The 50,529-nt window shown below is 31.1% G+C and overlaps 5 protein-coding genes and 1 non-coding gene across 6 annotated transcripts; 3 read left to right on the top strand and 3 right to left on the bottom strand.

Annotated features, from left to right (window-relative positions):
• Positions 1-7,830: 7,830 nt before the first annotated feature.
• Positions 7,831-9,424, top strand: LOC106435887 (60S ribosomal protein L11-1). The gene is made up of 5 exons (XM_013876824.2): positions 7,831-7,975; positions 8,083-8,190; positions 8,275-8,317; positions 8,406-8,601; positions 9,060-9,424. Exons 1-5 carry the CDS (start codon positions 7,973-7,975, stop codon positions 9,256-9,258), a joined length of 549 nt encoding a protein of 182 aa, XP_013732278.1. The 5' UTR covers positions 7,831-7,972; the 3' UTR covers positions 9,259-9,424.
• Positions 9,425-10,694: 1,270 nt separating this feature from the next.
• On the top strand, positions 10,695-11,490 carry LOC111211830. Its single transcript, XM_022713121.2, has 2 exons — positions 10,695-10,837; positions 11,122-11,490. The coding sequence occupies exons 1-2, from the start codon at positions 10,786-10,788 to the stop codon at positions 11,427-11,429; spliced, it is 360 nt and encodes a 119-aa protein (XP_022568842.1). The 5' UTR covers positions 10,695-10,785; the 3' UTR covers positions 11,430-11,490.
• Positions 11,491-13,307: 1,817 nt separating this feature from the next.
• LOC106435899 (ras-related protein RABA1c) lies at positions 13,308-14,624 on the bottom strand. Its single transcript, XM_013876835.3, has 2 exons — positions 14,204-14,624; positions 13,308-13,916 (listed from the first exon to the last, which is right to left on the bottom strand). Exons 1-2 carry the CDS (start codon positions 14,422-14,424, stop codon positions 13,487-13,489), a joined length of 651 nt encoding a protein of 216 aa, XP_013732289.1. The 5' UTR covers positions 14,425-14,624; the 3' UTR covers positions 13,308-13,486.
• A 165-nt stretch (positions 14,625-14,789) lies between these two features.
• Positions 14,790-14,861, bottom strand: TRNAG-UCC. The gene has a single exon. It is a non-coding gene; the product is annotated as a tRNA-Gly (tRNA).
• Positions 14,862-23,158: 8,297 nt separating this feature from the next.
• Positions 23,159-24,136, bottom strand: LOC106435894. Its single transcript, XM_013876830.2, has one exon. It carries the CDS (start codon positions 24,134-24,136, stop codon positions 23,159-23,161), a length of 978 nt encoding a protein of 325 aa, XP_013732284.1.
• A 1,590-nt stretch (positions 24,137-25,726) lies between these two features.
• Positions 25,727-28,863, top strand: LOC106435889 (protein STICHEL-like 4). The gene is given in 11 exon segments (XM_048762363.1): positions 25,727-26,915; positions 26,918-26,958; positions 26,960-27,020; positions 27,023-27,099; positions 27,169-27,252; positions 27,254-27,444; positions 27,518-27,529; positions 27,532-27,567; positions 27,570-27,867; positions 27,941-28,004; positions 28,512-28,863. Coding segments are annotated over 11 exon segments (1,608 nt in total). The 5' UTR covers positions 25,727-26,279; the 3' UTR covers positions 28,620-28,863.
• Positions 28,864-50,529: the final 21,666 nt, after the last annotated feature.

Raw genomic sequence — 50,529 nt, 5'->3', positions numbered from 1 at the left:
GCAGATTAGACAATCCGGCCATAGAGTTTCCGGGATGGTTCCGTTCTTCCTCACTACTCATGGTTTCCTGAAAATCATAAACACGGAAAGTTAGATAAAACCTCACACACTCGAGTGTTTGATCCTTACCCACACACGTGTTTCTCTCAAGTTTTATAGTGATTCACTCAAGATCTTTGTTTCTCAAGGTTCTATGTAAGACAAGTCTAAGAAAATCCAATGGGTAGATCCAAACAAAACAATGGGATTTTGGTAAGAAAGAAAGATAATAAAGTTTTGGTTTGGAATCCGCCTTAACCACCTCAAAGGCTAGATTTCTCCTCAGCCAGTAGGTTTACTCTTCCACCACCAATCCACAATCGAAATCTCTTTTTTTCTTTTTTTTTAATATATATGGATCTTTTTTTTTTATATGGATGGTAAAGAGGGGCCCGGATTCAAGATAGGAAGAAGAAGAAGTGTTTGAAGAAAATGAAAGAAGAGAAGATGGAATGATTAGATGATACCGGTTGAGTGGCTCTGATACCAAACTGATACGCCCTAAGAACGGAACACTCAGCCGGTACGGTTTTGATAAGAACTCCGAAGGGAGAACGGATGGATCGTTGGGTCTCACGAAGGGTGCAGAATGGTCTTCGATATTCCCGTGTCTAATTGACGCCTGATATGACTCACAGGTCCGACAAGGAGACGGTTCTCAATCTGATGCCGAATGTGACTCACCGGTCCAACGAGAAAGAGAGAATTGTTTGGAATTAACCACACCAAGCAATCAAGACAAGTTCTTGAAGAAGAACAAAGAGAGTAAAAAGTCAAGTTTTATAAAAGGAAAATCGATCCAAAATCTGAAGTTGAGTTACATACTTATAGAATTCTTAGTCAAAGAGAATTGATGAGAAATGTGTAAAAACAATGCATAGAAAACATAAGCTTGACCAGATCTAGTCAAACACGGAAAAGAACAAGAAGACTGGTCAATGGTCTCTTCGCCTACTTCTGTCCAGATTCATTGTATTCGGCGGCACAACCTGCGGTAAGGACCAGTACATGAGCCGGACGGTCCGTTCGTCCTGAATGGAGTTTCTCACGAACTGAATTGGACCAAATGTGACTGGGATCATTGGATAGCTTCAGTATCGTTGCCTTAGAGAATTCCTGATGATCAAACTCGAAGATTGGATCAAAGTAGTCAGTCAGTCCATCAGTACATTCGTCAGTACATGCGGTACGGCCCAGCCTAACGAGAAATGAGAAGCTACGGTCTGAATCGGAATCAGTGCGTTCGAAGTTGATTCTGGCTCGATCATCAGTCCTAGCTTGACGAATTGGTCAGGAAGGACATGCTTCAGTACGGTCAGTTCTGAGCGCGACGTGGATCCAGCCTAAGCTCCTTGCTGGACATACGCGGGTCGATCCGGTACACTGCACCGTCGGTCTGTCTGGTACGAACGGATGGATGAACCTCAGCCGAAATATTCTGATCGTCCTGATCATCATCCGATGCTGATTCGAGGTGCTGATCCATTGACTGGGGCGCATCAGTATATATACATACCCTCGGAGAGGATTCACACACATCTCTTTGTTCCATCAAAATCGTTAAAAGGCTTTTTGTGAATGTTCCAAAAATGGCGAATCAACTTCTTTATTTCTCTGAGCTCAAGGATGGTTGGTGCATGCAAAGTGTAGTAACGAGGAACTTTCATTTCTGGGAACCTCTGAATGTGAAGAAAGGTGGAAAGCTGATGGGAGTTGATCTTCTACTGGTTGATGGAAAAGTAAAGAGGACTACATGCTTTTTTTCTTTACAATATTGGTATCTGTAATCGTCTTTGAGAGATATTTTTGTTTTATTGTCTATTTTGGTGGGAAGTTGATTTGTTGCTACAGTGAATAGTGGCTGGTTTTCTATACAAAGCAATGGTGTTTTAAGATTTGAGGAATGTTTAACTGATTTACAGAAATGAATTAGTATGAGAACAAATTTCACATCAGACAAAGCAGAGACATCTTCATCGAAGAACATGCGTAGTGGGCCACAAAGTTGGATGGCATAGCCACAAACTCTCGGTTGTTTCCGTTAAGTTCCCTTTGATGTTTAAAGCTCATTGTATAAAGAGCTTCTGAGTTCTTCCAAAGCTCATCCTATAATTCAGAAAACATTAAAAGAATACAAAAACAGATCAATATGAAATTTATTTCCTTCAAGAGAATTTCGTTAAACATGTGATAACATTAAGTTATTAGAATATAAACAATCCCTTGATGATCCTTTAGTCAATAATCCGATCAATCCCATTTTACTTGACAGTTGATTAACCAAAGACAATGTGGGGAGGGTAAAGCATCTTTTGTTTATAAAGAGGAATCTTTGAATATCTGAGAAATTTGTAAAAATGTACGAGGTAGATAAGAAATGGAGGAAGAGGATAAGTTATTCACCCTCTTATGCAGCATCACTATTTTCCTTTTGAGAAATTTTCTTGCATTTTTCCAAACAAAGAATCAACCAAACCCATCATAAACAAATACAAACAGGAGGATGAGGTTCGTACATATGGTGACATGGAGGACTGTGAGCCATTGGATACATATGCTGATGAGGAGGATGATATTGATCTGGTAGAGCAGAGTATAGCACAGTTTCTGGCGGTCCATTGTTCTGCGGAGGAGCACAACCACTAACTCCTCCTCCATCACCACTATCGTGGTCTATGAGCTGCTTCTTTTTCTGTTTTCTTCTTCGCAGCTCCATCTCCTGACGGACGTTAAGGTAGACCTTTGTCAAACGTGGCAAATTGCTTCACCTGATCACAATCACATCCTCCAATATATAATAAAAATAACATTTTAAAAATTTAGATGGAAAGGTTATTTATTTTAACAACATAGAAATATTTATACTAATAAAAATACAATTATTTGTTTATAATAATGATATATAGTAAATTATATATATATATATATAATAATTAAACTATATATAATAAATTCAATGTAAAAGTTGTATTATGAAGATTATAGAATCAGTTATATCGCAATAATAGTTATTTGGATAACATGGTTTACTTGGTGTTTATATAATAACATATACACAAATTCAAACAAACATATATATTTTTAAATAACAATTAATTGTATTAGGTTTCTAAGTTTCTTACCTAATTTAACATAATTTTTAAAATAAATAGGCTATTTATTTTTGTATCGTTTAAATCAATACTTACCAGAAAATGTGGATAAAAAGTATTACTAAAATTCAGTAAACAAGCATATAAATTTTTTATGTATTTCGTGTTGAACTCAGCCGGCCATACAGCTTTAAGAAATAACATTTTATTTACTACTCTCTTTTTTCTTAGATGACGCTTTATGATTATGCATGCATGTAAAAATATGTTTATTTATTGTTTTGCTTAATGAAAACTTATTAATTATTTGTTTAACCACACTTAAACTAATAAACGTCATGTATTAAAATAGAGGAAATATCAATATCGACGTAAAAGAAACCTTGAAAACAAAGTTAAAAATATATTTGGTGAAATAATTAAATAGTGAAATAAATAAATAATTTTCAAGGCAATCTGCTACTACTACAAACAAATTTTTTTTAAAATGATATACAGATTGTATTTAAGTTGATTTTGGTTTGCAAAAATTAGTAGTATGGAAGAGTCTGACATTAATTTTAAAATAAGTTGTGCTTAAGAGTTTCGAAAGTTTTTGTAAAATGAGGAAGTTGCAGTAAATGAGTCTGACATGACTGCAAATTTTCTCATGAATCAGTTGCTCAAATTTGATGATATCGTTGCAGAAAGAAATGCTCGAGTATAAGAAGTTTCAAACTTGATTGCAACAAGAACATAATTATTGCTTACATGCAAGAACAATATTGGGCAGTGGGTAACTTAAACAGAAATAGAAAATTTTGAGCATGTCTGATCCAAAATGTTTATTTATTTTAGATGCATATATCCTGAATACAATGAACCAGAAAAGTTAAAAAAAGAGTTTAATGAGAAAGACTCATCAACTGGTAGTTAACACATCATAGCAACAAATTTTATGACCAAACAACAACATATATATATTAAAAACTGAAATATAAATTATACAATATATTTTTTTTATCGAAAGACTATGAAATAAAATTTAGTTTGTTGACTAAAAAATATTAAGTTATGTTGGGAAAAAGTATATTGTATATTTGTGATAAAAATTCCCGTCACATACGTGATTACAAATTTAATTAAATGAAATTACAAAATATAACATGATATATACCTTCAAACATTTATACAGTTTTTTATAACATTTAATGTCAAAAAATCAGAAAGGTTTGAGAAGAAAAACTCATCAAGTGGTAATTGACACACCAGATGATATGCATGTAAAAAAATATTTTGGACCAAATTTTTTTAATATACAATGAAAAAGGTTATTCCAAACAATAAAACAATTATGGAGTGTAACAAACTTAATCAAATAAATATACATCAAAAACTAGACTAAATAAAATATTATAGAAGAATATTTACATTATTTAAGTATTCTTAAACATGAAAATCAACAACATAAAATTATTTATTAATAGCAATGAAAAACATAATGGCTAGAAAACAAAAAATAAATAAATATCATAGTAAACTATGATATAAATATAATGTGATAGTGAAGTTATCACTGATAATAAAATAATCATGTCAAAAACACATCAAAACAAATGAATTGAGAGATACAAAATTTAAAACAACAGAATAACGTGTCAATATACTCATCAAACTATATAAAAATAAAGATACTCAAACCTAATAAACTCTCACATACACTCAAAACTTTCCCTTCCAAAATTTTAGTCATGTTCTCATCTTCGAGCTTTGATTTTCAGTTGACCAGTTACTAATTTACCATTTAAACATACTCATTGAACCGACAAACCATTGTCTTTCTCTTTATATTTCATTCGGTGTAACATCACTGGATTGGTTTATATTAACCAAATAAAAACATCACTACATGACTGAAATAACTAAAATAGATATTGTGAGACTAAATGTTTAATAGTAAATATATCATTCGATGTAAAAATAAGTATGAATCATTATATTTTACAGAAATAAACCGCGCGGCCAAACAACTAGTTCGTTTATAATTGAAGCCATCGAGCTCTCTGGACCACGACGAGACTTGAAAGAATTGACTATAGCAAAGAAAAAACGGACGGGTTATTCATTGGGTTTTCCTAGTTTCTTTGAGTTGTAACTGTAAATTATCTTTTTCTTTTTCTTGTTTTTGAACAACATCTTTTCTTTTTTCTTTCATCTCTTTTCCATCCCTAGCTCCTTTGCTATTTTTGTCTAAAAGAGTAAATGGTCCTATAATAGAATCAAGGGCCACTTTATTATCTAACGTGGTCTGGATGAATTAATATGCAGATCTAACCCACACTTGGAAAATATTAGAGAATAATTTTTATGACAATTTTGTCTTCTAAAATGTTTCAAGTGCAACAACTTCAAAGACGGACAAGTTACTGAGTTAGTATGATCGTTGAGCAATGGTCTATGTTGATTTTATAGCATCAGTTTGACTAAGCCAAACCGTACGTTCTTAGACATAATTATCGTTGTTGGCAAAACAATGATTAAGAGAAAAAACAAATATGGTCAATGTTAATTTCTTCTACATAATACAATTAAAGAAAAAAACTAGACATAAAAAAATATAAAATCAAATGGTGGATTATTAAGGTTTAATCATTTTAGAGGATTTGTTTTTTTGTGCAAAATCATTTTAGAAGGATAAATGATGATGTTGTTGCCTAATAAACTACGAGAAAGTTGTGAAGAGCAAAATAACCGAAAATCATACCAAAACTTGTTTATAACAGAATTGATTTCATTATCCGGTAAACTAAGAAAAGTGAATTTAAAACTGGTTGTATTGTAGCATGATAAATACGTACTTATTATAAATTTCGAACTTCAGTTTTGTACATAATCATAATAGAAGAAACATAAAATGAAGTAATTCAACAACCAAAATCATAATAAAAAAGCTAAAGTTTGAAATTTTAAGGAAATCAAACCAAAAACCAAAATTTTCAGTTCTCGATTTTAGGTGGTACTTAAACGTTCGCTTAATCAACAAATCAAACATAAATGAAATGATTATTCTAGACTGGTTTTTGGAAAATCGGTTTAAACACTCAAAAAAAATTTCTAGCCATTTTTGAACATTGGAAATTTGTTATACATTTTTTACAGCTTATAACCAAAAATTGCAAACTGAAAACATTGAATCGAAACAGTGCCGAATAGAAAATAAAATTTAATAACTTTCTTTCCCGACCGTTTTCGAAGAAAACCCTAGAAAGGCGGCTGCACGTTTTTCCCCGACGTCCGGTGCTTCTGGCCGGCGTCAGAGGTCTTCTCTTTACCTCAATCTCGTTTTCTCTTTGTCTCCTCGACGATTTCCGTTATTCCCGACGATATGTGGGATGTCTCTGGAGCTCAACGGAGGTCCCCGGTGGTACTCTGTCCGCGACGGAGTGAAGCTGGTCAGGCCGATGGCGAATCTGGAGCAGACGCGAGCCGTGTGAAGCGGAGGTCTCGAGGTGGGTCGGCTCTTAGGGTTTTGATTGCGGAGCTTGACGAGCATTTTCCCCTTGTCTCGTTGGTTCTCATCGCGGAGGCAGTGGCGCGTGGTAGCGTTTGGTGTCACTTTACTTGCAGATCTGGAAGCCAGACTTGGTGACGGCTTGATACTCAGATATGGAGGCAGAGGGGCCCGTGGTGGTGTGTGGAGCTGTCCCGGCGTGGGGGTGGTTCAGCGCTGTAGCTCGCCCAGGTGTACTTCGGAGGTGCTCCTTCGGAGACGTACCAGAGCAAATAAGGAGGACGGGTGTTCACCGGACCGGCTCTTTGTGTTGTGTGTACTGAACATCTCTAACCCCGATCTGAATCGTCTATGGTCTGGTTAGGAGAGGGAAGTGAGGTACTTCACTTTGATCAAACGGTGCTTCGTCATTGGCGTGAAGGCGGCCAGCAAGAGAAGTCTTTCCTCTGGTTCTCGGAGGTGGAACGTGGCGAGTCTCAAACTCTTTCGCGTGGTCTGCGGAAGATGTCATGTGGCTTGTTGTTTAAACGCGTTTAGTGGCAACGCATTCGCAGTACCGACTAGTGACACATCTGGTAGCGTTGCTACTTCTTCTACTTGCAGGGTTTCGGCTCAATGTGGATGGAGCCACTGTCTCAACCCGACTTTCACAGTTTCAAAACCATTGATTATAACTTCTGTGGTCTTCCTTCGCGAGAGTATACGTTTCATGGGCGATGTAGCAACTGGATGTGTTTTAACAGTCTCATTCTTGTACCAGGATGCTAGGTGCTTCAATGGACTTTCACTATAGGAGTCACATAGGTTGTGGTCATGTTTTGTTAACTGTTTTTGTTAGTGATAGAATTAGGTGGTTTAAGAGACGGTTTGTTCCGGGTCTTGTGATGAACTTGTTCTCGCAGTAGTGAAAAATACAATAATGTACTTTAGGTTGCGTTGGATCCGAGTGAGAGATCACCTAGTGAGTGTTCCAGGGTGTTGCTAAGATGCATTGTTGTATGTGTGGTTAAACTGGTGTGGTCAAATGTTTTATACCAATTTATCGGTTAATGAAATAGTTGAGAGCAAAAAAGAAAAAAGAAAACATTGAATCGAAACAAAAATTATAAACCGGATTGGTGAAGATTATTATGGAATCAATTTCTTTTAGTAACTAAAAAGGCCATATAGGCCCAAGATTATGTTATATATATGGGGGCATCGTAAAATTTGGCCCATTATAGTTCTAAGAAAGAAACCCTAGTTCCGTCCCATATAATTCATTTCACTTCCCACTCGACGCAGCTTTCGTTTCCGCAACTCTCTTTGCTTCTCTTCTCTTCTTTTCTAACTCGACTTTGATCTCCTTACAATGGTATTTCCCCCCTCTTTATGGATTCGAATCTCAATTATGATCTGTGTTTGTTCAATGGGTTCACGAATCAAGCTCTTACTTTGTGTTGTGTCTATCTATGATTGTAGGCGTCGGAGAAGAAGCTGTCGAACCCAATGAGGGACATTAAGGTCCAGAAACTTGTTCTCAACATCTCCGTTGGTGAGAGTGGTGATCGTCTCACTCGTGCCTCCAAGGTCCCTTTTGTTTTTCTCTGATTTAAATCGTAGCCATGTTTTTTAGTACAGTGTTTCTGAATCGTTGTGTTTGGTCTTTATTAGGTTTTGGAACAGCTCAGTGGACAAACCCCTGTTTTCTCCAAGGGTATGTTAATGTCTTCGTATATTAAAGTTTTTAGTTTTCATTTTTTATTATTTTGTTAATAATATGTTTTATTGATTTTGTGTAACAGCGAGATACACTGTGAGGTCTTTTGGTATCAGGCGTAACGAAAAGATTGCGTGCTATGTCACTGTGAGAGGTGACAAGGCAATGCAGCTTCTCGAGAGTGGTTTGAAAGTTAAGGAGTATGAGCTTCTTAGGAGGAACTTCAGTGACACTGGTTGCTTTGGATTCGGTATCCAAGAGCACATTGATCTTGGTATCAAGTAAGTTTTTTTTTTTTGCTGTTAATTTGGCTTACATTGGTGCTTTATTCTGATAGAATATTGTGTTTGCATGTAATAATTATTTTCCCTGCTATGTAGTCATGTGGAGTGTATATGTTGTGGATTTGATTATAGATGAGAAGTTCATGTTTTTCCAATGTTAAATTTGGGTTTGAAGAAATACAAAAAATTAACTGGTTTTGTATAGTTATAGGCTGGATATTAGAGAATATTTTTGGCTTGAAACTGATAAGACTTGCTTGTTTTTGTTGAATGTTAGGTTTAGGTTTTGATATAAGATGATCACTTATTGGTTTGATAATATATGAAGATATATACCAGTTTTTTGGAATTTTCAGATTAGTTTTTATAAAATGTTTAGACTTAAACTGTTTTATTTGTGGAATGGCAGATGCTTGTTTTTGTGATTCTTATCTCTCTTCATTTTGTCTGTTTAGGTACGATCCATCTACCGGTATCTACGGAATGGATTTCTATGTTGTTCTCGAACGTCCAGGATACCGTGTGGCTCGTCGCCGTAGATGCAAGGCTCGTGTTGGTATCCAACACAGAGTGACCAAGGATGATGCAATGAAATGGTTCCAAGTCAAGTATGAAGGAGTTATCCTCAACAAGTCTCAGAACATCACTGGCTAAAACCAAACTTCAATCTTTATTGATTTTTGTTTATTTATTTCAAAGTTTCAGTTTTCACGATTTTCTGGATGTTAAAGAATTTCTTGTTGTAGTAAAACCTTTTTTGACATCAGCATGGTATAATCTAAATTTCCAAGAACGTTGGAAGTGTTTTCTCTTCTTCGAATTTAATGTCTTCATTTACAATAAAATCGAAGCAGCTCCCTTGACTGAAATCTCGCATGTTTTCGAGCTACCCAACTTGCTAATCTCAAGATTCTTAACAGCCAGAAAATTATGGTCAGCTTTTGGTTTAACTAAAAAATTCATTTGTTTTGAAAAGAAACAAATCCCAGTTCAAATGAAATAAATTTATCGAATTCTAACTAAGTTTGACAAGTAAATATATTTGCCTAAAGAACAAATTTGTGGAAAATTTAGCCAAGTATAGCAAATTTGATTAAATTTGTGGTTCAAATTTTTTTTTTTGTGTTTCAAAAAAAAGAAGAAGCAAATTTGTGTACAAACAAATATGTTTAAAATAAAATAAAATTGTTGTAATATATTTATATTATAATAGTTAAATATTTAATTATTATGCAAATTAGGGATTGAACTGAAACATATTGAAGTGTGTCAACTTTAAGTTTATTGGTCGCATAAAACAAAAATATGAAAACAATTTTAGTAAATTTATGGACAAAATAAATAAATCCATGGTTAATAAGTCAACTATTTTATGTGACTTTGATAGAAGAACTTTTTTATGATAAATCATAACTTTTCATTTCTTTTTGTTCAACTGAAAATACAATAATGATAATGTTCTAAGTGAACTTTTTGCAAACAAATAAATCATGGATTAAATAGACATCAAACCAGCACTTAAAATATAATAAGATTTATTATAGTAATAAAATGATAAATTTCTATAACAATTATTAATACTAGAAAATATGAGATTTGAAAGGATACGAATTATATATGATACGTTTTAAAATCATTTATAATAGATTTTTAGACATCATATCTTCACATATTGTAATTTTATGCTTAATTTTATATTTAAAATTATATTATCTAGAATGTATTTAGTTATTTAGATTGATTTTAATTATATTAATATTACTATTTTTCTTACTATTGCAGATAATATTAAAAAAATATTAATTAATGCATGTTAATATATTAAATAATCTGATATGTTTTAAAACAATATTATGAGAAATCTTCTAATTAATATGAAAGTTAACATAAGTTTTTCAAATAAACAACACTAAAAATTTATTATTGTGAGGAATGCAATGGGTATCTGACTAATATTAACAATTTCTCAAATTAATGGACATTAAATTAACTTATATTGGATAACTAATTGGTATGTCACTATTGTGGATTCTCTTACTTTTAAAGTTGGTTTCTTGCTGTATATAAACCCTATGCCTGCTTATATATATATGCTCAATATCACATCTAAGCAGCCACGGGCTTAATTCATACTTAATATAATTTCTGAAATTCTCTGATAAAAACTCTAAAGACCCAACAATGGCTTGCAAACTCCTTTGCTTCCTCATCCTCGTGACCTTCGTTTCTCAAGGTATTTATGTTTCTTCATGCATTTATATCTTCTTCTTTTTCGGGTGCACTTCATGCTATATACCATATCAAACTTATTATGACAAAATAATGTTCATTAGTAAGTTTTGACCCATGTAATGATTTTATAACGTCATTCTAACAAAACTCTAGTCTAGATGTGTTCATCATATATCAAATCAAATTAGGACTTCAAGAAAGGAAACAAATAAATATTTTTCTTATACGATTTTTGCTTTAAACAAAAGAAAATGATAAAATATATTGCCTTTGAAAATTTGGAAGGATATGGGTGCGACCGTAGCAATCTAACTCTGAAACAATCAAAGACCGGCAACTTGTATAAGGACGTAACAGAGTGGGAAGTGAGAGTGACGAACCCATGTCCATGCGATTTCAAGAACGTAAAGTTGACGTGCACCGGTTTCAAATCGGTCTTACCCATTGATAAATCGGTGTTGTCGAAATCTGGTAAAGACTGTCTCCTAATCAACGGACAGTCTGTCGGGTATAAATCAGACTACGTCTTCAGATATGTGTGGGCCACTAGCTTCAACTTCAAGATCCTCGATGCCACAAGCGCTTGCCCTTGAATTTGTTTTTAGCGCATGAAACTGATGATATTGATATCTAATCCAATATTATCCACATCTTTAACTTGAGATAATTCTTTGACCAAAAAAAAACTTGAGATAATAAAGCAATGAAGATAAATCCTTAAGATTGAACTAAGAAGAAGACAAAATTTAAGTTTTTTTAATAGTTACTTCTTTTTTTGTTAAAGACGTTTTTTTAATAGTTACACTGAAGCAAAGTTAAAAACAGAACCAAATCCTCAAAATCTATCTTTATTATGTCTCTCCCTTTTTTAGATAATAGAGTTATGGAAATTTGATACCATATCAGAAACAAAATCATTTTCAAGCAAGAACACTGATAGATTTATATAAACAGAAATACATCAAAAGGACACTGAATCAACCACAATAATTTTTCATATTCGATTGACTGAATAAATAAACCATTAACACAAATCGATCTTATGGTAACATTAATTTTTTTTTTTGTCAGCGGTAACATTAAAATTATATTTTGATATTTTATTAAAATTATTTTATAATGTAATGTTATATAGGCTTTATACCATCATAATTTATAATTATAGTTGCTCAAAAACATGAATTATATTTAAGAAATTTAGTCAAAATTTTCTGACACTTGTATTATACATATACCAAAATTCTAACTATATTAAGATAAACTCAATTCTTATAAATACTCAAGTTTTGACTGCTTTTGCTGTTACCATCTACAAATACTGGATCTACGAATAATAGCGGGTTTTGACATTTTACAACAATCACAAAAAACATTATAAACTTTTTTATACTATTCCAAATCTCGCAAAATCAAAAGCTTGTTCCAGCTAAGCTAATGTTTACGGTTGCGAGATGATAAATAAAAATAAAATTTTAAACTATATAAATATAAAAATAAAAATATTTTAAATGAGATAATACAAATAATAATATATGTATATATATTAGATTTTAATTTTATTATAAAACTTTAAAACAAAAGTATTTGCTATAATTTTTAGACATTAATATATGTATACATATATATAAACCCAATTTTCTTTTAAAAAAAATTGATACTTTGATTTTATATGTATAATTTTTATATTTATTATTATAATATAATTAAAATATTTTGATAATTACATAAAGTGTTAACATTGTTAATTTATTATTAAATTGTTGTTGTATTTAGTAGTCAACCAATCATAAGTACATTAATTTATAACCGCTATACTAGTCGATTTATATAAATCGCTTAATAACATTTTAAACTATAACCACTCGCATTCACGAACTCTTGCAGCCGTATCCGCAACCAATGCGTTTACACCAGTCAAACTCTCGGTATTACATCTTAGCAGCTGCAGTCTCAGTTCATACTTAATACAATTTCCTAAATCCTTTGATAAAAACTCCTCAGACCCAACAATAGCTTGCAATTGAAGGCAATTTCAGAACTTAAGAGTGCATTATGAACATAATATATAAGACTGAAATCTTAACTGATGGTTTAGCCGTTAGGTGAAAGGGATGTCAAATAGAAGAAGTTCCTTGGGCGTAGAATAAAGCTGCGGTAGAGTTGACTAAACATAGTATCACGATCCATACAGTATCATATCCCGTTCACGATGGGCCGTTTTTGCCTTCGGCCTAGGATAACGTCGTCCTTTAGACCCCTAATTCACTGACCGGCTAACAAGGTCATGGTCTAACTAATGCTACCAGACCAGAACAAAGTCAAAGCATTTTAAAACAAACATTTCATATATATATATATATATATATATACATGTATATTTGTGTTGATATGCATCATACATAGATGATAGATGTGTATATTTATGTTGATATGCACAAATTCATGTGTATATTTTTGTGATTAACGAATCATTTTTCAAGCAAGAGCATTGATAAATTTATATAATAAACAGAAATACATGACAAGGACATTTTAATAAACCTAAAGCAATCTTTCAATATTCGAATGACTTTGAATAAATAAACCGTTAACAAAACCGAGATCCTTCGGTCGTTAACATAAAAACAATAACCACTCACTCACTCTCTTATTAGTTCGAACAGCATCCAGCTTTCTTGACGGCAGAAACATCTTTACCGATTTCGATCTTGTCTCCTCTCGACGGGGCGTTAGCTGACTCGCTGGCTGCTTCCATGGCCTTTTTACTCACAATACTGTGGATCTGAGTGAGGACTTGCGCGAAAGCGTCCTCGACATTCGTGGACTCAAGAGCAGAGGTTTCCATGAAGCAAAGAGATTCTTTCTCGGCGAATGACTTGGCGTCCTCTGTCTGAACAGCCACGAGGTGGCGGAGATCAGATTTGTTGCCCACGAGCATGACTACGATGTTCGGATCAGTGTGGTTTCTGAGTTCTTTGAGCCACGTCTCCACGTTTTCGAATGTGGAGTGTCGGGTTACGTCGTAGACAAGAAGCGCTCCAACAGCTCCTCGGTAATACGCGCTAGTGATGGCTCGGTACCTATTAAAATGAATCCATTAGAAACATTGGTGAATGAATCACTAAAACAATTAAGAATTAAAGAAATGAAATTACACAGACCAATCTAGCTCTCTTACATACAAGATAAAAGGTTAAACTAATCGTTGGATCTAAGACAGAACCCATGTTTGTTTGTTTTTTTTTTCTAGCTGTACAAATACAAATCCAGATCTGTAAAGCCAATGAATGAATGAATCTACTATAATCAATTGACAAAGATCTAATCCAATCCAAGATAATGAGGACAATGGAGAAAGAGAAGAGACCTTTCTTGACCAGCAGTATCCCAAATCTGGGCTTTGATGACTTTATCATCAACATTCAAACTCCTAGTCGCGAACTCGACTCCGATGGTGGATTTGGACTCGAGGCTAAACTCGTTCTTCGTGAATCGTGAAAGCAGATTAGATTTTCCAACACCGGAATCACCGATGAGAACAACCTTGAAAAGGTAATCGTATTCATCATCTGCTTTGTAACCAGCCATTTGGATTCGATTAAGGCAAGCAACAAGAGGGAGAAAGATCAGAATGCTTCTTTTTTTTTTTTCAAAAGTTTTAAAACCCTTCACGAGATTCACGGCTTCGTTGTATCTCTGAGATCTTTTCGATTTCTACAGAGAGAGAGAGACGCGGAATTGAAACTATCACCGAAACGAGAAAGGGATAAAGGACTTGTGTTGTTGTGTCTTCTTAGAAAAGTTTGTTGAATTAAATTTACTAAAACACCCTGCTCACGCGTTCGGATCTTTAGCTAGTTGCTTCGTTGGAACGATGCCTATTTTCGTCATTTCATCAGATCTTATCTTTTATGTTATTTTTCAAAAAAAATCAAATGTTAAAAAAGAGGAAATGCGTCTGCCGGGAGTCGAACCCGGGTCTATTGCTTGGAAGGCAATTATCCTAACCGTTGGACTACAGACGCTTTTTTGTTTTCTAATCTCATTTCAAAAGTACTAATTCTCTTAATTGATACCTTTTCTCATTTCCTTGTAATTTTATCTTTTTACTTTCTTGCATTTGTTAAAAACCACCTAAGATTGTGCTACGATGAAAGAGGTTTGCAAAAATAACATTGCACAAGAATCTGAGTTTTATCTTTTTCGTTTCTTGTTGTGTTTCCTTAATCGCTTATTTATTTATTCAATGCATGTATCCCACATGGCTTCCTACGTATGCAGACCGTGTCTGACATCATATGGGTCCTAAGCACAAAATAATTATATGGTCAGGGGTATTGAGCTTCTCACCTTAATTCCTACCAAATGCTTTTGTAGCCAGCTGATCAAGGAAATAATTTGTCTAATAATTGGCCCTTTAACTTAATTTATCTAAGGCTCCAAGCACATGGTTTGAATGAAAAAAACGGATCAAGCGTTCCGTATCTAGCGGAACAAGAGCGGATCTAGCGGTATAAGTGCAGATCAAGCGGATCGAACGGTCTAAAATATTTGTTTGAATGGTGAAAGCGGATAAAAGATGGTTCAAATTATAATTTCAAATGTAAAAAAATTATTTCATTCTAGATACTATTTTTTTCTAAAAAAATAGTTAATGCAACAAATAGAAAATATATTATTCAAACACAAAATATATTATTGAAACAAAAACATAACATAACTTTAAATACAACATTGGTATGGTAAACAATATTACATATTATTTTTGTTGGTCCATAGTGAATTTGCTATTTGTTCTCTCATACTTGCCATCAAATCTCCGTCAGCAATATCTGGTGCGTCCATTTCATTTGTATCTGTCTATGCTTCGGTGTTTCCAATATGCGTTTGTCCCATTATTTTCGAAAAGCCATCATCTATAAAATTCAAAATTCTAATAAAATTATGCAGACCTATTGTAGCCAATACTACTTTTTTTTCACTTCAATATTATATCTTAGAAAATCACCAAAAATCCTCCATTTTTTTTTCTAAACTCAAAATATCATTTCAATAACTGAACGCAGAGATGCATGCCAACAATTAAATTTTTTTTGCTTGTTCAGAGGAGGAAGAGCATTTTCGAATTGCGACATATGATACCGAATGACCATGTTTCGTGAAGATTTATATGGAGCAAAAAAAATTTGTTTATTTGGATAGCCTGAAACAACAACATAATACTTATCCGGTGGTGGTACAGGAAATTCAAGATCATTGTTTGCGCCAAACTGACGTATCATAACAAGATCTTATAGCTCCATTCCAAACACATGTGAACCACTTTGTAATTGTGAATAAATATTTTATTAATTTTTCAACTGAACCACTTTGTAATTGTGAATAAATGATGAATGGAGAATGTAAAAGCAGTTCCTTCATTAAGGTGTGCGAGCTGTCTTTTTCTCACTCCCCGTTCTATGTCTTCCTTGCTTTCAATCAGGCACGGCCCTAAATCATCACTACATGTGTTCAAGTGAAAGTGACAATGACATTAACCGTCGCACCATAGTCAATATCTTCCTGAGTATTATTCTAAATATTCTGTTGGTTTCTTATTTTAGTCTTGTTCTTTTTAAAAAAAAATTAATCCAATTCCTTGTTTTCTTTACTTACAGCTTTATTGATTTCCATTTTTTTAGAACTATATACTGTTTTAGCTTAAACCATTCACCTAGTATCAACCATTGAACGAAACACTCTACTGTTTTAATCTTTTTGTCACACTATTTTCACTCACTTATCTGGTGATCTTAACACTTTGAGAATATCTAATTTACTATGTTCATATTCCTGCTTGTTTTTCTTCTCATCCCTACCTAATTTTGATATCTAACTTTTGACTTCTAAACTAAAACAAAAGAACCCCTAGCTATAAAACTCACACCAAACATCGCAGTAGCTTCCCCATGGGTACATCCGCCAATTAAACGAGCATCCAACTGTATTTTATAACACTTACTCTCTATTTTTATCAAAAACCAGATAATTTTGGGTATACTTAAAAATGCGAAATTTGAAAAAATTATTCAATTATATTTAAAGTTTTTATGTTATAAATGTGGATACACAATGTTGCATTTGAAATGTTTAGTTGTTTAATAAAAAAAAGTACTAGGATACAAACTCCAAAAACAACAAAGATGTAATCACATATAAATTGACAAAACAGATTTTATTAAGATGATATCGAGGTTACAAGATCAAAAGTATAAAGAATATATGAAACAAAGAGATAAACAAAGAGGTTGATATGATAAAGAGAGCTCGATGTGGAGTGTGTTGATGAACATGGTTTTGCGTCTTACTTCGACTTTCTTTTATATCCGTTTATCATGCTCATATCGCCTTACATCTGTGCTCCTATATCCTTATTCCTGATTATGTGAATCTTGGGAATTTTTTTGCCTCAAAATTTAGGACTGTGATATCGACTTCAAATTTGACAACTAATTTATATTTTTTTAGTAGACGACGATCCTATTTCCTCAATGTTTTTTGATCTCTTGGAAAATCATACCTGGGCCTATTGAGTACTCAGTGATCGGTTTCTTTCAGATCCAACCTCGAGATTAGATTTGAACCCAATAAAATTACCTTTTGTTGTCTATACCATTATTGCAAAGTGTTTTTTTCACATTCGAACAGTTAGAGTGGCTAATGTCGTTGTTACCCTTAATGAATGATTAAATTTATTATTATCTAAATATAAAAATGTATTTTAAAAATAAAAAGATAGTTCTTATATATTTTTTGTTGTTATTTGAAAATAATATCTTTTAATATATTTTAAAAATAAAAATATAATTATATATGTATTGCTTTGTTTTAAAAAATAATATATTTTAGTTATACAAAGTTAAACATTAAAAACAAAACACATAATTACATATTAATCAAGTAAAAATTTTACTCTTATATAGTCGGAAGAGAAAATTGAATAATTTTGAAAATTTGTTTATTAATAATGAATATAGTATGTAAAGACATTTTTATTATATATAACACATGTAAGTTTTCAATTTTTTTAACCCAATAACATATATCTTTTTTTGTAACCCAATAACATATATCTATATATATTGATGAATAACTTTGTCATATATAAATAAATTTGATAATCGATTTAAAGTTTTTGAGAACATAAACAATAACATATCATGATAGTTTTTATTAGTAATGCATGTAATAATAAGAAACTTAAAACTACTATGTCCGCATGAACGTACAAACCACTTAATTTAATAAAAGTAACTTAACCAGTCACATAAGATACTAAAGAGAATATATATGTGTGTTCCTCAGAAAAAAAAAAAGAAAATGTATATATATCTCTTATATATTAATTGAAAAACATTATAACATTGTTTTGTAGCCACGTGTTACCATGAGAATGAAATTCAGAATTCTTAGAAAAATAGGTTGGTCTATCTTAACTTATATTATACTTTTTATTAAACTAACTATTAAATTGATAAATAGTGTACAAAAGAATGTTCTGGCACTTTCCTTAAATAAAAACTACGGAATTGCATAATATGATTAACGTATATATGACAATTAATGATTATGAATAACAAATATTTGATAGTATTTTTAGTATTTTAGCTCTTTTTTTTAAATTTTATATTATTAAAAGATATTAAACAACCACATTAACCATACAATAATAAAAAATATTTTTTTTATATGTTATATTTTGAATTTTTAAAACGACTATAAACTACTAAAAACTTTAAATGTCTCACACTAAAATTTTGTGATCAATGGTTTAACTTTTTTTGGTAATAACAAGAAACAAATGATCATAAATCGTATGAATATGAAGTTTCATTTACTAGATATTCATATTATATATTAATATAGTTTAAAATTAAACTATATAACATAGAAAAATACTTAAATATGATAATTTATAAATTTGTATAGAAAAACTATTGAAACCTTAATATTTTAATTTTAAAATTTGCATTCAAAAAATTACACATTAGAAATTTTGTGTTTATTGTATGAGTATGAATTCTCAATAATAAATATTTATATTAAAATATACTATATATCAATGTCCATGTCATTGAAATTTAATTATATACCATAAAATGATTGTTTTGATTTATTTACCAAAAATGTATCGTAAATAAACAAGATGTATTGTTTTGATTTATGTTTTTACTCTAATTTAGTTATATACATAATACGTAAATGAATACAAATAAATAGTAATAGATAAAAAATATTTATATATATAACATTCATTCCGTGCAATTTGCGCGGGTCTAAAGCTAGTATATATATATATATATATAAATCAAATAGTTTTAAATTTTACAGAGAAATTTGTAAAGTTAATTATAAAGAAAAAACTAAACGGTTGCTATATGTTGGGAAAGAGGTAGTATGTTATAATTATATTATATATTGTTTTTTATTGTGTTACGTATATATAAAGTGTTTATTTGTTTGATCATGTTACGTAAATAATAGAAAGTAGATGAAGAATAATAAAGAGTAAGAATCGTAATAAATGAGAGGAAGAAGTAGTATACCAAAGAAGAGAGATGGATGTTATTATGTTCGAAAAGGGGCAAAGTAAAATGAACGTATTACAATCTCTTATATAGACAGAGAATTCGACAAATATTATTGTGAATATTAATGGCATGGGCTCCATCTTCATTTCCTTACGAAACCATCTTGGCTTTTGTAACACTTCCCCTTGGAGACCATCGTCATTAATATTTCTTGTATTGCATTTTAGTTGCCTCGTTAAAAATCTTTCTTGGAAAAGCCAGTGAGAAAAACCATAGCAAGGTAAAAAGAGTACAACTCAGAAGCTCCCCCTCGAGTAGGCGATCATTATAAGTCTTGTTGATGACGCATTCAAATGTTGTAAACATGTTTTCTGAATGTCGTAGTTGGTAATGACTTTGTAAAGAGATCCGCAGCATTGTCACAAGATTGAACATATCTCACTTCAATTTCTTTATTCTTCTCGAGTTCTTGGGTATATGAGAAGAACTTCGGTGGAATATGTTTGGTCAGGTCAATTTTGATGTATCCTTCTTTTATTTGGGCGACGCACGCTGCATTGTCTTCGTATAAAATGATTGGTTTTAGACTGATGTATATTCCTCTACTTGAATGGATGTGTTGACTTATTGATCTAAGTCAAACACACTCTCTACTAGCTTCGTGGAGAGCAATTGTTTCAGCATGGTTGGGGGAAGTAGCTACTAGTGTTTGCTTCTAAGAGCGCCATGATATAGCAGTTCTTCCAACTGTAAAAATGTATCCTGTTTGTAAAAACGTATCCTGTTCGTTTTCTTCATGTGGTCGAAAAATGATCATTTTCGACATTAAGTAATCTGACGACCATAGGAGTACTAAGTGGAGTTGCTTTGTCCATGTTGAATCTTTTCAACACTCTTTTCGTATATGTAGACTGGTGTACAAATATACCTTTTTGAGAATTCTCAATTTGTAGGCCAAGACAATACTTTGTTTGTCCGAGATCTTTTATCTCAAATTCTCCTTTTAAATAATCAGATGCCTTTTGTATTTTGACTTTAGTCCCAATAATATTTAGGTCATCAACATATACGGCAATGATAACAAATCCAGATGATGTTTTCTTGATGAAAACGCATGGGCATATATGACTGTTTACATATCCTTCTTTAGTTAGATGTTCACTGAGACGATTATACCACATGCGTCCAGACTGTTTTAAACCGTATAATGATCTTTGAAATTTTATTGCACATAACTCTTTAAGTTTAGAACTTAGTGGTTCTGGTATTTTAAATCCTTCACTGATTCTCATATAGATATCAGTGTCCAAAGATCTGTATATGTATGCAGTAACAACGTCCATTAGACGCATTTCTAGATTTTGATTAGCTGCAAGACTCATCAAAAATCTAAACGTGATTGCATCCATAACAGGAGAATATGTTTCTTCATAATCGATCCCAGGTCTTTGAGAAACTCCTTGAGCTATAAGACGAGCCTTATATCTCATAACCTCGTTTTTCTCATTTCGTTTCCGAACGAAAACCCATTTGTACCCAACTAGTTTCACAACTTCAGGTGTGATTATAATAGGACCAAATACCTTTCGTTTGTTAAGTGAATCAAGTTCGACTTGTATTGCATCTTTCTATTTTATCCAATCATGTCTCTTTTGACATTCCGAGATAGATTTTGGTTCAGGGTCATCACTCTCTTCATCTATTTCCTTCGAAACAAAGTATGAGAAAAAATCATCAACACCATTCACTTTGTTTCGATTCCATATTTTTCTGTTATGAATGTAATTAATAGAAATCTCATGACTTTCTTCAGAGTCATGATGTTTAACATTTTCATCGACCTCATTGTTAATCTCTTCCAACTTTTCTGCTATATTGGAAGGATTTTGTTTTTCTGCCTCCTTTCGTTTTCTAAGATTCTTATCCTTAGAACAAATAGGTCTACCACACTTCAAGTGTATTTTAGACTCTCGTGTATTATCTTCTACTCCACGTTCATGTGACATTTCTACACGAGTATGAGCATTTGCAGCCGGTATATGTGATTTTGTAACCAATTTGGTGTCTGCAAAAGCATCGGGTAGTTGATTTGCGATGCTTTGTAAATGCATAATCTGACAGACCTCTAATTCCGACTGTTTTGTAGGGGGATCAAGGTGTAGCAAAGATTGTACACACCATTTGATATCCTTTCCTACTTGTTTATTTTCTCCCCCTAGAACTGGGAATACTTTTTCATCAAAGTGGCAATCACCAAAACGTGCCGTAATACGTCACCAGTTTGCGGTTCTAGGTATCGTATAATTGATGGAGAGTCACAACCAACATATATGCCTAACCTCCTTTGGGGTTCCATCTTTGTACATTGGGGAGGTGCAATTGGCACATATACATCGCAACCAAAAATTCTTAAATGAGAAATATTTGGTTCTCGTCCAAATACTAACTGTATTGGGGAGTATTTGTGATATGCACTTGGTCTCACCCGAATCAGTGCTTCTGCATGCAAAATAGCATGTCCCCACACATAAGTTGGGAGTTTAGATTTCATGATCAATGGTCTCGCAATCAGTTGCAGACGTTTAATTAATGATTCAACCAAACCATTTTGTGTATGAACATGAGCGACAGGGTGTTCAACCTCAATTCCAGTTACCATACAATAATCATTGAATGCTTGAGAGGTAAACTCACCAGTGTTGTCCAGTCTAACTCTCTTTATCGGATAATCAGGAAACTGAGCTCTTAGTTTGATTATCTGAGATAAAAATCTCGCAAATGCCACATTCCGAGAGGACAATAGACAAACATGTGACTATCTACTTGACGCGTCGATCATTACCATAAAATAATAGAATGATCAACAAGGTAGATGTATAGGTCCACAAATATCGCATTGAATTCGTTCAAGGAACTTTGGTAACTCTTTATCTATTTTGGTTGGCGATGGTCTTATAATCAACTTTCCAAGAGAACACGCAGTACATGTCATTTTATTCCCCTGATAGACTTCTTGGGGTTTCAGTGAATTACCATGTGAGTTCTCGATGATTTTTCGCATCATTGTAGTGCCTGGATGACCAAGACAATCATGTCATAGTGTAAAATCACTAGAATTTTTCTTAACCAAATGTGATTCAATGACACTTATATATGTATGATGCAGACCAGAAGGGAGTTTTGGTAATTTTTCCAGCACCTTTTGTTTTCCCGATTTTTCAAGAGTAATATACATATACTTCGTTCCATCCTCAGTTGCAGACTGAGTATCAAATCCTTAAAGATATATGTCTTTGAAACTCAACAAATTCCTTTTAGAATTTGGAGAAAATAGTGCATTATTTATCGAGAATTTTGTCCCATTGGGTAACGTAAAATAGGCTTTACCAATCCCTTCAATCAAGTCTGCAGGACCCGATATTGTGTTAATAGTGATATTTGTCGGTTTTAGTTTAGAAAAATATTTTCTGTGTTTCAGAATAGTGTGCGGTGTTCCACTATCTGGTATACAAATATCTTTAGTATTGATCTTGGTTGATGTTCCATTTGTAATGTCCATTTCTGCGACAAACAAAAAGAATTAACATAAGATAATATTATTCATAAAATATTATACATCATTAGGAAACATTAAACACACAATAATTATATATAAGAAGGTGAAAAGCACACAATAATTATACATTAATCTTCCACAAACAATAATTATTTATGGTATAATTGTGGAATTTCAAGAGTCACATGATGGACACTTAAGCTTCCGTGATAGCGGTCTCCTCGAAATCATTCACAAAGTCAGACACATCGAGGTGCGTTGTACCCTCAGAGTGTTCTGCAAAGTTTACTTCTTTTTCTTTCCCTTTGACGGACTCCTTGTATAGAGCAAAAAGGTGTGCAGGGGTACGACATAAACGAGACCAATATCCCTTAGTACCGCATCTGAAACAAGCTTCTTCTCGCTTCTGGGAGGTATTTCCTTGGTGTTCTTTTCCCTTAGGGGATTGCTCAGAGCGGACCCACTGGAATGACTTCCTATCTTGTGGATTGTACTTTCGTCCACGTCCACAGTAGTTTTGACGACCATGACCGCGACCCCGAAAGGCCTTATTTTCTTTGACTGGTTTCTTCGCATCCAATGCGTTTGCTTCAGGAAACGGTTTAGAACCAGTTGGACAAGTCATGTGATTCTTGATCAGAAGCTCGTTGTTCTTTTCTGCTATGAGAAGCGCTACAATCAAATCCGAAAATTTGGTATATCCCCGCAACATGTACTGTTGTTGCAGGGTGATGTGGCTCTTGTGGAATGTGGTGCATGTCTTCCCAAGCATTTGAGATTCGGTGATTGTTTCACCACAGTATTTCAATTTGGTCACAGTTCCTAACACAACAGAATTGTAATTCATCACTTTGTCGAAATCTTGGAATCTCGGACTCTGCCATCCATCCCGCGCAAGTGGAAATGTTATGTCTTTCTGATGATCAAAACGATTTTTCAGAGACTTCCATAGCTCTTTAGGGTCTCTTATGTTGGCATAGTCATAAATAATACTTTCATCATGGTGTCTTCTAAGGAAGATCATCGATTTACCATTTTCTTGAGGCGTTGAAGTATTATTCTCTTTAATGGTCTGGGATAGACTAAGAGATTCAAGATGAAGTTCAACATTTGTAACCCATGAAATGTAGTTGGTACCGGTGATGTCTAAAGCGGAAAATTGGAGCTTCTCCATGTTTTCCATTGAATTTCTAAAATCAAATAATAATAAATAACATAATTAGAAATATTATTTCATTTAAATATTCGAGGTGCATGGATAAGCATTGCGATTACAAGTAATACAAATGCATAGAACATTAAAATAAAAATAAACACATTTTCTTCATGAGAGAATTTTCCAACAAGCAAATTATAGAAAACATCAGATAAAAACCCGATTACAAGAACAAAAATCGGATTAAACATTTTTTTTATGAATGATTTGTTTTTTTGTAGAATATGATTTTGGAAAAATGTGAAATTAAATGAATGGATTTAAGTGTATTTATAGATCTTAAAAAAAACTATTCCTTAGCCGTAACTAACCGTTTGAAAAGTAATTAATTTTTTTTTTTGATTCAAATTTATTTATGACCGTTGGAAGTAAAAACATAAGATAAAATTTGATCGTAAGCAATCAGTGAGCAATTATAAATTTTATCACTTTAAACATAAATATAAATATAATATAAGTGACTCCTTAAATATATTTAGTTATATATGGCGATAAAATTATCCGTCAAATTTGAAAATAAAAATATTAAGTTGATCAAATTAGTAAAATAATGAATCATGATAACATAGTCAATTATAAAATAACACATAAAAATTTTTAGACGGTATACCGGCTATTATGATGCTTTAAACAACCATTATAAAATTAACTGTAAGAAGCGGGGCGGCAGGACCGCACTCCGGTAATTATAAACGCAACAAATAAAAATGGAGGCCCCACTCCGAACATGATAATCAAAAGAAAGAAATTTAATAATAGAGTGATCGTGTTAATAACGTGTTATAATTATATTATATATTGTTTTATTTGTGTTACGTATATATAAAATGTTTATTTGTTTGATCATGTTACGTAACTAATAGAAAGCAGATGAAGAATAATAAAGAGTAAGAATCGTAATAAATGAAAGGAAAAAGTAGTATACCAAAGAAGAGAGATGAATGTTATTATGTTCGAAAAGAGGTAAAGTAAAATTAACGTATTACAATCTCTTAAATAGAAAGAGAATTCAACAAATATTACTGTGAATATTAATGGTATGGGTTCCATCTTCATTTTCTTACGAAACCATCTTGACTTTTGTAACAGAGTTTTTTTTTTCTTTATGATCAAAAATGAATAGCTCTTGTGGTTGGTTAAAAAGGCTAAACATAATTTTGTCAAAACTGAATACCTTCTCGTTGGAATAGAGATAGTAGTATAAAACTGAGTAGCTTCTTGTTGTTGGCAAAAAGGCTAAACATAATGAAAATGTCTTTTTTAACTTTGAAAACTTTTGACGAGTACACAGAAGATTCGACTTGCTTTTCAAACTCTATAGTCTATAAGATTCCGAACAAATCACACAGAAAAGGCTAGCAAAATTCAAAGGTCTCGAAGTCTTTAGATTTTGTCAAAAACCAAACAACATTTTATTTTATTGAGTCAATTTGTTTTTTTTTTTTGTTAGCCTTAATTGCTTCTTTATTTGTTGTATTTTATTGTTTCACTCCAAACAAACAGACAAAACAGCTTTATTTGGCAATGTGCTTTGCTTCCTCTCAGAATGCCTCTGAGTTCGTGTCTGTGAACAGATCTCAAAAAACCCTTCACTTTTCTCTCTCTAGATTCGCACTCTTTCTCTCTCTAAAAGTTCAAAAAGACACAACCCATTGAAATCTCTCTCCCTCGCTCTCGAAGACAGCGTTTTTCTTGCTTTCTTATCCATCTGACAAAAGAAAAATTATCGCTTTCTCCAGAGAAACTCTTTCAGTTTCTTCATGTGAATGTTTGGTTATAGAGAAGTAGAGAGACATCCGTGACTTCTTTCGGAAACGGTGTCGTTCTCTTATTCCCTACTTTCCACTGTTCATTGCTCTGTGGTGGATTCCCACTTCAGTTTTGCTTTTGTCTTCGGTCTCAATTATAAAAGTTTAAATCTTGGACTCTCTATTCCTCCAAGCTGTTTGTTTATGGTAAGTTCAGTGAATCTTGAGGGGGAAACTAGAGCTATTATTTCCAAATTCGGAAAGATCAAAGATTTTCAGACAAGAAAAATGAGATACAGCTCGGTTCGGTTCTTCTTCTGTCAAAGAAAACAGAACAGTCCTTCTTCTGATCAATGACGACCACTACTAAGGTTGCTTCTTCTCGGATTCTGAAAGAAGCAAATGGAGACATCGGTGAGCATCTTCGTAACCATATCCATTTAACCAACTGTATCCACTTGAAGAATCATATGCACAACAACAACAACAGCAAACAGAGTCCGGGTTTAACAAACCGGTCTCTCCTCATGAGAGATCTCGTCCTTCTTCAGAGGTCAAGATCACTCAGAGACCCATCAGCGAGCCCGAGGATGAAAGAAGATCACAAGGGAGGAAGGAATAGAAGATGTGTAGATCAGAACGTGGTTAAGAAAGCTAGTCTTAGGTTGACTAGTTCGTCTCCAATAGTGAGTTGTGGTGGTGGTGGTGGTACATCTAAAGTGACTCCTTCTGATGAAAAACTCGATAAGAGTTATAGAGTCGAAGTTGAGAATGATGCTATTGTGAAGACTCTGTCTGATCAGTTATCAGTTGATAGTGATGTTCGAAATGGGCGTAATAGGCGGAAACTTAGAGAGAAGAGGAGAGCGGTAAGGGCGGGTACTATTAGAGACAAGTACGAGGAAGAAGAAGGAGGACAAAGAGAGCAGAACATAGCTACAACTGTTCCAAGAAACGGTTGTGGACTTCCGTTTAACTGGTCGAGGATCTTCTTGATCTAGCTTTATCCGCGGATACTGTGAACACAGTGAGAATCTGAGAGTATAATGGAAACTGAGTAGAGCGCCGTTAGCTTTATGTCGCAGCTCGCAACCCGTCATAAACCGATGTCCTTGCCGGAAGCTATGACTTCACTGAAGAAGAGTGCAAAGAAAGTTTTCAGACGACAACCATGTGAAGTTTCAATCTTGTCTTCATTTTCTAAATGGGAAGTATAATAACCGATTTCTTGTTGTTTTGTAGTGTCGAAGAAGATATGGAGAAGCTGAGACAAGCTTTGAAAACGCTGTCTGAATCAGAAAAAACAGTTGAGGTATCCACGATAAAGTAACTGGCTCACTGCTGCATTGCTCCAGCTACGCTCCTGATCAACGCTACTGGTTCCGCCTAGTCCTTGTAACAACGCTGCACCTAGACCTTCGGGTGAGATTTGGTTAGCGGTGATAGAGAATGTTCGAGTTAATGGTTAAGAGAGTTCTTTATAGAGAAGGGAAGATCTTTCTATTAGTATCGGTTCAGGTAAAAAAAAAAGAAGACTTTTCTTGAACTGTGTATGTTTGATGATGATTATAACTTTCTGGGTGTTTGCAAGCTCCTACGGTGGAGTAATGTTCAACTCGCCTGTAACGAAAATAACGGCTGAGAATTTAGAGATCACATTTTGAGAGCGTTTGAGGCTGTTCTTGGTTCTCCCGTCACTCTAGCGATTAGAATCGAGTCAAAGAAAGACCTGAAAAACGTTGGTTCATCGTCGTCAAGAGCGAGATCGTGAATTGGAGGATGAGACTGAATCTGCTAGAGGAAAGACTGGAAGCGAGCCAGAAAACAGAGCATTGTGAGAGGAAAAGCGTCGTTGGGTCAGGTGATTAAGCAAGCTGAAGGAAACGGTTGGTCGAAACGCAAAGCGATGCTGATTGCAGATAAGCTTGAACATGAAAATCTGTAAGAATATTATTAGCCGACATTTGTTTTTTTTTTCTGAACAATTGTTAACATTGTTTAAGTTTTGTTACAGGAGACTTGAACCTAGTTCAAGAAGCTTGATATGTTGGAAAGCGTCGAGAAGCGTACGTCGCAAGGTAATCAAATACACAACTTAGGCCTCACATTTTACTAATACCGACTCAAAAATATCCGACCAAAGAAAAAATTATAAGTATCTAGTTGGGTCCAAAAATTTTTTATCCAGAAAAATCAGAAGAAAGAAACAAATAGACCCGGTCCCGAAAAGAACCGATCCGATAAAAATCGATTTATACCCGACCTAAAACCATGAATATTCTGAACAATGATTTCATGTATTCTATTTCTGGTGTTTCGGTTTTCTCGTATCATAAATACCCGATCTAGACCCACTATAGACCTAAAAATTACATGTATTTTAATTATAAACACTAATCAACTCGGAATTAAGAGGAATCGCAAACCGAAAATTTTCAAGTACTTAATTGGGTCCCAATCTCTAAGATCCGAACCTAATTCGAAGATCCGAACGTCGGGGCCTATCACATCCTTTATTTTCTCAATACGTAAGTTTTAATTTTTTTTTGGTTGATGTTTCTAAAATGAAAATTCTTGAATTGTAGGCATCGAGATTGAAGAAGGTGAGGAGGAGAAGGGTACGACTACATTCGTTGTTGAAGATTGTCATGTGTGGGAAAAGTTTATCAACGGCATCCCCTTCTAGATTATAAGATAGGGTTTTTTCTATTACTAGTATGAAGATAAAGCGTTCGTCCTTCGTTTTTCTTATCTTCCTTAGGCAGATATTTAATGTAATTTTTTGTATTTTTTCTTGTTTTGGGTAAGTAATCTTTGTAGCTGTATTTTTTTAAAAAGTATTTTCTTTCCACAACTATAAGCAACGATTCGAATGTGAATCACAATGGATGGTGGCGACAGGGGTTTTCCGATACCGCGCACCACTTTTTATGTCCATGGTAATGATTTTTTATGGTTATGGTCAATAAGTTATCCAACAAAAGTCTCTTGACAAACATGGAATTAAACGAAAATATCGAACGCTAACCCTAGAATTTTGCTTTTGGTTTGTGGAATGATTTACCAAATCCGTTTAACGTGGGAACCGTTCGTTTATATCTTTTGCTTTTGGTTTGTGAATCTTTACTAGTTTTGTAGTTTTGTAGTTTTTAGTTATTATATTTTTAATCATCTAATTTTTGTAAAAAATACTAATACAATATTACATGAATTTCTTAATGGTGAATTCTACTAAGGAATACAATATAAATGTAGGACTTATTATTTCTAAATATATGTATTTTTATCTTATATTATCAAATTATTTTCTAAATGTGCAACATATTATTTTGAAAACAAATACATATCAATTAGAGATTATATATTGTATGTAATATTGGGTTATTTGTAAATTGATGTAATTTGGTTCTTAGTTAATTTCTCTTTTAAGATCTGAATTAGATAAATTTACAATAAAACATCAAACAATTAAATTATATGTTTTGAGAGGTGAAATACCGAAATAAAATAATCACTAAATTGACTTTTCTGTTAATATATTGTAGAGTTTATAACAATTAATAGGGCTGGTATAATATTAAAATTTAATTAGTTGTAAAATAACATGAAGTTGAAATCCTCAACTTTAAATATATTGTATATCTGAGTTCAAAATATTTTAAAAACATTTGAAAATTTTAGATCTAGACGTTATAAAACGATACATGCAAAAGAGATTTCTTTGAAGAGTCCATTATATAATTTTTAATGTAGATGTGAATAATTTTGATCTTTTTTATTTTATAATTTCTCTATGCATAGTTGGCTATGAGGTAAACATGACTCCATTGGGATAAAAAAAAAAGTTCTTCAAACAAAAAATCCTACTATATATTAATTGAGAAGTCACTTAAGTGATTTTTGTTTAGGTGTAATTCATAGGTGAAATATATAATTAATTCTCTTAATTTGATTGGTTGTTGGTATTTGAATTTTCATTAATTTAATTAAATTTTTTAAAAGGAAACTAATCGTAGAACTACCTAATCTAATATATATTACCATACAAACAATTAAACATTTTAAAGATAGAAGAATTAAAATAATTTGTTTAGAGAAACAATTAAATATCATAGATTAAATTATAGAAATTTTGAATATACATATAAATACATATGATATGATAGAAATAATTATATTAAACGATTTTAAACATATCTCTATTAATAGTGGATTCAATAAATCATAGATTACAGAAAAATAAATAATCTAAACCTAATGATATTTTTTCATACTCACAATATGTATATTTTTTCTAAAAATATGTCCAATGATTGCAAAACAGTATTTTTTTTTGTAAAAACATCCGGTCATTTTTCAATGACAAATGTTGATAGTATAGTTGATTTATCACTTTCAAAAATGATTAAAGTATTTTTTATATTTAAAAACAGAAAATATATGGCAAGTATTTAAAAATAATTTTAATAAATGAAAATATTTATTATAATATAAAATTGAATATTATTTATTTTCTATTCATATGAATAAATAGAAAATATTTATTTTCTATTAATATAATTCTTATAACTTTGATTATAATAAAATTTATATGGTAAATCGTTTAAAATGATATTAATCAAAGAAAAAGTTTATTATAATATAAATTGAAAGTGAAAACAAAATATTAATACGAGACTAGAGTTAAGAATCTATTGATATAGTTATGATTATAATTAAATTGAGATGCTTATTTTTGTAATAGGAAACCAAAGAGGATATATAAAAAAAACATGAGTGAAGAATAATAAAACTTGTTTGTTGGATTTTTGGGTTTTATACTTTACGTACTTAATTTTTTTGTTTGCCTAAATACATGTGTTTTGCATATTACTATAATTGTTAACTAGCTGTTTTCCTGCACCATATGCACTGATAAAAAATATAAATTTAACTAAAATTTAAAAACCAAATTTTATTATTGTTTTCTATGTTATTATTTTCTTTTCAATATTTTAATGTAAATTTTGATTTAACTGAACATAAAATTAAGATAAAATAAGTAATTTTGATTATTTAAAATTATATTTTAATGTATAAATATATATAATTGTTTTTGATAAAAAAAATATATAATTTAAAACTATAGTCTTAGATAGATTTTTATCTATTTCTTTTCGATAAAATATATTAAACCAAGTTGGATAAAATGAATAAAAATTTGATATAAAAGTTGTATAATTATCCAAGAGTATAACTACAAATATTTCTAAAATTTATAGATATATAATAAAAGCTAATAATATTATAATTATATATTTAAAAAAATATATAACTTGTAAATCCTTTTTAGTAATAAAATTGTATAATTATAGAAAATAGAAATAAATAATATTTCGGAATTTTTTGAATATTATTATGTTTTTATTATTATGTTCTTTAATGTCATATTTGAATATATTTACTTTAATGATGATATATAATTTACTACTACATTTTAAAAAAAATTAGAAAAATATAAATAAACATTAAATGTAATTGTCCATATTACATTTAATCATAAGCCGTGTCACCAATTCTAATATACCATGTCATATTTATTTAATGAAAATGATTGTACAGAAGACATGTGTCAAAGTCACTTTGTAAATAGTGTCTAGGGGATTAATTAGTTTCAGTTGTTTTTATAACAAGAAGACAAATTAAGTAAGGAAGATCAATATAGATGATAAATTCTAAAATCGATATAGTCGAAGATATAAATTAAATTGATTTTTTAAAAGAATATTTAAAAAATAATGATATGTATTTTTTGGCAAAATAAACCTTTACAGTGTATGATAACAAATTTCTAAGAAATTTTACACAAATTAAATCATGTTATTTTGATGTAATAAAATATTGGACTTTTTGCAGAATTGACCTATAACTTAAAGTCAAACACAAAACTAACCTCCTTTTTTTTTTGAAAATTGGTTTTGCCCTATTCACCCCACAAGTTCATATAATTTACGAAAATGCCATCAATTTTTTTTTCCTTTTTTTTTTCAAAAATGACATTTTTACTCTCTCACCCTCATCATCTTCAAGTAATTACAAGATTGCCATTGTCATCAATACCACAACCACCATGAACAACCAATTTGAAGCTCTTAATGCTCCCAAAATCGATTTACCCTTCTTCTTTTTCCATTCTTGTGAACTAAACACAACATATCTCTCACTTTCTCTCCACAATGAGCTAAAAAAACCCATGATTTTGATTCTAAATTTTTATGGTTCATAGAGTCATAGAAGCTAACGATTCTGGGTGGGTTACTTTCGTTTGTGATTCTGTGTGCTTGGAGAAGCCTTATGTATGCTAAGGAACTTATCTCACCAATTTAAGGTATGACATCGAGTTTTTTTCCAGATCTGTTCGTCAGACGACTTACTGGGAAGTCGTCTGGCTGTAGACAACTTACCTGGAAGTCGTCTGGTCAACGCAGAGGTTATTTTTGCAATTGACTTTGAAATCTGTAACCTGAGACGACTGAAAGTTAAGTCGTCTGTTTTTGTTTGGTTTCAAAAAAATTTCCAAAGAACCTAGACGACTTACATTTCAGTCGTCATAGGTTAGTTTTGCATTTGACTGGATAATTTCAGAAGTTTGACTTCCCCAGACGACTTAATTTCAGTCGTCTGGCGAAAATTAAAATAATAATATTTTTTAAAAGTAGACGACTTACAGTTAAGTCGTCATAGGTTAGTTTTGCAATTGAAAAAAAAAACTTCAAAATTTAATTATACACAGACGACTTATACTTCAGTCGTCCACGAGACGACTTACTTGTAAGTCGTCCAGGATTTTTTCTGAGATTCTGGTCAAACCTCGTAAATCCTGGACGACTTACATTTCAGTCGTCTCGTGGACGACTGAATTATAAGTCGTCTGTATATAATTAAATCTTGAAGTTTTTTTTTTCAATTGCAAAACTAACCTATGACGACTTAACTGTAAGTCGTCTACTTTTAAAAAAAATATTATTATTTTAATTTTAACTAGACGACTGAAATGTAAGTCGTCCAGAAAAGTCAAACTTCTGAAATTATCCAGTCAAATGCAAAACTAACCTATGACGACTGAAATGTAAGTCGTCTAGCTTTTTTGGAGTTTTTTTTTAGCCAAACAATAGTAGACGACTTATTTTTCAGTCGTCCGAAATAACAGATTTCAAAGTCAATTGAAAAAATAACCTCTGTGTTGACCAGACGACGTATAGTTTAGTCGTCTGGACAACTTAGATTGAAGTCGTCCGCGTCTTCTCCGCTAGTTTTTAAGTCTTTTACGTTAGTTTTTGAATAACTTGTATTTTTAAGAGTGATAAGTAACTTCAAGATATGTAAAACTCATATTTACAAAATATGTTCTCTCCCTTAGTTTTACTAAATTTGACTAAGTTTTTCAACGCAAACTTATAATAAAATATGATATGCTTTGACTAGTTACTATTGTTTGTTTCCATCTCTTATGTATTATTGTTATAGACAATAATGATGACTATTGTTATGAGTTGGAAGAAGAGTTAAAATACTTCTTAAAATGTTGTATCAATATAAAGCTACCAACATTCTTGTTTATTAGATGAGAAAAAAGGCCATTGGAGTTTATTATTGCATATGAGAGATCCAAAGATAAGAAAAAGGCTAATGAAGTCTATTATTTCATTAATTTGTAAATGTGTAAACACATTGTTAGCACATTTAATACATCTTGGAAAACATTATTACTGATTTTACAAAAAATTCACAACTAAAAGAGTAGACATGCAATCACAAAACAGACCACAAACAAAACTATTATAGATCATTCCTCTACAAAGACAAGCTTGGATTCCACTTGAGTAGACAAGACCACACGACTTTTAAGAAGTCCAGACGACTTCTAAGAAGTCCAGACGACTTCCAAGAAGTTCAGACGACTTTGTGAGAAGACTTTTAGGAAGTTCAGACGACTTCCAGACGACTTTACAGGAAGTCCAGACGACTTTACAGGAAGCCCAGACGACTTTACAGGAAGTCCAGACGACTTTGTCAGAAGACTTCCAAGAAGTCCAGACGACTTCCAGACGACTTCCAGACGACTAACAGGTAAGTCGTCCCAGAAGTCTTCCAAATCTGAAAAACCTGAATATTAAATCCAGATCTGAAAAACCTGCATATCCAAAAACGTTCAAATGGCTTAAAAACTGAAAAAATGAGTGAAAGATTATATAAATCTACCTTTACAGAACACACAAAAATACATATCTAAAAATAATAGATCTACCTTTAAATTAGTGGAAGATGAGTACCATCTAATTAAAAACCTGCAAAAAAGATAGATTAGTAAGAAAGACATGAGACAAAACTGGAAAATTCATATAAAGTTTGGTGTTTTCAAGTCAAAGAGATTAGAGTGGGTTTGGAGAGTTTTAGTTTGAGAAAAAAGTAAGAACTTTATACAACAAGAAGTTCCCAAATGAAGAAAAATCAGACATAAGAACTTACCAAAACGCTCAGATCTATTATGAAAGGGAGACTTCGTCAGAAGACTTCCATAAAGTTCAGACGACTTCTTGGAAGTCCAGACGACTTCCCCGAAGTCCAGACGACTTCCCCGAAGTCCAGACGACTTCCCCGAAGTCCAGACGACTTCCCCGAAGTCCAGACGACTTCCCCGAAGTCCAGACGACTTCCCCGAAGTCCAGACGACTTCCCCGAAGTCCAGACGACTGCCCCGAAGTCCAGACGACTTCCCCGAAGTCCAGACGACTTCCCCGAAGTCCAGACGACTTCCCCGAAGTCCAGACGACTTCCCCGAAGTCCAGACGACTTCCCGGAAGTCCAGACGACTTCCCGGAAGTCCAGACGACTTTCTGGAAGTCCAGACGACTTTGTCAGAAGACTTCCAAGAAGTCCAGACGACTTCCAGACGACTAACAGGTAAGTCGTCCAAGAAGTCTTCCAGATCTGAAAAACCTGCATATCAAATCCAGATCTGAAAAACCTGCATATCCAAAAAGGTTCAAATGACTTAAAAATAGAGAAAATGAGTGGAAGATTAGATAAATCTACATTTATAGAACACACAAAAATACATATCTAAATTTAATAGATTTACCTTTAAATTAATGGAAGATGAGTACCATTTGATTAAAACCTGTAAAAGAGATAGATTAGTAAGAAATACATGAGACAAAACTGAAAAATTCATATAAAGTTTGGTGTTTTCAAGTCAAAGAGATTAGAGAGAGGTTGGAGAGTTTTAGAATGATGAACATTACATTTTGTTGCAGCCATTTGAGAGGAGGAGAGAGAATGTGTAAATTTTCTTTATATAGGGAGACAAAAAATCCAATTAGATTAAATATTTTTTACTCAGACGACTTCCTGGACGACTTACATTTCAGTCGTCTGGTGAAGAAATTAAAACAGACGACTTACATGTAAGTCGTCCAGAAGAGTTTAATATTTTTAGCGGGAAATTAAATATTTTTAGCGGGAAACTAAAATAGAAGACTTTCCAGACGACTTACAAGTAAGTCTTCTGGTTTAAATTATTTAAGCGGGAAAATAATTTTTTTAAAAAATTTTAGGCGGGAAATTTGGACGACTTACATGTAAGTCATCTGTTTTAATTTCTTCACCAGACGACTGAAATGTAAGTCGTCCGAGTAAATTATTCAACAGACGACTAAAATATACGTCGTCCGAGTAAATTATTCAACAGACGACTGAAATATAAGTCGTCCACACCCTAAACATAACCCTAAACTTAATTATCTAATTAATGACTTCATAAATCAAATCAAACTTGAAAAGTGTTTACTATACACATAAATAAACACATATAGGTGAAAACTAATTTTTGAAAAAAACATTTTAGTTTTCCAAAATCTAACCCTAACAATACATACAATACTACAACATATGTTTGCCAAACTCCTAAACCAAAGTATTTCATGATTCACTACTTCCACTGATCTATCTTCAAAACAAATCAATTTTATCATATCTTAATTTATATCACTTAAAACTGTTTATAATTACTTGATTTTTATTTTTCACGCATCAAAATATTTTTTTACAAGATTTATAAATTATTTTTAAAATAAACCGGTACCAGACGACTTACACTTCAGTCGTCCAAACGACTTCCAACATCTCAGACGACTCAGACAATTTACTAGGGCTATATTCGTAAAAATGGCTTTTATTTTTTTGTTTGGTCACAAGGGGCTGAGCTGTAATTTCACTAGGCTTTTAGGTTAGTTTTGCATTTGATTCAAGTTTGGGTATAAGTTTGGGGTTAAAATCAAGTTGTGGGTTAGTTTTGGCAAAAACCCCTAAAATATTAAATGAATCTCAGATTAATATTAAGTATATATGTCAAAAATATTTAATGAAGGAATACATGTACTCGCCACAACTAGAACAAAAACGATAAGCTTGGCCATGGTTTTTTGGTTATATGAGGATTTAATGTTTAATTATTCTCATGTTAGAAATAAGAAAAATAGCTTTTAAATTTATGATCTGCTTTGATAAACGATGATAACCCTATTTATAGATATGAATAATCAATATTAAACATATTTTGTTGATAAATTACTTTTCTTCTGACGGTTTTTAGTTCATTAAATTTTTTTAAGTTACTTTTATCTAGATGAAGCTATTAATTGTTTAGGTTAATCATTTATATAAAATAATCATTTATAAAAAAATTAAATTAGAATTCTTGTAATATAGAAATAAACATACAAAAAGAAGTTATATAAGTATTTAAATTCCAATTAATAATCTACGGAATATTGTTGTTGTCATCAACATATATTTTGGTGGTTGTATATCAACTTACTATCAAAAACAAAAAGTACAGTCTAACATGTGATCAGTCTCAAAAATGATTGTAATATTAATATTTGAGTATTTATCAACGTATATCACTCCGAGGTTAAAAAAGAGTTTCAGATTTTATATTTTATTTTTGTTCCGTGATGTAGCACCCTTGTCAATATTTTTATCTTTTTCATTTTGTAATTTCTTTATGCAGAGATGGTTATGAGGTAAACATGACTCCACTGGGATAAAAATTTACAAATTTCAATTCTTTATCCAAAATAATATGTAAAATCTATATAATAATTATTTCAATAAAAACAAAATAAAAAATGAAAACGATGTTTCAAAGTTAAGCTTGCGATATTAGATTTATACGTTTATGACTTACATAAAAGTTTAATTCCTAGATATATTTCGCAAGAAAACTTAATATTAGACATATTAATAAGATTAAAATACATACATAAATTAATGAATTAAAATATATATTTCTGAATGAGATACTTTAGTAAAAAATGGACCTTTTTAAAATGCTTTATTGTACTGTTTTGAGATTCAACTACCTTTGTATTTGGTTCGTTTTTCAAATCATACTTCAGAATATAATTTGCTGAATTAAAAAAAAAAACTATGTAAATATTTTTTAAACTCTAAAAATTTAATCTGGAAAACGTTGTGCGGCCAATAGCAAGATATATTTTAAGTGTAATAAGTCTGTTGCGATCTTATGAAGCCGTGAAAGACTAGAGTCTTGTGCTTACAAATAAAATCTGTTTTTTGGTATTTTCCTATTTAAGCTAATTAAAATTGTGAGTTCACAAAAAAATTAAATAATAATTTTTTTTTATATTTTGAACTAGACCTCTTTATTTAGTATTCGAAAAGAATAAAATAATACTAAAGAAAACACGCAGCACAAGACGGTAAATAATAAATATGATATTCATATATAAATGATTTTATTTTGAACTTGTATACAAATACAATTAATTTTATCAAAAATTACATATAATTACGTCATAATATAATTAAGCCGGTGATAACTCTTTTGAAACAGACACACAATGAGCCCATACTTCATCTCTTTTCTGTAAATATCTGGATTCGTTTCCAATTAAACTAGGTCTTTCCGCGATATATTTGACAAGGGTGTCATGACACTCTTTTTCCTTCTTTTACAAGCTCCTGGCAACAAGGAATGAATACAACTCCACTACCAAAAACTTGAGAAATGATATTGAACGCACACTTTGGACTGATTTTAACAACACATTGATCCCATAACTTTTTTGGGCTCATTTTCTTCTACAGCTGATGATGGAATACATGTACTCGCCACAACTAGAATAACAAAAGACACCATAATAACGTTAAGCTTGACCATGGTTTTTTTGGCTATATGGGGAGTTATTGTTTAATTATTCTCAGGTTCGAAATAAGAAAATTGCTTTTTAAATTTATGATCTGATTTGAATAAACGATGATAATCCTATTTATAGATATGAATGATCAATATTAAACATATTTTGGTGATAAATAACTTTGCTTTCGACGGTTTTTAGTTCATTAATTTTTTTAAGTTACATTTTTCTTGATGAAGTTATTAACTGTTTAGGTTAATCATTTATATAAAATAATCATTTATAAAAAAATTAAATTAAAATTCTTGTAATATAGAAATAAGCATACAAAAATAAGTTATACAAGTAAAATTGTGAAAAACTCTTTTCCTCCAACCTCTCTCCTCCCTCTCTCAAACAAGCGCGTGTGTCAATATCTCCGGCGACCGGCGGCGCGTGCCGGCGCCGGAGGAGCCTCCTCTCTCCCTCTCTTGTCTTCCCCTTTGCTGCTCTGCGTCCTCTCTCTTCTCTCCGGCGAGGTCTGGGCTTCTTCTGGTTTTTCAGTGAGGTGGTAGGAAGGTTTGGTCCGAGGAGTAGCCGGCATTTTGGGTTGGGAGGAGATCGTTTTTTCAGATCTAGATCTCGTTCGTCCTTTCCTCGTCGTTTGTTTGAGTAGCTCCGGATTGGGTCTACTCCCAGTCTGGTGGTGGATCTTCGGTCTCTACTGGTTCCTGGGTGTGTTTCAATTTTCTTTGGGGACTTGGCTGTTCGGTCTTCTTCGGCGTCGGAGTGGTCCTGCCCCTCTTCCTCAGTGGTTAGGTGAAGTCCGGTTGTTTCACTTGACATTGGAGGCGAGTCTTGAGCTTAAGCATGCAGGTTGGATGGTGCTGAGCTTTAACAGGTTCGAGTGGGTCTGGCTAGATGTTTTATCCGCTTGTTTATGGCGGGTTCCGGCGGTCGTCTATGGCTTTCGGAGATCTCTTGTTTGGCTGCTCCATCTCGGACTTCCTCTTCACGGCTACTCTCCAGTTTCACTCGTTAGTTTAGGCGACGGCTTTCAATACGGGTTGTGTCTCTTTTTAGATTTGGTCTATGGTCCGGTTGGCACGGGCTTAGGAATTCGACAGCAAAGTTATGGGCTTCCGGTTCTCGGCGGTCACAGATGTGAAGGCGGTTCTCGGGGGTCATTGACTGTCTTCTTGCCAAACGTCTGGTCATGTTCACATCCCTGTCCCGTTCGGCTCGCTTGGTCCTTGCGGTAGTGTGCTTTGACTCTCTTTGCAGGTTCTTGGAGACATTCTGTTTCGGTAGTGGCGGTGGTATCAACCAGCGTTTTGCACTGTCCGTGGCGGAGTAGTAGTGTGTACAGTTTGGTTCGCGCCTCTTATGGTAAGGGTCTTATGGTAAGGGTCTCGTAACCTACACTTCTATTATCCGCATAGTACTTCAGCACCAGTGACGAATATAAGTTTCGATGAGTTCGTTGGAAGCCAGCTACTCCGGAGACGACTTGGGAAATTTCGGCATCCGAGGCAACGAGGAGAACCTCACATTTTCGAGGCTATCGTCGAAAGTAGAGAACGGTAACTGACTCTTGGAAATTTCGAAAAGTTGATCAGCGGAACGTGCTGGGTTTAGTGGTTGGGCGAAGCTGTGATTGTAATAGAATGATTCAGGAACTTTTGTACAATTCGAGCTTGTATTCTGATATGAATTCCCGTTTCGGGTTGAATAAAAATTTCAATTTCAAAAAAAAAAAAAAAAAAGGTTATACAAGTATTTAAATTCCAATTAATAATATACTGAATATTGTTGTTGTCATCAGCATATATTTTGGTGGTTGTATATATACCAACTTACTATCAAGTACAATATACCAACTTACTATCAAAAACCAAAAGTACAGTCTAACATGTGATCAGTCTCAAAAATGATTCTAATATTAATATCTGAGTATTTATCAGCGTATATCACTCCGAGGTAAAAAAGAGTTTTAGATTTTATATTTTCTTTTTGTTCCGTGATGTAGCACCCTTTTCATTTATTTTATCTTTTTCATTTTGTAGTTTCTTTATGCAGAGAGATTGTTATGAGGTAAACACGACTCCATCGGGATAAAAATTTACAAATTTCAATTCTTTATCCAAAATAATATGTAAATCTATATAATAATTTGTTTAATAAAAAATAAATAAAAAATCAAAACGATGTTTCAAAGTTAAGCTTGCGTATTAGATTTTATGAGTTTAAGACTTAAATAAAATTTTAATTACTAGATATATTTCGCAAGAAAAGTAAATATTAGAAATATTAATAAGATAAATATACATACATAAATTAATGAATTAAACTATATATTTCTGAATGAGATACTTTAGTAAAAAATGGACCTTTTTAAAATGCTTTATTGTACAGTTTTGAGATGCAACTACCTTTGTATTTGGTTCATTTTACAAATCATACTTCAGAATATAATTTTCTGAATGAAAAAAAAACATATGTAAATATTTTTTAAACTCAAAATTAATCTGGAAAACGTTGTTCGGCCAATAGCAAGATATATTTTAAGTGTAATAAGTCTGTTGCGATCTTATGGAGCCGTGAAAGACTAGAGTCTTGTGCTTACAAATAAAATCTGTTTTTTGGATATTTTCCTATTTAAGCTAATTAAAATTGTGAGTTCATAAAAAAATTTAAATAATTTTTTATTTATTTTGAAATATACCTCTTTATTTGGTATTCAAAAAGAATAAAATAATGCTAAAGAAAACATGCAACACAAGACGGTAAATAATAAATGTCACATGTATATATAAATTATTTTATTTTGAACTTGCAAGCAAATACAATTAATTTTATTTTGAATTTGTAAGCAAATACAAATAATTTTATCAAAAATTACATATAATTACGTCATAATATAATTAAGCCGGTGATAACGCTTTTGAAACATACACACAATGAGCCCATACTTCATCTCTTTTCTGTAAATATTTGGATTCGTTTCCAATTAAACTAGGTCTTTCCGCGATATATTTGACAAGGGTGTCATGACACTCTTTTCCTTCTTTTACAAGCTCCTGGCAGCAAGGAATGGATACAACTCCACTACCAAAAACTTGAGAAATGATATTGAGCGCACACTTTGGACTGATTTTAACAACACATTGATTCCATAACTTTTTGGGCTCATTTTCCTCTACAGCTAATGAAGGAATACATGTACTCGCCACAACTAGAATAACAAAAGACACCATAATAACGTTAAGCTTGGCCATGGTTTTTTTGGCTATAGGGGGAGTTAATGTTTAATTATTCTCAGGTTAGAAATAAGAAAATTGCTTTTAAATTTATGATCTGATTTGAATAAACGATGATAACCCTATTTATAGATATGAATAATCTATATTAAACATATTTTGGTGAAAAATAACTTTGCTTTTGACAGTTTTTAGTTCATTAATTTTTTTAAGTTACATTTTTCTTGATGAAGTTATTAACTGTTTAGGTTTATCATTTATATAAAATAATCATTATAAAAAAATTAAATTAGAATTCTTGTAATATAGAAATAAACATACAAAAAGAAGTTATACAAGTATTTAAATTTCAATTAATAATATACTGAATATTGTTGTTGTCATCAACATATATTTTGGTGGTTGTATATCAACTTACTATCAAAAACCAAAAGTACAGTCTAACATGTGATCAGTCTCAAAAATGATTCTAATATTAATATCTGAGTATTTATCAACGTATATCACTCCGAGGTTAAAAAGAGTTTCAGATTTTATATTTTCTCTTTGTTCCGTGATGTAGCACACCCGTCAATAATTTTATCTTTTTCATTTTGTAATTTCATTTTGGAGAGAGATTGTTATGAGGTAAACATGACTCCATCGGGAATTTTTTTTACAAATTTCAATTCTTTATTAAAAATAATATGTAAAATCTATATAATAATTTGTTTTATAAAAAAAAAAAATGAAAACGATGTTTCAAAGTTAAGCTTGCGATATTAGATTTTATGAGTTTATGACTTACCTAAAATTTTAATTACTAGATATATTTCGCAAGAAAAGTTAATATTAGACATATTAATAACATAAATAAACATACATAAATTAATGAATTAAAATATATATTTCTGAATGAGATACTTTAGTAAAAAATGGACCTTTTTAAAATGCTTTATTGTACTGTTTTGAGATGCAACTACCTTTGTATTTGGTTCGTTTTTCAAATCATACTTCAGAATATAATTTGCTGAATTAAAAAAACATATGTAAATATTTTTTAAACTCTAAAAATTAATCTGGAAAACATTGTGCGGCCAATAGCAAGATATATTTTAAGTGTAATAAGTCTGTTGCGATCTTATGGAGCCGTGAAAGACTAGAGTCTTGTGCTTACAAATAAAATCTGTTTTTTTTGATATTTTCCTATTTAAGCTAATTAAAATTGTGAGTTCATAAAAAAATTTAAATAATTTTTTATTTATTTTGAAATATAACTCTTTATTTGCTATTCGAAAAGAATAAAATAATGCTAAAGAAAACATGCAACACAAGACGGTAAATAATAAATGTCACATGTATATATAAATGATTTTATTTTGAACTTTAAAAGCAAATACAATTAATTTTATTTTGAATTTGTAAGCAAATACAAATAATTTTATAAAAAATTACATATAATTACGTCATAATATAATTAAGCCGGTGATAAAGCTTTTGTAACATACAAACAATGAGCCCATACTTCATCTCTTTTCTGTAAATATTTGGATTCATTTCCAATTAAACTAGGTCTTTCCGCGATATATTTGACAAGGGTGTCATGACACTCTTTTCCTTCTTTTACAAGCTCCTGGCAGCATGGAATGGATACAACTCCACTACCAAAAACTTGAGAAATGATATTGAGCGCACACTTTGGACTGATTTTAACAACACATTGATTCCATAACTTTTTGGGCTCATTTTCCTCTACAGCTAATGAAGGAATACTTGTACTCGCCACAACTAGAATAACAAAAGACACCATAATAACGTTAAGCTTGGCCATGGTTTTTTTGGCTATAGGGGGAGTTAATGTTTAATTATTCTAAGGTTAGAAATAAGAAAATTGCTTTTAAATTTATGATCTGATTTGAATAAACGATGATAACCCTATTTATAGATATGAATAATCTATATTAAACATATTTTGGTGAAAAATAACTTTGCTTTTGACAGTTTTTAGTTCATTAATTTTTTTAAGTTACATTTTTCTTGATGAATTTATTAACTGTTTAGGTTTATCATTTATATAAAATAATCATTATAAAAAAATTAAATTAGAATTCTTGTAATATAGAAATAAACATACAAAAAGAAGTTATACAAGTATTTAAATTTCAATTAATAATATACTGAATATTGTTGTTGTCATCAACATATATTTTGGTGGTTGTATATCAACTTACTATCAAAAACCAAAAGTACAGTCTAACATGTGATCAGTCTCAAAAATGATTCTAATATTAATATCTGAGTATTTATCAACGTATATCACTCCGAGGTTAAAAAAAGTTTCAGATTTTATATTTTCTTTTTGTTCCGTGATGTAGCACACCCGTGAATAATTTTATCTTTTTCATTTTGTAATTTCATTATGGAGAGAGATTGTTATGAGGTAAACATGACTCCATCGGGAATTTTTTTTACAAATTTCAATTCTTTATCCAAAATAATATGTAAAATCTATATAATAATTTGTTTTATAAAAAAAAAATGAAAACGATGTTTCAAAGTTAAGCTTGCGATATTAGATTTTATGAGTTTATGACTTACCTAAAATTTTAATTACTAGATATATTTCGCAAGAAAAGTTAATATTAGACATATTAATAACATAAATAAACATACATAAATTAATGAATTAAAATATATATTTCTGAATGAGATACATTAGTAAAAAATGGACCTTTTTAAAATGCTTTATTGTACTGTTTTGAGATGCAACTACCTTTGTATTTGGTTCGTTTTTCAAATCATACATCAGAATATAATTTGCTGAATTAAAAAAACATATGTAAATATTTTTTAAACTCTATAAATTAATCTGGAAAACGTTGTGCGGCCAATAGCAAGATATATTTTAAGTGTAATAAGTTTGTTGCAATCTTATGGAGCCGTGAAAGACTAGAGTCTTGTGCTTACAAATAAAATCTGTTTTTTTTGATATTTTCCAATTTAAGCTAATTAAAATTGTGAGTTCATAAAAAAATTTAAATAATTTTTTATTTATTTTGAAATATAACTCTTTATTTGCTATTCGAAAAGAATAAAATAATGCTAAAGAAAACATGCAACACAAGACGGTAAATAATAAATGTCACATGTATATATAAATGATTTTATTTTGAACTTTAAAGCAAATACAATTAATTTTATTTTGAATTTGTAAGCAAATACAAATAATTTTATAAAAAATTACATATAATTACGTCATAATATAATTAAGCCGGTGATAAAGCTTTTGTAACATACACACAATGAGCCCATACTTCATCTCTTTTCTGTAAATATTTGGATTCGTTTCCAATTAAACTAGGTCTTTCCGCGATATATTTGACAAGGGTGTCATGACACTCTTTTCCTTCTTTTACAAGCTCCTGGCAGCATGGAATGGATACAACTCCACTACCAAAAACTTGAGAAATGATATTGAGCGCACACTTTGGACTGATTTTAACAACACATTGATTCCATAACTTTTTGGGCTCATTTTCCTCTACAGCTAATGAAGGAATACTTGTACTCGCCACAACTAGAATAACAAAAGACACCATAATAACGTTAAGCTTGGCCATGGTTTTTTTGGCTATAGGGGGAGTTAATGTTTAATTATTCTAAGGTTAGAAATAAGAAAATTGCTTTTAAATTTATGATCTGATTTGAATAAACGATGATAACCCTATTTATAGATATGAATAATCTATATTAAACATATTTTGGTGAAAAATAACTTTGCTTTTGACAGTTTTTAGTTCATTAATTTTTTTAAGTTACATTTTTCTTGATGAATTTATTAACTGTTTAGGTTTATCATTTATATAAAATAATCATTATAAAAAAAATTAAATTAGAATTCTTGTAATATAGAAATAAACATACAAAAAGAAGTTATACAAGTATTTAAATTTCAATTAATAATATACTGAATATTGTTGTTGTCATCAACTTATATTTTGGTGGTTGTATATCAACTTACTATCAAAAACCAAAAGTACAGTCTAACATGTGATCAGTCTCAAAAATGATTCTAATATTAATATCTGAGTATTTATCAACGTATATCACTCCGAGGTTAAAAAAAGTTTCAGATTTTATATTTTCTTTTTGTTCCGTGATGTAGCACACCCGTGAATAATTTTATATTTTTCATTTTGTAATTTCATTATGGAGAGAGATTGTTATGAGGTAAACATGACTCCATCGGGAATTTTTTTTACAAATTTCAATTCTTTATCCAAAATAATATGTAAAATCTATATAATAATTTGTTTTATAAAAAAAAAAATGAAAACGATGTTTCAAAGTTAAGCTTGCGATATTAGATTTTATGAGTTTATGACTTACCTAAAATTTTAATTACTAGATATATTTCGCAAGAAAAGTTAATATTAGACATATTAATAACATAAATAAACATACACAAATTAATGAATTAAAATATATATTTCTGAATGAGATACATTAGTAAAAAATGGACCTTTTTAAAATGCTTTATTGTACTGTTTTGAGATGCAACTACCTTTGTATTTGGTTCGTTTTTCAAATCATACATCAGAATATAATTTGCTGAATTGAAAAAACATATGTAAATATTTTTAAACTCTAAAAATTAATCTGGAAAACGTTGTGCGGCCAATAGCAAGATATATTTTAAGTGTAATAAGTCTGTTGCGATCTTATGGAGCCGTGAAAGACTAGAGTCTTGTGCTTACAAATAAAATATGCTTTTTGATATTTTCCTATTTAAACTAATTAAAATTGTGAGTTCATAAAAAAATTTAAATAATTTTTTATTTATTTTGAAATATACCTCTTTATTTGGTATTCAAAAAGAATAAAATAATGCTAAAGAAAACATGCAACACAAGACGGTAAATAATAAATGTCACATGTATATATAAATGATTTTATTTTGAACTTGCAAGCAAATAAAATTAATTTTATTTTGAATATGTAAGCAAATACAAATAATTTTATCAAAAATTACATATAATTACGTCATAATATAATTAAGCCGGTGATAACGCTTTTGAAACAGACACACAATGAGCCCATACTTCATCTCTTTTCTGTAAATATTTGGATTCGTTTCCAATTAAACTAGGTCTTTCCGCGATATATTTGACAAGGGTGTCATGACACTCTTTTCCTTCTTTTACAAGCTCCTGGCAACAAGGAATGGATACAACTCCACTACCAAAAACTTGAGAAATTATATTGAGCGCACACTTTGGACTGATTTTAACAACACATTGATTCCATAACTTTTTGGGCTCATTTTCCTCTACAGCTAATGAAGGAATACATGTACTCGCCACAACTAGAATAACAAAAGACACCATAATAACGTTAAGCTTGGCCATGGTTTTTTTGGCTATAGGGAGAGTTAATGTTTAATTATTCTCAGGTTAGAAATAAGAAAATTGCTTTTAAATTTATGATCTGATTTAAATAAACGATGATAACCCTATTTATAGATATGAATAATCTATATTAAACATATTTTGGTGAAAAATAACTTTGCTTTTGACAGTTTTTAGTTCATTAATTTTTTTAAGTTACATTTTTCTTGATGAAGTTATTAACTGTTTAGGATTATCATTTATATAAAATAATCATTGTAAAAAAAATTAAATTAGAATTCTTGTAATATAGAAATAAACATACAAAAAGAAGTTATACAAGTATTTAAATTCCAATTAATAATATACTGCATATTGTTGTTGTCATCAACATATATTTTGGTGGTTGTATATCAACTTACTATCAAAAACCAAAAGTACAGTCTAACATGTGATCAGTCTCAAAAATGATTCTAATATTAATATCTGAGTATTTATCAACGTATATCACTCCGAGGTTAAAAAGAGTTTCAGATTTTATATTTTATTTTTGTTCCGTGATGTAGCACCCCCGTCAAATAATTTATTCTTTTTCATTTTGTAATTTCTTTATGCAGAGAGATTGTTATGAGGTAAACATGACTCCATCGGGATAAAAATTTACAAATTTCAATTCTTTATCCAAAATAATATGTAAAATCTATATAATAATATGTTTTATAAAAAAAATTAATGAAAACGATGTTTCAAAGTTAAGCTTGCGATATTAGATTTTATGAGTTTATGACTTACATAAAATTTTAATTACTAGATATATTTCGCAAGAAAAGTTAATATTAGACATATTAATAACATAAATAAACATACAAAAATTAATGAATTAAAATATATATTTCTGAATGAGATACTTTAGTAAAAAATGGACCTTTTTAAAATGCTTTATTGTACTGTTTTGAGATGCAACTACCTTTGTATTTGGTTCGTTTTTCAAATCATACTTCAGAATATAATTTGCTGAATTAAAAAACATATGTAAATATTTTTAAACTCTAAAAATTAATCTGGAAAACGTTGTGCGGCCAATAGCAAGATATATTTTAAATGTAATAAGTCTGTTGCGATCTTATGGAGCCGTGAAAGACTAGAGTCTTGTGCTTACAAATAAAATCTGTTTTTTGATATTTTCCTATTTAAACTAATTAAAATTGTGAGTTCATAAAAAAATTTAAATAATTTTTTATTTATTTTGAAATATACCTCTTTATTTGCTATTCGAAAAGAATAAAATAATGCTAAAGAAAACATGCAACACAAGACGGTAAATAATAAATGTCACATGTATATATAAATGATTTTATTTTGAACTTGCAAGCAAATACAATTAATTTTATTTTGAATTTGTAAGCAAATACAAATAATTTTATCCAAAATTACATATAATTACGTCATAATATAATTAAGCCGGTGATAACGCTTTTGAAACAGACACACAATGAGCCCATACTTCATCTCTTTTCTGTAAATATTTGGATTCGTTTCCAATTAAACTAGGTCTTTCCGCGATATATTTGACAAGGGTGTCATGACACTCTTTTCCTTCTTTTACAAGCTCCTGGCAACAAGGAATGGATACAACTCCACTACCAAAAACTTGAGAAATTATATTGAGCGCACACTTTGGACTGATTTTAACAACACATTGATTCCATAACTTTTTGGGCTCATTTTCCTCTACAGCTAATGAAGGAATACATGTACTCGCCACAACTAGAATAACAAAAGACACCATAATAACGTTAAGCTTGGCCATGGTTTTTTTGGCTATAGGGAGAGTTAATGTTTAATTATTCTCAGGTTAGAAATAAGAAAATTGCTTTTAAATTTATGATCTGATTTTAATAAACGATGATAACCCTATTTATAGATATGAATAATCTATATTAAACATATTTTGGTGAAAAATAACTTTGCTTTTGACAGTTTTTAGTTCATTAATTTTTTTAAGTTACATTTTTCTTGATGAAGTTACTAACTGTTTAGGATTATCATTTATATAAAATAATCATTATAAAAAAAATTAAATTAGAATTCTTGTAATATAGAAATAAACATACAAAAAGAAGTTATACAAGTATTTAAATTCCAATTAATAATATACTGAATAGTGTTGTTGTCATCAACATATATTTTGGTGGTTGTATATCAACTTACTATCAAAAACCAAAAGTACAGTCTAACATGTGATCAGTCTCAAAAATGATTCTAATATTAATATCTGAGTATTTATCAACGTATATCACTCCGAGGTTAAAAAGAGTTTCAGATTTTATATTTTCTTTTTGTTCCGTGATGTAGTACCCCCGTCAAATAATTTTATCTTTTTCATTTTGTAATTTCTTTATGCAGAGAGATTGTTATGAGGTAAACATGACTCCATCGGGATAAAAATTTACAAATTTCAATTCTTTATCCAAAATAATATGTAAAATCTATATAATAATTTGTTTTATTAAAAAAAAAAAACGAAAACGATGTTTCAAAGTTAAGCTTGCGATATTAGATTTTATTAGTTTATGACTTACATAAAATTTTAATTACTAGATATATTTCGCAAGAAAAGTTAATATTAGACATATTAATAACATAAATAAACATACACAAATTAATGAATTAAAATATATATTTCTGAATGAGATACTTTAGTAAAAAATGGACCTTTTTAAAATGCTTTATTGTACTGTTTTGAGATGCAACTACCTTTGTATTTGGTTCGTTTTTCAAATCATACTTCAGAATATAATTTGCTGAATTAAAAAACATATGTAAATATTTATAAACTCTAAAAATTAATCTGGAAAACATTGTGCGGCCAATAGCAAGATATATTTTAAGTGTAATAAGTCTGTTGCGATCTTATGGAGCCGTGAAAGACTAGAGTCTTGTGCTTACAAATAAAATCTTCTTTTTGATATTTTCCTATTTAAACTAATTAAAATTGTGAGTTCATAAAAAAATTTAAATAATTTTTTATTTATTTTGAAATATACCTCTTTATTTGCAATTCGAAAAGAATAAAATAATGCTAAAGAAAACATGCAACACAAGACGGTAAATAATAAATGTCACATGTATATATAAATGATTTTATTTTGAACTTGCAAGCAAATACAGTTAATTTTATTTTGAATTTGTAAGCAAATACAAATAATTTTATCAAAAATTACATATAATTACGGCATAATATAATTAAGCCGGTGATAACGCTTTTGAAACAGACACACAATGAGCCCATACTTCATCTCTTTTCTGTAAATATTTGGATTCGTTTCCAATTAAACTAGGTCTTTCCGCGATATATTTGACAAGGGTGTCATGACACTCTTTTCCTTCTTTTACAAGCTCCTGGCAACAAGGAATGGATACAACTCCACTACCAAAAACTTGAGAAATGATATTGAGCGCACACTTTGGACTGATTTTAACAACACATTGATTCCATAACTTTTTGGGCTCATTTTCCTCTACAGCTAATGAAGGAATACATGTACTCGCCACAACTAGAATAACAAAAGACACCATAATAACGTTAAGCTTGGCCATGGTTTTTTTGGCTATAGGGAGAGTTAATGTTTAATTATTCTCAGGTTAGAAATAAGAAAATTGCTTTAAAATTTATGATCTGATTTGAATAAACGATGATAACCCTATTTATAGATATGAATAATCTATATTAAACATATTTTGTGAAAAATAACTTTGCTTTTGACAGTTTTTAGTTCATTAATTTTTTTAAGT

This window comes from Brassica napus, chromosome C7, assembly GCF_020379485.1.
Source record: "Brassica napus cultivar Da-Ae chromosome C7, Da-Ae, whole genome shotgun sequence".
Taxonomy (NCBI): Eukaryota; Viridiplantae; Streptophyta; class Magnoliopsida; order Brassicales; family Brassicaceae; genus Brassica; species Brassica napus.
This window is presented reverse-complemented; position numbering and strand designations above follow the sequence as displayed.

Excerpts from the sequence above, each read along its gene's own strand:
- LOC106435887 (XM_013876824.2), top strand. Across the intron at positions 8,191-8,274 it reads GTCTCACTCGTGCCTCCAAG|GTTTTGGAACAGCTCAGTGG; the intron begins GTCCCTTTTGTT and ends GGTCTTTATTAG. Across the intron at positions 8,318-8,405 it reads AACCCCTGTTTTCTCCAAGG|CGAGATACACTGTGAGGTCT; the intron begins GTATGTTAATGT and ends TTTGTGTAACAG.
- LOC106435894 (XM_013876830.2), bottom strand. The coding sequence starts at position 24,136 with ATGGAGAAGCTCCAATTTTCCGCTTTAGACATCACCGGTACCAACTAC.
- LOC106435899 (XM_013876835.3), bottom strand. The coding sequence starts at position 14,424 with ATGGCTGGTTACAAAGCAGATGATGAATACGATTACCTTTTCAAGGTT. Across the intron at positions 13,917-14,203 it reads GATACTGCTGGTCAAGAAAG|GTACCGAGCCATCACTAGCG; the intron begins GTCTCTTCTCTT and ends TCATTTTAATAG.
- LOC111211830 (XM_022713121.2), top strand. The coding sequence starts at position 10,786 with ATGGCTTGCAAACTCCTTTGCTTCCTCATCCTCGTGACCTTCGTTTCT. Across the intron at positions 10,838-11,121 it reads CGTGACCTTCGTTTCTCAAG|GATATGGGTGCGACCGTAGC; the intron begins GTATTTATGTTT and ends AAAATTTGGAAG.